This window comes from Cupressus sempervirens, chromosome 10, assembly GCF_028749045.1.
Source record: "Cupressus sempervirens isolate cs-2001-9-10 chromosome 10, ASM2874904v1, whole genome shotgun sequence".
NCBI lineage: Eukaryota > Viridiplantae > Streptophyta > Pinopsida > Cupressales > Cupressaceae > Cupressus > Cupressus sempervirens.
Genome location: NC_143127.1, coordinates 653434876 through 653506964, shown reverse-complemented (window position 1 = coordinate 653506964; position 72089 = coordinate 653434876). Strand labels below are relative to the sequence as shown.

General features: G+C 34.1%; 1 protein-coding gene across 4 annotated transcripts; it reads right to left on the bottom strand.

The window, feature by feature from the left end:
• Positions 1–15878: 15878 nt before the first annotated feature.
• On the bottom strand, positions 15879–45713 carry LOC149535524 (beta-1,3-galactosyltransferase GALT1-like). 4 transcript variants are annotated; one of them, XM_089803957.1, is made up of 10 exons: positions 45471–45713; positions 41605–41690; positions 40636–41067; positions 32305–32543; positions 31908–32189; positions 17757–17885; positions 17429–17608; positions 17176–17283; positions 16595–17004; positions 15919–16444 (listed from the first exon to the last, which is right to left on the bottom strand). In XM_089803957.1, exons 2-9 carry the CDS (start codon positions 41627–41629, stop codon positions 16798–16800), a joined length of 1602 nt encoding a protein of 533 aa, XP_089660083.1. In that variant the 5' UTR covers positions 41630–41690; positions 45471–45713; the 3' UTR covers positions 15919–16444; positions 16595–16797. The 4 variants fall into 4 exon arrangements, with proteins under 4 accessions (XP_089660081.1, XP_089660083.1, XP_089660084.1 ...); XM_089803958.1 differs by lacking the exon at positions 45471–45713 and adding an exon at positions 44265–44410; XM_089803955.1 differs by lacking the exons at positions 41605–41690; positions 45471–45713 and having other exon boundaries at positions 15879–16444; positions 40636–41594.
• Positions 45714–72089: the final 26376 nt, after the last annotated feature.

The window sequence follows — 72089 nt, the reverse complement described above, 5'->3', positions numbered from 1 at the left end:
AACTTCAACTCTCATCTTAGTCAACAAACATCTTCTTCTACTGAAAGCATCTATCACCTTATTACATTGTCCACTCTTATATTTCAACACGAAAGTAAAATTATGCATATACTCAACCCATTTCATGTGCCTCTGATTTATCTTATTTGACTTCCCAAAGAATGTAAATCTTTCAGATCAACATATAACACAAATTCTATACACATGAAATCTTGAAAAATTGTGTAAAATTCTTGATCATAGACTAAATATTTCCATTTAGCATCATTCAATTTCTCACTCTAGAAAGCTATAGGCTTACCTTCTTGACTCAAAATAGTGCCAATATCATTACCGCTAGCATCACAATCAACTTGAAAAACTTTGTCAAAATTTGCAAATCAAGTAGATGTGCTTTTTTTACCTTTTTCTTCAAAGTTTCAAAACTTCTATTTTTCCCATGTGTCAACCTAAAACCATTTTTATATCCTCCTATAGTTTCAGTCATAACATTACAAATAGAACTCAAATTTCTGATAAACTCTCTATTAAAACTTGTCAATCTGTGAAATGATCTAACTTCCCCATCACTCTAGGTGTAGGCCAATCAATAATATCTCTTACCTTCTCAAGATCCATCTTCAAATCATTAGCAAACATCATAAATTTAAGATACACAAGCTCCTCCTTCATAAAAGAACATTTCTTCAAATTTATCAACTTCTCTTCTTCCAATCTTTGTAAAACTTGTTTGATATGCTCAAGATGTTCCTCTTTAGTCTTTCTATAGATCAATATATCATCAAGGTATACAATCACACATTTACCCTTTAATTTCTTCAACACTTCATTCCTCAGCCTCATAAAAGTACTAGGTGCATTAGTTAAACCAAAAGGCATTACTAACCACTCATTAAAACCTTCATTAGTCTTTCAAAGGGTTAAAATGAAAGGCATTAATAACCACTCATGAAAACCTTCATTATTCTTAAAACAAGTCTTTCACTCATTACCTTCTTTGATTCTAATATGATGATGTCCAATTTTCAAATCAATCTTTGTAAAATATGTGTTTTCCATTCAATCTATCCATAATGTCACCCATCCTAGGGAAATGAAACCTATACTTCATTGTTATATTGTTTATATATCTAGAATCTATGCACATTCTCCATTCTTCACTTTTATTAGGTGCTAATACATTAGATATTGGACAAGGTCTCAAAAATTATCTAATTAATCCTTTCCCTAGTAATTTTTACAATTATTTATTTAGTTCTTCATTTTTTGTAGGTGTAAGTCTATGTGGTGCTTTGTTAATAAAACTAAGTCCATGTATCAAATACATACAATGACTTATAATTCTTGCAAGGGGTAATCCATCAGAAACATTATCAAAAATAGTATCTTTAAATTCATCCAACAAAGATCTAACCTTGGGTGCATGTTCGAGTTCATCTTATTTTTCATTATTTCTAGGGATCAAAGAAAAGAAAACATTCTATTTGTTCATATCTTTCACAAACTGATTTCTATCATCCAAAAATACTCTCATAGAAGTACACTGATTTTCCTCATATTTTCTCAACCAAAGGAAACAATATTTGTTTCTTCCCATTAGCCCAAATAGTATACTAATTGAATCTACCATCATGCAAAGATTTTCTATCATACTACCAAGGTCATCCCAAAATTGTATGACAACAATCCATAGGCTTGATATCACACAAAAATTTTCACAAGGCACTATTCACTTACTAGCAATTTATGTTCATACTTAACCCAAGAAATGTGATAAGGGTTAGGGTGTTGCAACCTCTAAAAAATAGTTTTACTCATCAATTCCTCATATGTCAAGTTCTCAAAACTATCACTCTCAATGATAACTTTGCAACATTTATCTTCAATCTCACGTCTATTCTCAAAAAGACTTTTCCTCAAAACATGTTCATTCTCAAATTTCTCAATCCACAAGGTTCTCCTCCTCATTAGGTTCTCTCATTTCTCAAGTTCATTAGGTACATAGGCATATTCTTCCATAATCAAAATATTTATGCTAGTATTTCCCATTTTCTTTCTATAGAAGTTACATTTAAAAGCTCCATGTCCCTCACTACATTTAAAACAAGCTCCATTAAACCAAGATCTATCTTCTCTCTTTCCATTACTATTATTCCTAGAGTAACCATTATAATTACCTCTAATGTAGTTTGTTCTTCCTGTGCTTCCACCATCTTTGTTTCATTCTAATTCACATTTGTCATTAGATGTGTTTCTAGATATGTTACCTTCTCCATAAGATCTCCATCTACTACACTAAAATATTCCACCTCTTTCACTATGTCTACTTTTTTGTTTCTTTGCTAGAATTTCTTCATCTTTCAAGGCATACAAATATGCTTCTTCAACACTTTCCATTTTTACAAAGTTAATCTCATCCTATATAGTAGTTCTTGAATTGTTCAAGTATCTAGAAACTTTGACAACCTCATCATCAACATGTCCTAATCTAATATCCAACTTGTAGAATTCTCCAATATAATCTTTCACAATCATACCTTTATGCATCACGTTTTGCATTCTTCTCAAGAAACTAACTTGATAATCAACATGAAGGAAATTTTTAAATTTCAACATACCAACCATCTTTACCGAAGTCTTGATCTTTTCTGTTCCTCTCCTTTTTTCTATCAGTTTGCAAGTGTTCCCACCAAAGAGATGCATGTCCTTTCAACTTTTTTAATACTATCTTCATTTTCCTATTTAGGGGTACTCTCATAATGAACATATTTCTCAATCTCAAAGATCAATTCCAATAAAGAATCAGTATCAAGCATTCCATTATAAGCAAAATGTTCAAAAATAGGTCTAGCATTTCCTCTATTCAAATCTCTCAAGAGCCTTTCTTCATCACTTTCAACCTTGGGTTCAGGATTTGGTGTTGTTTCTACTTCTTCTTTATCACTAAGATCCTCAAGATGTACTCTTCTCTATGCTATCTCAAAAACTTCAAGTCTAGATGTAATCCACCTCAAAATATCCATAATAGAATTTCTTGCATTGTAAAGTTTTATAGATCTTGATTGGTGGAGACTAAGCAATATATTTCTAGTTGATTTCATTTTCTTACAAGTCTATTTTTTATTGAATTATAGCTTGAATTCTAATCTGATATAATCTGCAACTTGTATTTAGATTTTAGTCTAAGATCTCTATTGCCAATGTTATTGATATGATTTATAGATGATAAATGCATTTGGTATATATATACATTGAAACATAATCAAGTAGGGGCATGACCCTATGTGGTCATGCTTCAATGTATATAATACTAATTTGCATATGTTCATAACTAATCATAAACTAATGCTAATCACACCCGATGGTAATCCTTTAATAATAATAATGTTTATCAAGGAGAGTCCTGATTATCCAATCGGTGTGAGTAATATGATGCAATTCATCTGATGGTAATCAATGTTAGTAAATGCTTTAATACACCTGATAAAAATTGGTGTGAATAATATACTTCAATACACCCGATAACAATTGATGTGAACAATATACTTAATACACCCAATACAATTGGCATTACATGATGCATCTTTACTTAATGTTAAATATATCATTCAATTAGTAGATCATTTAATATAAGAGAGGAATAACATGTGTGTGTGTGTGTGTACATATATATACACACACACACACATATATACACACACATATATATAGACATATATATGTACACACATATATATATATACATATATATGTACACATATATATATAGACATATATATGTACACACACACACACACATATATATATACATATATATGTACACACACACACACACACATATATATTGTTAACACTTATTAAAACAATAAGTGTTTCAACACTTTGAATGCTAACATTCTTGACACTCCCTCTTTAGAAATGAGGGTTTGAAACATTTACTTATATACAAGTATAATTACCACCCAACTATAGTTTTAATGATTATGGTGTCTGAAAAAATCCATCCCAAAGAACCATAACTATTATTTTCATGGTGTCTAGAAAAATCGAGCCCAAAGAACCATGATGGTTATCAATGTTTGGCAAAATCTAGCCCAGAGAACCATAATAATTTTCATGATGTTCGACAAAATCTAGCCCAAAGAACCATGATGGTTATCAATATGTCTAGCAAAATCCAACCTAAAGAATAATGATACCACTTTCCTTCAACACTTTTGTTGTTAGAAGGTTGGTCATCTTTTGATAAGATTGTCACCTTCCATTAGAGACCTTAAACACATATGAAAGATCGTCACCTTTCATTTTACAAGATTGCAAACAATCTAATTTTCAATATTCAAGAATATATATAAATTGACAAATATAATACAAATTTTTCATACCAAGTTTATCTCTAAAGTACTCTATTTTCTCTCTGCAAGAGGTTTGGTAAAAATATCAACATTTTGATCATTTGTGTTGATATAGATCAACTTGATTACATTGTTGTCAACCATGTCTCTAATATAGTGGTAAAGAGTCTTAATGTGCTTTGACCAATTGTCAAACACAATATTTGCAAAGAGTTTGATACAGCTCTTATTGTCACAATGAATCACAGTGGAATCTAACTTTTTTCCAAATAATCCAACTAATATCTTCCATAACCATACGACTTCATGTGCTCCCATAGAAGCTGCCATGTATTTAGCTTTAGTAGAGATCAAGACAACTATAGATTTTTTCTACTAAATCATGATATCATTGTTGATCTGAAACTGAAACAACATTTTATTGTACTTTTATGATTACTAGAACAGCCAGCCCAATCATAATCAATATAACCTTCAGGTTTGATTTCAACATTTTTGTACTTTAGTCCAAGACCAATAGTGCCACGTAAATATTTCAAAATGAGTTTTGCAGCCATTAGATGTATTTTCTTAGGCTCACACATAAAGTGGCTTAATACTTTGGTGGCATAGTAGATAACAGGCCTAGTATTTACCAAATACACAAGATATCCAATGATTTATCTATAAAGAGTTGGATCAATAGAGTTTGAGTATATCGCTTCCTCTTTTATCTTGTGTAGATTAGTTTCCATTGGAATTGCAAGTGGTTTGTTATCCATCATCCCAAATCTAGTCAAGATACCCTAAGTGTATTTCCCTTGATTTAGAAATATGTAATCTTTCTTTTGACATACTTCTAAATCCAAGAAATAATGTAGTAATCCTAGATCCTTCATTTAAAAACTTGACTACAAGATCTTGTTTGCGTCTTTCAATTAGATGATCATTTCCTATTATCAATAGATCATCAACATATAAAACAAGTATTAACATATCATCATTAGAGATTTTGAAATATATGTTAAGATCAACTTCATTCTTAGAGTATCCTAATTTGGTGAGGTAGTTGCCAGTCCTTTCATACCATACTTGAGGTGCTTGTGTAAGGCCATAGAGAGCTTTCTTGAGTTTACACACATATAGATTTTTATTTTTTACAAAAAAGCCTTTAGATTGTTCAATATATACTTCTCATTAATGAATCCATTTAAGAATGTAATCTTTACATGCATCTAATGTATCTTCCATCCTTTAGATGTTGTAATTGCAATAATTATCTTGATTGAACTGCAACAAGCAACTAGAGAAAAGTTTCTTCATAATCAATGCCTATCTTTTAGGAAAAACCTCGAGCAACAAACCTTTCTTTATGTTTCTATATGTTTCCATCTATTGCATATTTGATTTTATATATCCACTTTGAAGAAATAACTAATTTGTCTTTTGGTCTAGGTACAATATCCTAGACATCATTTTGTAGTAACAGTTGATATTCTTTAGCCATAACATCTTTCCATGCTTGAAAAGTCAATGATTCTTCGACAGTTGTTGGTTTAGATTTAGCAAGCTCAATTATTAAGGCAGTATAACAAGATTTGTTTCTGATTTTCTTACTTTCCCTAGAAATTTCATCTGGTTCAATATTATTTTCTTCGATCATTTTTCTTTCCCATAAAGGCCTTTTCTTGGTATTGGAGATGTCTCTATATTTTGTATCTAGTAATTATTTATTTTCTTTTGATGTGTTCTCCCTCTAAATTTAAGTATGTGTATTTTCATCTAAGTTTGTAATGGGCTCATCTTTTTTATTTGTAGATAGTTTTAATGTTGTGCTTTCCTCAAATATGACATCTCTTCTTACTTCAACTGATATTTGTCCAAGAACATAAACTCTATACCCTTTTGAGTTTTCACTATATCCAACAAATATCCCTTTCTTTTTGGATGGTTCTAACTTAGTTCTTCTTTCTTTGGGTATGTGAATATAAATAGGGCAACCAAAAATTCTAAAGTGACTTAAGTCAAGTTTATTCCCTGTAAAAACTTCTTCAGGTGTTATATTTTCTAGTATAGAGTGGGGACATATGTTTTGAATGGATACAACAATATTGGTGGCTTCCACCCAAAATGAAAAATGTAAGTTTTGATCATGAAGCATGGTTTTTGTTGCTTCAACAATGGTTCTATTCTTTCTTTCTGCTACTCCATTCTACTAAGGACCATATGGTATGGTATACTCCCTCTTAATCTCAATAGAAATACAAAAAGCTTTGAAATTTTCATAAGTATATTCTCCTCCATTGTCAAATCTTAGAGTTTTAATTTTCTTTGAGGTTTGATTCTCCACAATTTCTTTGAATTCTTTAAATTTTGATAGAACCTCATTAGCTTCTTTGACTTTTAGAAAGTAGATCGAAGTTTTCCTAGAGTAATCATCAATGAAAATAATGTAATAAGAGTAACCTTCTAGAGAGTGTGTTGGCATGGGCCCACATAAATTAGAGTGAACTAGTTCCAAAATTGATTTAGACTTGTGTTCACTACGAGGAAGAGGTTTTTTATGTTCTTTCCTAGGGAACATCCTTTACAGATGCTTATATGCTTCAAATTTAGGCTCAGTGTTCCAAAGGTAATTTTTTCTATATTTGGAAGTGAACTAAATCCAATATGTCCAAGTCTTCTATGTCAAACTTTATTTGAATTTGTTACTTCGGGATTAAGGGCTTGGTTTTGAATGTTGTATAATTTATAAAAGGTCCCATCTCTCGTCCCTATGGTGATAGTATTTTTTTAGATTAGATTTTTTAGGCCAATACAAGAATTTATCTTTATTGAAGGTGACATGAAATCCTTCATCAGCTAATCCATAAATTGAAATTAAATTTCTTTTTATGCTTGATAATTTAATTTTAGTGTAACTCCAGTTCTTAGTTGTATCGAACAGGTTCCAATTCCTTTGACTGGATGGGTGGAGTTATCTCCAATGGTGACTCCTTCATAAATATAATTTTTAAGGGCTTCAAATTTTTCTCTGAATCCTATTATATGTCGGGAAGAACCACTATCTATTATCCATACATTTTCATTTGAGTTTATCTCACTTGATAAGGTGGAGTAGAATAATAGATCGTCATCTTTCTTTGTTTCGGCTAAAGATGCTAAGATGTTTTCCCTTTCTGGACAATTTCTAAAGGTATGTCCAAGTTTCTCACACTTATAACATTTAACTGTAGAGAAGACATTTCTTTTGAAATTATTATTCTATTTCTTTTTTTATATTTCTTCCCTTTAAATTTCCTCTTTTTTTCCTTTATAATTTGAAACTAAGAAGAGGGCTTGATTTTCTCCCTCTTGATTTGAGATGATCCCTCTAGAGATTAACCTTGATTCTTCTAATGTGCAATCATTCTTTAGTTGATCAAAATGTGGTATAGAGTTATTATCAATAGTTCTTGATATTCTACTTTACTTCAAATAGAATTTAGATGATTTTTAATTTCGGAGATCTTTCCAAAGTATGATGAGATTGTTTCTCCTTTACTCATTTTAGTATTCATTAGTTAATTTTTTAAAGTAATCAATCTAATTGAGTTGTTGATCTCAAATGAATCCTTAGTCATCTTGAATACTTCAAATGTCTTCTTTTGGTTTGATATGGACGGAAGAATATGATCTTTTACAAAATTCACAATGATTTTTTTGGCTTTATTATTTCTTCCTTTCCAAGTAACTTTTTCTTCCTCATCCTCAGGAATCAAAATGTCTAATTCAATAAATGATTCTAATTCTAATTCTTCAAGAACTGTAGTAATTTGAATTTTCCAAGAAAAGAAGTTTGTTTCTCCTTCGAGTATGTCCTCTACTCTTACATTATCTGACATATTGTCTATTTTGTAAAAATAATCAGATTGATAGTCTCTTTACCAATTAGGCTCTGATACCATGTAAATTTTTTTAGATCTTGATTGGTGGAGACTAAGAAATATATTTCTAGTTAATTTCCTTTTCTTGACAGACCTGTTTGTTATTGATTTATAGCTTGGATTCTAATCTAATATATTCTGCAACTTGTATTCAGTTTCCAATTTGAGATCTATGGTGCCAGTGTTATTGATATGATCTACAAATGATAAATGAATCTAGTATATATATACATTGAAACATAATCAAGTAGGGGCATGACCCTACATGGTCATGCCTCAATGTGTATAATACTAATTTACATTTGTTCATAACTAATCCTTAACTAATGCTAATTACACCCAATTGGAATCCTTTAATAATAATAGTGTTTATCAAGGAGCCTCTCAATTATCCAATCAATGTGAGTAATATGATGTGGTTCATCCAATGGTAATCGATGTTAGTAAATTCTTTAATACACCCGATAACAATTAGTGTGAATAATATACTTCAATACACCTAATAACAATCGGTGTGAACAATATACTTAATACACCTAATACAATTGAGATTGCATGATGCATCTTTACTTAACATTAACTATATCATTCGATTACTAGATCATTTAACATAAGAGAGGAATAACACACACACACACATATATATATATATATATATATATATATATATATATATATTGCTTTCAGAATTATAATGACAGGTGTATTATGTGTGTGTGTGTGTGTGTGTGTGTGTGTGTGTGTGTGTGTGTGTGTGTGTGTGTGTGTGTGTGTGTGTGTGTGTGTGTGTGTGTTTGTATACTATTAACACTTATTAAAAGAGAAATTTGTTTCAACATTCTAAATGCTAATATTCTTAACATGCATTTCCTCTGCCTTGAACAATTTTGACAATATTTCCTGCAAGAATTGCAACCTCTAAAAGTTATAGGTCAGAATCTAGTTCTATTACACTACAACCAATCTCTAACTAGGTTCCATGCAATCCAAAACTTCACCAAGAAAGAAAAACTAGGCTTTGATACCACCTGACGCAAGGGTTAGAGGGTTAAAGATATTATGTCATAGCTATTTCTCTTAGAGTTATGCAGGAAAGTCATTAAATAGAGAAAAGAAAAAAATTGTAGACGAATCGTTGTAGTAAAGGATAGATAACCTATATTCAAATACTAGGCATAAGGCCTACTAGGTTGTAGACATATATTTCACAATTATAATTAGTGAGTTTAAGAGCTCAGGCTTACAAAGCCTAATATTAGTATTTTCCTTCTACCTAGCTTCATTTTCCTTCTTGTAATCTTAGATATCTACTTTTAGAGCCAAAAAGACCACAAGTTGACCTATCAGACAATTTATTACAATTATAGATCTTGCCCCAAAGGAGATACCAGAAACCCATTAAATGAGAAAAGTAAATTCTACTCAGACAAGGATAGGTCCACATGTGTCTCAACAAGGGAATCCCAAGTTCACAAAATGCAAAGATGGCATATACAATTGCATTGAAGTCAAACCTACACATTACTTGAGCTTCCAAGAAATCAACATGTCTTGAACAAAAGAAGGAATAACTTCCACCAATGATGACATTAGGTTATGTGCTCTTACACCAAGGATCCACAATAGGTTCACATTAAGTAGATAACTGCACATAAAGAGAAACCATGAATAGCAATGACCATTCCCCAAACAGCAAATGAGAACAAAAGAAAGGAAATCTTTTAATGATGCAAGATTGCCAAAGTACCCAAGACGTTCATGCATCATCTATGCTTGTGCATGAACTTTTCCTATTATTTTCGCATTTCTTTAGTCATTTATGGTAAAATCAAGTTTGGCATTGTGACTACAAATGTACTTTCTCTCATGGTCCTCTCACTGTCTAGTGCATATCTCTATCTGGTAACAATCTTATTATACAAGTCTTCTTGAATCATGTTGGAAAATCCAATAGGCAAATTCTTGAGTTTATACATCATATCAATAATGGCTTCTTCAAGTTTGAATATATCTACCTCATTCAATTTGGGATACTTAAAATGTCTAAATACAACTAACCCTCCAATTTTCCTTATAGAGTATACAATCCCATCAATTGTCTTGGGCACTTTATTCCTTGCTACTCTGAAATGACTAATATCACATAACTGATTCTTGTCACTACCTTCCTTAACAATTAACTTTCTTCTCATCTTTGTCAATTTTCTTGTAGATGATTGATCACTCTCTCTTTTCATATATTTTTGTTTGTGATTGTACAGACATAAGAATTTTCACAACTCTTTTCTTGACATGTGGAGTAAAAAGGGTAGGAGCCCACTCCTAGATTGAGTAGCTTTAGGACTCTGGTGTAGCAATTATTTTCCCCTCCTTTAGCCTTGGGTACTTCCACCTCTATCCTCTTTATTTCTCTTAGTTTCCACATCAACTGACTTTCTTGTCTCCTCTTCTCCATCAAATTGACCTTCTAGTTGTCAATCATCTTCTTTGATTTTTTGACCAACTTAGGTCCAACAATTTTCATCTTAATTCTTATTTTGGTTTCTTCATAAGTACCAAAACATTTGTCTTTCAAAACTTGGGTTGTTCAAATAAAAGCCTTGATTGATCTATATGCTCGATCAATATCTATGTGCTAAAATGTTGACACTCTTCTATGAGTTATTATATCCAAGATTGCTCAAGAATGAGATCTCAAATGGCGACTCATAGCTCTCAACTGCATTCTTTGGCTACATGTGTTCCCAAAATGATCACACAGTAGTCAAAGAGGGGCAAATGTATGCACCCTAAAATGGTCGCCTAAACTATGGGCCCCAATTCTTCAATTTATCAATTTCCTAAATTAATGCATCACAATATTTTATTGAATCAATTAAAATCATTTTCCTTGATCAAATTGCAATTAATCTAATTATTTCAATATTTCCTAAGGTTTGATCATTTCATCAATAATCTTATTTAATTAAAAGAAAACATCATTTTAAATAAATAAAATAATCTTATTTAATTTTAAAAAAATCTCTCTTTTAATTAAATAGTTTTATCTTATTAAATTAAAAACCTTTTTTTTAAATAATAATCTTATCTTATTTAATTAAAAGAAAACATCCTTTTAAATAAATAAAATAATCTTATTTAATTAAAAGAAAATCTCTCTTTTAATTAAATAGTTTTATTTTATTTTATTAAAATCTTTCTTTTTATTAAATAATCTTATCTTATTTAATTAAAAGAAAATATTATTTTAAATAAATAAAATATTTTTTTAATTAAAAGAAAATCCTTCTTTTAATTAAATAGTTTTATCTTATTTAATTAAAATCTTCCTTTTAATTAAATAATCATATCTTGTTTAATTAAAAGAAAAATCCTCTTTTATTTAAGTAAATAAACCCCACTTAAAGCTTTCTTTTTGATGAAAAAAGGAAATAAATCAAATAAAGGATTTTATTTTTTTTAAATTAAAATTTTAAATTTTTTGACTTAGTCAACAACATTGGACCTATATGTTATGAATTCAGACCAACCTTAAATACAGAAAAGAGACCCCTATTTAAAAATAAAAACCTTTTCAAAAACGTCAAAATTTCAGAAAAATATTTTCATTTGTCCCCTAGGGACTCATATTGTCAAAATAGACTAGTTTTTGTAACTCGAGTGTTGGATCCCTCATATGAGCTCTAACGTTAAAACACAAAGCAACAACTCTATTTAGAATTTAAAGACCTTTCCAAAAATGAAGACTTTTTTGAAAAATTTGCTAATTTGTGCCCAAAAATAATTTTTCATGAAAAATAAAAAAAAATTATAAAAAAATACAAATTAGCTCAAAAAATTCTAAATTTTTAGCCAAAGCTTCTTGATATTTCTCCAACCTGCAAAATAAATTTTAGACCAAAATACCAAGTCGTTCATGAGATATGATCAGATCTTTAAAATCTAGGGTTATTCATCTCCAAACAAATCCGTACAAGGGGGTTAGCTCCAAAAATAGCCAAAATTAGCATGTAAAGGTGGGTTGCCCCATGGTGGGTGCCAAAAATGTGTTCTAAAATGTTGACACGCTTCTATGAGTCATTATATCCAAGATTGCTCAAGAATGAGATCTCAAATGGCAACTTATAGCTCTATATTCATGGAGTGCAAGGGTTTGTAATGGAGGCCCTTAGTTTGACCTAGTTTGTGCCCATGCAAGTACACCATAAAACGAGAGATTCAAAGAGGAAAAGCAAGAGTGCTAGTCTCCATGATCATCAAATATGCATGCAAATGGAGATGCAAGCTAATCTAAATGATAGCAATGCAAGAAAATCTAATCTATGAAAAGAAATAACAATGCAAGATTAATCTATGAAGCAAATATGACTCTAAGCTAATATGAAAACGCAAGGATGAAATATGATGATGGAAGTCATGGATGCATGAGAGAAGAAGACAAGAAGAGAGAAGTTGCAATGAAGCTCCAATATCCAATCCCTAAAGCTCAAACTCCTCCAAAATCGCTCTCCAAACCTGCAGCATAACCATACTATAGCAACTAAGATCTATCCAAATGAGAAGGAGAGGGCTCCTTATAAAAGAAACTATGGAGGTGGGAGGCTTTTCACAAGAGCAATGTGGGATAAATCCCTAAAAAGACAAGTAAGAGGAAAAAGCTCACCACTTAGAGATATGTGCAAAAAAAAAAACCTTTATTTGATTTGTTTCCTTTTTCATCAAAAAGAGAGCTTTAAGTGGGGATTTATTTATTTAATTGAAAAAGGAATTTTCTTTGAATTAAATAAGATAAGATTATTTAATTAAAAGGGAGATTTTAATTAAATAAGATAAAAATATTTAATTAAAAGAGAGATTTTCTTTTAATTGAATAAGATTATTTTATTTATTTAAACAGATCATGTTTTCTTTTAATTAAATAAGATTATAGATGAAATGATCAAACTTTAGGAAATATTGAAATAATTAAATTAATTACAATTTGATCAAGGAAAATGACTTGAATTGATTCAATAAAATATTGTGATGCATTGATTCAGGAAATTGATAAATTGGTTCAAGATTGAAGAATTGGGCCCATAGTCTAGGCAACCATTTTAGGGTGCATACAGTATCCAATTCAAATTCCATGAGATTCAACCAGGCAGTTCTTCATTTCACTACTCTAATCAATGTTGTGTCTATATCTACCAAGAAACATATATCGTCCCTATATTGTTCAACTAATTACAGGGAATTCGGTATTTCTTGTGCATTGTGTCCTTAAATTGGCTAAAGTATTCATCCATGACCACCTCAAAATTATCATTGAGACTATTATTGAGACTATTGATGAATTCATTAATTTGATAAATAATAGGCCTCTTAACATTCTATTCCATATTTCCAATAGTGGGAAAGTAATTCCAAAGATAGAAAGACATGCATACCAATAGGGAATGGAATTTGATGTATTTGTCTTCACAACCTAAATCATCTTCATATTCTTTTCAAATTGTTTCAATAAAAGCTCAACTAGGTCAAGCTTCAGATCTTTCTTCACAATTTTATAAGCTAAGTCCATTGCTCTGTAGGACATGCTATTAGGTCTACTGGACTAGAAAATCTTGTAGGCCATGACATAGATTCCAAAGCTAGTCTCAGTATTAGAAATAATAGCCGCTTTGAAAACTCTACCATCCCAAATAGCTCTAGTGTTTTCTTCAATTTTCTTTCTCAGTGTTGCCCTACTAGGCTTAGCCTTCTCTATTACTCGGTAACCCATCATCATATGAATTATGTCCTTTTTTATTTTACAGGTTCATCCAGTCACATGGTCATCTCATGCACTCGACTCAACATTATTTGAATCCATCCAATTTTAATGACCTTGGGGAAATGTAAGACATGGGTCAAACCCTTGGTCTGCAAGTGTTTGTGTTCTTCCTTCAAATTGTAGCTCTTGCACAATTCACCATAAGTATTTTGCAACTCATAATCTCTTACCTCTCTAATCTTGCAATGTATATGAATGAATGTCACAAACCAAAAGAACCCTAGCGGGTATGGATAAAAATGCCCCTTTGTCATCAATTTGAGTTGCGAATTCAAGATTTAATTTGTAATGAGGTTCCCTGCAGTCATCATTCCTTATCAACTTAATTTTCTTGACCTTTTGTGGTTAAATTGAACAAAGCTTGATGGAATTGCAAGTGTATTACTAGTTGCCATTATTATCAAAAGATTAGGGCTTTGTGGGTTTTCACTTGAACTAGCTCGGTTGCACATAAATCCTTTAAAAAGATACTTAAACTACACAAAATGATGTTCACAATTTTATTGATTCCAATTCAAGTTAAAGTTGCTTTGCTTAATCACTCAAATTCGCTTAGGTTGGCTTTGTGTATGCAAGGTGAGAAATGAACCGAGATGAGTAGATTTTTGCTACAAAGATGGCAATTTCTTTTTATTTGCATCTGAAAAGAAACATCTATCAAATTTGTAACACTTTGTATTATAGAGATGTCTAGCTACAGTTGACTTCCCCAACCCACTAGGGCCAACGATGCCCACAACCCTCATATTGCATGATTCAATTTTATTGAGAAATTCATTTTCGAAATTCATTTCGAAAATGCTTTGTGGCTCAATTGAGTCCTACAAGTTACTAACTACAATGCCTCCCTTCTCACCTCTCTCAACACAATATCTTCAATTCTATCCATAAACAAATCTCTCCATTCCACATTCTCTGATTTTCTTACATTTCCAACCTAGCTTTGATACCATGTTGAATTATAAGGATCATTGTAAATGTATTAGCACTACTTATATGATGTGTATTTTCCAAAGGCAACAATCTATTGCATTTATATTATGGCTAAAGCAAGAAGAGACATGTCCCTTCATGTGACATGTCTATTCATTGATTTATTATTTATAATTAGTACATGTCGACAATTATTATTAGAAGACAATTGTATGCGCGCGCGCGCGCGTGTGTGTAATTACTAACTAGTAGTCATACTAATGTATCTCATGGTTAAATCAATCTAACTAAAGCTATAACATTAACAAGGTTAGCATTCAACAAGGGGTAGTATTCAATTATAGTTAGTACAATTGAGATTCAATAAGCATAAGAGTTAGGATGAAGATTGCATTATAGTTGGATTTAACAATTTTTAATACCTTATTAATATTATTATTATATTTTATATTTTATATGTCAAAACATGACTAGTACTAGCTTATATGTATTAAATATTAATATATATGAAATAAATCCAACAATATCTTTTCCAAAATATCTATTTTATCAATTTTAAAGATGCAATAAGCACCTCCACAAAAATACCTCTACACATATATACTAGCAAGTTACTTCATGTGGTAGAACTTTCATCAGCTTCACCATCCCACCATTCAGCTATAAAAAAATGAAACAAAAAAATATCTAAAAGGAAAATAATAGTCAGTCAATATTTTAATCATTTAATCTCATTACGAATTTATTTAACCAATGACAATCATATTGAAGTTTTTTTAGAGTTATTTATTTTTCCTGTAGTTCTATAATTTTAGATATTAAAAATTCAAAATAGTACTACTTATTGATCTTTTTATTGGTTCCCACTAATTTTGTGAAGGATAAAAATCAGTTTTCCTTGCATAAGAAATTTTGAGGAAAACCCTACAACGTTCTTTTTTAATTACCATTTTCTAAATTGCCATTTACAACTCCAATTGGACTCTGGCTTGAATATCAAGAGGATTTTATTCACTGTGAGAATTATACTGGGTGTTGTGAGTTCTGAAGATTTGGTTACTAAGATCAAGAACCATGCTAGATATGAGCTAGAATAGCCCATCGTAGTTTATTCATTTTTTCAGCGTGTTATATCTCCCTACTGGCCATGGACGCTCTTTTTTTTCTCTTCATTATTTTGCATTCAGAATTTGGGACCCTGTATATTAGCCGTCAATGCTGTAATGCTTCTCTTATTGATGGTATCTTCCGATGAGTTGTACGCTGATGTTCATATTGTGTTTAGCTTAATACTTCTGAAATCACCTCATTTGGGCTGCGACCATTGAGTCTCTCTGGTCTGTGATGACATGGCTATGCCACTGGTCTGCTGATTGTTCTTCATACTGCTGTGTATTCTCTGTATTTTTATGCTAAAGCCAATATAAAAATGCATTCTGCACATTAAGAAATGGAACAATTGCCATGAGAATGTGAGAAGCCTTGTAAAAGGGCACCTCAAATAAGAAAAAGAATAACACTGGAAATAAAATGTGTCCAAAATTTTACATTCAAAATGTATTTGAGGAAGATTAGGAAATATTTACATTCAACTCCATCTGCAACATCACTAAGCCAGCTCATTATGATTGAATGGGTGCATGCCTCTACTCAATATGCACAATGTTGTTCCGCTATAATACTTCTTTTGTTAGTGTATAAGGAATCTTTGAACAGCTCTAGCGTCATCTTATTCATAAGGCTTTCAAAAGCAGGGTTTCACATACAATCAAGCACAAGATGTCATTTACTAATCACAACAAACAGGACCAGATCCCTGCCGTAGCTTTTGCCAAAGACATGTCATTTTTGCAGGTCCTTGATAGTGTGCAATTATGTAGTCTCGTTCACAGCCCATATTAAAAAAATTACCATTATTAATGTAATGAATGTCTTGCCCACTTTTTTGGTACTCCTCAATCCAAATGCCCATAGCAACATCTTCCAGTTTGAAAAACTGCAAAAGAGCAAAGTCTCATTTGGATAACTGCAAAACAGCTGTCTATGCAAGATGAAATTCCAGCTCCCAGTTTCAGCAAAAGCAGATAGACAAGAATTCAATGCCTTTCATAAAAAGATTTGTGTCAAATATCATAACAAATGACTACCAAAAGAATAAAGGACGGACCTTGAGATGCTTCTTTTCATGACCTTGGATGACAAATTCGGCTATATCTTTTGAAATAATATAACCGGGGCCATGAGCCCATGGAGGATAGGAATCATGAGAGTACTCCTGCATTTAAATGGAAGTCATGTTGTTATCCAAATTTTACACAAAGTAATTATCAAAAAGCTTATACAAAATCATAATGTTTGTTACAATAAGATTTAATTCCAGCTTTAAAATTTCAAGTTGAAAATTAAATGCATCTTCATACCTCTAGGCTTATGTACCATTTACTATCTTGACTCCTATGTGGATGAGAGTCAAATGACATTAAACCATACAAAAGCCCCTTTTTGGCGCCTGTATTAATGACAGCTGAGAGGACTGCATCTACTCGCACAAATGTATCGTCATCTGTTTTCATTATATACTGTGCAGATACAACTTTGGTCTGCTAGTTCAGAAAGCACATTTGTATTAACATAAATTCAAATAATATAATACCGCCATAATCTTAAATTTCTCAAACAATTACAATGACAGTTCAGTGCTACAATGTACCCAGCTGAAAACATTAAACCTCCTAAACATGATCCTACCCCATAAGTGCAGATGGCAATGGTCTTTAATGTAATCAAATTGTAGTAGTCAACAAAAGGGACAAGCTGAATGTCCCCATATGTCCGTGCTTCTTTCCACAGCTCTTCATTGACCCTCTTGTTCTTGTCCTGTAAGCAGTAATGAAAACAGTGTTAGCTTCCATTGTTTTATCTCTACAAGACCAAAAAGTCAACAAGAGATGAGCATGAAATCTAGTTAGTTCGGTATATCATCATCCAAATGAAAAATGGGTAACAATGGAAAGACTAAACTCCTCTTGTCTGCTTCTTGAATTGAATAGTAACAATAAACAAATAGCATTCATAATCATCAAATGATTTACTTCTTAAGTAGGCTAAAACTTTTATGAGTTGCTTTTGACATGTGACAATTAAACAACAGTTGCCAAAATGATTAGAACTCTTCAAAATAAATCAACAAAAAAATTGGCTGAGAATTAATGTTAGTAGATTTCCAAAATCCATTCTGGATTAGATTGCTTGTAAGTTTTTGCATAAACATTTCAGATCACACTGTTGCATCATCAGGATAAAAGTTTCCCAATAGAGTGAATGATATTAAAGTTAACATGAGAGGTGTAATTCATGAGTTCACCCCAAATTTGCACCTAGTCAAGCATAATTTTGAAGAATCCTTTACAGGGATAACCTGAGCCTGGCATGAGTAGGTGGCATACAATGCTACTCCTTTAGCTTTTGTTTGCAGACCTAATCAAGCTTGGCAAAATATCAATAACTGGACAGAAGCAGTGAATTTGGCTGATTGTGTCAAATTTACAGTCTCTAAGAATGTTCCGTACCATGTTAGTAGACCCCATGCAGATAATAGCTTAACTCCATCCTAGAGGCAGGCAGTTTTTTGGCATCCTATTTTAAGTTTTCGTATTGGAGACACAATAGAACGCAATCACACAGAAGACAGACTTGCCAACTTGGAAATCAAAACCACGGGCCGTGTTTCTCACCACTTGCTCTCATCAAAATGAAGTGCAGGGAATCTTTTCTCTGACTGGCTTAAAGTAACATTTCAGCTCATATTTTCATCATTCTGCCTGCACACTTATCTATGCAAGAACTCATCATTCTTTTAAAGCGCTTATTGGCATTACGAACCTAGGGATCCATGCACATTTCACATGCCTTGAAGTAGTAGTGTCAGAATCTTTTATATAAGTACCACAATATTGGATTGCCCATTTATCTCTAGTCCATTCTTCTGCTCTCTTTGGTATCTTATGTTTCTTTGCATGTTAGGCTGCATGCTTCTTATTTGTGACCTCAAGGGACATTGGGGGAATCACGTTTATGATGCCAATGTCCTCTACTTCCTACATAACATATTTGGAGATAAAGAATATACAGCAAGTGCTCCTGCACAAAGCTTTAATCCTTGCCCTACTGGAATCTCAACTGCAATGTTGAGTAAGAGGGCCCCAACTTTCCTTTATGTATAATCAAAAAGAAAAAGGAAGTTGTTGCTGTGGTTCAGGAGGACCCAAAAGCTGTCCTGATAAGTGGAGCTTATCATAACAAGAGATTTCTCAATTTAAGATATTCTGTCCTCTATGTCTCCTCTCGTCCCCTACCTTGCTCTGCCTTCTACCAGCACTAGTAATTCCCTGACTGGATTTGCTAAATGCAGAAGTGGTCGAATAGCAGCACAAGAAGAGGAGGCCAAGATCAGAGAAGCTCAATAAACCCTGTTGCTGATGACCAAGCTCCTCCTTGACAGCAGTTTTGACAGAGATGATAATGCTAATCCAAGCGGCTGCCAGCCCTCAGTATAGGATATGTGGCTCCAGGGATCTTTAGCATCTTTTTAACAGTTTTTGATTTCCCATATGGTGGGATGCTTCCTCTGCCCATTCTATTTCACAGATAGTTGTTTGCTATTGTTAGTTGCAGCCTCACTAGTTCCTCTGTTATTTTGTTACCTCCTTTTCTGAGCTAGTTTCCTTCCTTCTGTTTCATTGCTACATTTGGTGTTAATTAATTGCTGGTCTTTGGTTTGTAAGAGGGCTCAATTATATTAGCATGGATTTTATAATGCTTTGAGCCATTTTTCTCTGTAATATATTTTTGGTTTACTAATTTAAGGGAGAACAACCCTCCTAAACAATGAATCTAGCTAAAACGAGGTGGTGAAGAGCTGCCATACTTGGTCAACTTGATGTGTACCATCAACTTCAATCAGCACCATGAAAAAACATAGTGAGAAACCAATCATGTTTAATCCTTTACAAAAATAGATTCTACCATACTCCAATTACTATAACCAGTGTTCAAGCCCACGATTACCAGAATAATCAATTAAAGTTGTATCTTACATCTTGAGATAGCAGCATTTGCCTGATATAAAGTTTCAGATGACGAATAACTATAAGAAACAGTCTTTGTAAAGAATACAAAAGGAGAAAGAAGATGTTGTGGTCTCACAAATGTCAGCAGGATGAAATATGACTTCAACATACACTTTGAATATGATAACTCTTTTATTTTTTTTAATAAACTAACAATGGACCCCATACCTGCTAAAATGCAATATTGAGTGTGATTGTTAGCGACGATTGAGTGGAAAGTGGTAAAAAAAGCTTTATCTACGAAATTTATACATCATCTGGACCATACAGATTGCATCACACAGGCAATAGCTGATCATCAAACACTAAAATATTCAAGTCCAATATGCACCAATAGGAAGACACCAAAAAATTTGAGCCAATGATGTGATTTAATGTTGGATGGATACAAATGCTAGTTATGCACTTGCCCATATATTTCAAGCTTGTATTAAAGAACATTCCATAGGGAAGCATCCATAGGCTTAGATAGACATCTTATACATCTTGGAAAAAAGTCGCAAAACATTCTCTAATCTTCTCCAAGTAATGAAAATAGCATTTGGGCATATGCTGTCCTTGAACATGGGAACATCTTAATGTTGCATGAACGCTATTGAAAAATTGGAAAATTCATGTTGTTCTTAAAACACATCCCCCCTTCCCATTCCCCAATCCTGAAACCCTAAGAAACATTGTACTTATATGAATATGAATTAGTTATAAAAGATATCTAATCCCTTTAACCACAATGACCTATTTCTTACAAGAATATTCCAAAGAGTTGCTTCATCATCACTTTTAGTTCTCATAGTCCCATTCAAACTCCATAGTTACAAGGAAAAGTCAATATAAGAACAAGGACTACAGCCCTGTTATTGTAATTTGTAGCCACATTTTTTTATAGCTAATTTATATGTAGTATAGCTCTACCCTTATTCATTTCATCAATTAGCCTAATTTTAATGGCATCTCCTGTTATGTTTGTAGCTGTGATAGAGATCTTTATCTCTCGAAATCTAGACATTATTACCGTTATGGTCACCTTCAGCTGAAAATGACATTTATTGTACAGCCTGAGTTGGCCTAGTGGTGGAGAACTTGTACTCTTGAAAGAGAGGTCACAAGTTCAAATCCCACTGGGGGGTAGGGTATGTACGCCTCGTTTGTAGCGCCAAGCGCCTCTCGAAAAAGAGTACGAGGTAGTCCCATATCACTGTCACCATATGTAAACCCAAAAACTATGGCATAGTGTCGTGGACTATAAAACCACCTTTCCTTTCCTTATTAACTATAAATGACGTGTGTCATTCACATGCGTTGAGGCATGAATATTCGAAGAGTTGTAATTAATTATAGGAGTCATGAGAAACTGAAGAGACTTCCGTTTGTTGTGTGAAGGGTCTCTTTATAGGTTATATATTTCACTTCAAGAAAAATGATTGTACACTTGAACATTTTATGATCAGTAAAAGTGAATTTTGTTGTGTGGCTGCGTCTTTCCCTTCATTTTTGAAGGGTTTTCCCAAGATATTTTGCACCGTTGGTTGTATCTCTTTTATGGTTTTCTTTACTGCTATAACATCATCTTCCTATGTGTCTTCCCATCTTGGAAGTCTCAACGTTTTTGTTTGTTCTAAGGATGCATGGTTTCTTTTTAATGCTATCACGTTATGAGAAACCATTCTTGGAGGTGTCTACAGTCATTAGATGTATGGATGATATGGCATCACTTGCATCTTAGGTAGTCCTAGAGATTGTTTAGCATATCTTATGTTCTCTTATATTCTTATTAATGTCAACCGGCTTCTCGTTGAAATTGTCGGGTTCTCTTGTGGAGGTGTCGGTTCAACCTCTTTCGTTTCCACGTATGGCCCTCTTTATTTTTTGTATCTTGATATTCTAGGTGGTCATTTTTATGGGACGTTGTTCCTCTTAATTCAAGTAGGGTGAACTCTTCTTGGTTCTTTGCACAGTTGTTGTTTTTGTCTTTTATTGTTTTGTTTTGTTTTGTGTGAGTCATGCTTCATATTGTTATGAAATGTGATTTCATATGCCACTTCGTGGGTCAGGAGATTTATTTCTTTCACACAATCTATCTTTCATGTGCATTTTTTTTAGCATGAGAATTTTTATTATTTGGCGGTGATCCTTTATCGTTCACCTTATTTGTAACGGTAATCACTGTTGGCAGTCTTTTTGCCTTCAAGCCTTATGGAGAAGTGATCAGCATTTTTGTTTTGTTTTTTGTTTTGATCTACCTATTGTTTTTTTGGAGTGTCAAGAGTAAGAGTTATGCTAGTGTGAATCAACTGGGCATGTGATTCTTTCTCTGTCTTGAAATCTTGTCTTGATGCGGACAAGAAGAATTGAGGATTATTTTTATATTTCTTCATGCAGAATCATTGAACTATTATTATTGGTTTCTAGTTTCATCATTCTTATTTCTTGGTTTAATTTTTTCCACCGCTCTCCCTTGGATTATATGATTTCTTGCATGAATGAGTTACAAGCTAACGGAAATTCTCAATCATGGAATGTGTGGACGTGTGGAGATGTCATTGATTTCTGTTGTATTCCCTGGCACTCAACTTCAGAGGTTTACAAATTTGTCTTGAAAGGCATCATGGTATTAGGAATTTTGTTTAGTGGCTCTTGGACAAATTCAAGATGGTTGGTATTAGCATAACTGTCATTAGGAATACATGCAACATTCTAATTTGTCTCTCTAAAGAAAAGTCGTGTGTGAATATATTATAAAATATATGTATGGATGGTTCTTGCAGAGAGGAACAAGACTTGTATATGAAGTTGGCTTGCAATTCAACAGTGGAAATCTTGGCTCTTGTACTTGAAATGGGAACCAGAGATTCTTGGTTACACTCCTCTTGCAAAGAAAGGAAAATTTTGCATTGAAAAGACAAACATGAGATAAGTTTTTCATATTCGTGAATATTGGTTATTGCTAGAAATAGAGTATGTTATTGTTTGGTATCTTTGACTAATTGATCTTTCATCTCTCATTGTTGCAGGATGCAATAAGAAAGGCAATATGTTGCTTTGGGAGATGTTGAGCTTTAGAGGGAGATTTTAGCTTCAAAGGGAGTGCTTGTGGAATCCCCTTCATTGTCATATATGTTTGTGATGCTTGTGGTAATTATAAAATTTGACTTAGATGGAACTAAAACTTATTTTGTTATGCACATTTCTATTCTTGTGTGAATAAATGAGATTGTAAGATTAGCTATGATAACTCTTTCACTATGCGATAGTGAACATCATGTTGAGAGAGTCCATGATGTCATCATGTTGAGAGATTTCGTGATGGGAGTTAGATGTCATATTGAGAGATTCCATGACAATTCACGTTGAGAGAATATGTGATTAAAGGCTTAGTTGTGAGTCTTACAAATCTATCATGTTGAGAGATTCTATGACAATATCACATTAAGAGAATCTGTGATGAAAATTGGTTATGTTTCTTACACGGTTTTCATGTTGAGTGATTCCATGAATTAGGTTTTGAATATGTATAATTAGAATTTATCATAGACATTTTAGGTTGCAGCTTTGTGTGACTGTTCAACTAAAGATCTCTTTCTTGCCAAGAGGGAGTGTTAAAGTTTGTAGTTGCGATAGAAATCTTTATCTCTCAAAATTAGACATTATTACCATTATGGTCACCTTCAGCTGAAAATGAAATTTACTATAATATTAATTGTAAATGACGTGTCATTTACATGCGTTAATGCATGAGTATTCGAAGAGTTGTAAGTAATTATAGAAGTTATGGGAAATTGAAGAGACTTTCATTCGTTATGTGAAGGGTCTCTTTATTGGTTATATATTTCACTTCAAGCAAAAGGATTGGACACTTGAACATTTTATGATCAATAAAAGTAAATTTTGTTGTGTAACTGGGTTTTTCCCTTCATTTTTGAAGGGTTTTCCCAAGATATTTTGTGGCGTTGATTGTATCTTGTTTATGAATTTCTTTAGTGCTATTTATAATTTAGATTATGGGCTCTATCTTTAACATCTCCATCCCATGATCAATATTGTTGCCCTATGTTTGTGTAATTATCCTAAGGTTTTTTTTAAAAGTTGCCTTATTCTGTTAGCTTACATAGCCACACACCCAGTTTGAAATGAAAATGAAATGACAATGATACTATTGTTTGCAATGAATTAAACATATAGGATACACAACCATAACAGATTAACCTAAAAGTATAAAAAAGTCATGTTTGTTATTCATTCCCTTGGTAGGTATGTACCAAGACCTTGAAAGATACTAAATTGTTATAACAAAGAGGTGATGTCAAAAGAGAAAACAAGACTACTTCATAAGTTCATACACAGTCGAGTAAATTTTATATTCTTCACAGTCCACCACTCAGCAAACGAAAGTCTAGCGTAGAGAGTTACAATACCTAAAAAAGATCCTATTGGATAGTGGATGTTGTTGATGCATTTTCCAAAAATAAAGATGAACAGTTATAACCAAAATGAAGAGAAATAAGACACAAACAAACAATTTATCTTAGGAAAACCCTCCAACTTGAGGGGAAGAACCCAACCACACCAAAAAAATCTCTTTTATTAAATAAAAAAAGTTTGAGTACAATTCTTTCAACTAAATACAATGTTTATCACAAAGAAATCACACGCGCACACACACACACATATATATATATATTGAAAGACTTCGTTTTCCAAATGCAAGTTTCTTCATATTTCCCAATGCGTGTCTCTTTTCATGTTGCATGTCTCTTCATATAATAAAATGTTGGATATTTAGGATGAGACACCTAGCACACCTTGAATGTCACATCTTTCTCACTTCGTTATAAGAAAGATACAAATGAATATGACAGAAATATTATCATAAATCTCTTCTCTAGCAATCAAAGGTAAAGATCTCTATCACAACTATAATCCTCAACACTCCCTAAGAGCAAGAGAGAGATCTCTAGTATGGCAGGCACACATTTCTACAACCAAAAACATTAATAATAAATTCTCATCACAATTTTTCTCAATAAAACATTGTTATCTCAATATAACACTCTTCACCATAGCTACTTCTAGAGGGTGAACCATAAAAACATAAGATTAAAGTCATGGAGTCACACACATCTTCTACCATACCTACTCACAGAGGATGGATCCACCATATCTATTCATAGAGGGTGGAGCGCGGGCTTTCACCTCATTCTTTTCCTAGAGAAGAATGCATTTCCACCATGCCTACTCGTAGAAGGTGGAACGAGGATTTTCACCTCATTTTTCTCCTGGAGAAGAATGCATTTTCACCGTGCCTACTCGTAAAGGGTGGAAGACAGGCTTTCCCCTCATTCTCATAGAGAAGAATGCATTTCCACCATGCCTTCTCGCAAAGGGTGGATCCACCATATCTACTCACAAAGGGTGGAACAAGGTCTTTCACCTCAGACTTCTCCCAGAAAATAATACCTTTCCACCATGTCTACTTGCAGAGAGTGGATCCTCCATACCTACAGGCAGAGGGTGGAATGTGGGGCTTTCACCTCAGACTTCTCCCAAAGAAGAATGCATTAACATATATAACAATGGTTGAGATTCTCTTTGAACAGAGAGTCTATTAGTCCTAAGGGATAGGATTAGCGAGAAGGGGGTGAATCAGTAATGTATTGATTTACAACTTTTCAACCAATCAAAGACTTATCACAACATAAGCATAATAATAGAAAATGAAAGAAAACACACATCCAAAATATAAATTAAAACAAATACATTGGTCTAATGGAGACCCAACTTGGGTGAAAACCATTGTGGAAATTAGCATCGACAATTGTGCACTCTTCTTACGTATGCCCTTTTAGGGATAACAAAGGCATTGTTAAGTGCTACCCGGTTAAGGTATTCACCTCTATTCCTATTAAGAGCTTTACCCTGTCAAGAGCAACCTTGTTAGAGGAATTAGAACACTAATTAAAGTGTCACCTTGTTAAAGGATTTACAATAAAGGACATGTTAGGATCCACACAATTATGGGATTTTACTATTGCAATTGTTAGGGAACAATAAGTAGAATGATCTGTTGAATAGCACCTCCTCTGGCTGATCAAATCCATTGTAACTCACATAAACTCTTCCCTTCATTCCACACTAACCTCTAGCTTTATCGCACCTTCACACTTCAACGACGCCACGACCAACACTGATTCTTTTGCCTTCATCAATAATATAACATTTTCCTTTGATCTTCAAATACATCAATTACACACCTCTCCAAAACACACAACTTGATGCACACAATGAATTTCCTATACCAAGTCATCCCATAATTAATCTTACATTTGAATTCATGAAGAATAGTCAAACACATTTTGACCAAACAACTCCTAGAATCTTCATGACACACTTGCATCAATCCTTGGAATGCCATATCATCACACTCAATCAATTAGACACATCACCACATCATGTCCACCTCGATCAAATTCACTAACTCATCCATATTGGTCATCGATCTTCAATCTAACATCGACAACTCAAGAACACAAACAGTTTGTCTAGTAACTTCATTTATTTTCACAACACTTTCACTGGTCATCTGTATGAGTTACAGTCGTAACCACAAAAGCTAGAATCCATGTTATTCTTACTCTTTTGGCCGATCCGCTTAACTCTTCATAGATATAATGAAACAATCAAATCACCTACTATCTGTCACTAGTTGTTCTAGCAGTCTCATTGTTCACCTTCAATCAATTATAACTTACCCAATCTTTCACATTAAGAGTATCGGTCATACATTTAACTTGCTGAGACACTCCTAAGTCTCCCATAAGAATAGAAACCACTAACACTCACTACAACACCTTAGTCATCACAAAAATATTTGGAAAACTGCCAAGAACACATAGTCAATACTTGACATCAATGACAATACAATAATTGATTATCATGCAACCAAATCCATAGCACGATAACTCCACTCATCTCCTACCATCACTACATCAGTTATGCCAACAAGATCCCCCTTTCACACTAATGGAAACACCTCTAATCAATTGGATCTTTTGCTTCTCAAGTGCTTTTTCTCTAGCACAATACTTGTACATTGTCAACCGTTGCAAAATCCCCCTTCACTGATCTCCTATCTTCCTTCTATCTTCTTTACTATACATTCCTTCTCCATGCTCACTTCCCTTGGCAAATTGTCGGTTTACTCACTACTCACTACTCTACATATTGCTTCTCATTCTCTCCCATTTATACTCACTGCTTTGCTTGCTTGCCATTATCTCCCCATTTGACAACAATGTCAAAGGTGCCAAATACTTCCAAACCACTAACTTTCTCTACCAAGCTAATTCACATCCTTGCACTTCACTGTCTCACTATCCTAACTGACTGACTCACCAAACCCTCTTCTCCCCCTAAGTAGTCCCTTAACATCAAATCCATGCATAAGATGTGTCAATTGATACAATGGACAGATGCACCAGAATCTTCTTCTAGTTCAAATTAGGTAGCGGAATGGCCCCTAACCTACCTCTTATATACTCAAATGTATCCTTAGGCAATGGATTTGTAAATATGTCAGCTACTTGCTCCTTGGTTGGCAAATATTCCAACCTCACCTCTTTCTCCTACACTTGCTCTTTAAGAAAATGATACTTATTAGCAATATGATTAGTCTTAGAGTGCATCATTGGGTTCTTTGATATGTTTATAGCACTTGTGTTATCACAATAGATAACTACTAGCTCAGTGACCACCTCTTGAATGCCTTCCAATATTTGCTTGATCCACACCACTTATGTACAATTAATAGCAACAATAACTTACTCATCTTCAGATGTGGATTGAGAGAGATACAATAAAGGTTCTTGCTTGTCCATGACACAAACTTATCACCAAGAAATAATGCATCACCACTTGTGCTCTGTACAGATCTGCAAATTCGTGAGCCTTAAATCAGGCTCAGAGTTGCTGAGAATGATCTTTTCAGTAATATGTATATTCAGATTTGGAGGGCAGATATTCTAATGTGCTTACTGCAGGTCCAGGCTTCTAAGTTCGAACTTGTGTGATTGGAAAGTCACTGCTATAAACCTGTGGGAAGAAGAATGCTTGAAGATCAGACTGTATTGTTATCTGTGTGTCTCTAAGCTATATTCTTAACCCACCTATATATTCTTCTAGAGGGTATGTCCCTCAAGGGACATAAACCTTGGCAAATAACTAATAATTAGTTATCCCTAAGCCGGTGATTATAATGAAAATATTAGTTATGCCTAACTAAGATTAATCAAAGACAAACTAAAGTATTTTCCTACAGATCGCCAGCACCTATAGAGATCATATAAATTTTTATAAATGCCATTCATGAGAATATATAACTGGAAGAGTCAGGTACGATCTGCACCATTAGACCTATGGATTATCTAGGTTAGATTCTTAATATGCTCTTCCTATCATCCACATTACCTGCCCAATCTGCATTTGTAAACACAGTTAAAGAAAAATTACCCTTATGTGCAGACCAAAAACTCCAGGATCCACCTCGAGTGTCGGCAAACTCCATCTCTATAGTGTGATGTTGATCCATAGGATGCTACCAAGATTGACAAGGACAAGACATGGGAAGGATTGGTTGGAGTTCAATAGAATGAGCTAGATTCTCCTACTCAAAGTGACAATGGCTCAATCTTCAATTTTGATGCCATGTTGGAAGATGCTGACTAGAGGCAGCCATCATACTTTCTATTAATATGTTTTGGACACTTGTGAGTTTGTCATTTTGATTTTGACATTTATAGTAAAAACTTGTAGCCTTTGGGCATTTTGGTGTATGCGACTTAGTATTATTTATATCATATGCAAATTGATTGTTTTACATGAATTATGGAGGCAATTTAGTAGTACTATTAATTTGTTTGACTCTCCTCACTTGTGATTTTTATTCAAGTACTTTTGAATCTTTGATACTAAATTGTATGTCAACATGATTAGATTTGCAAGTTTACCAATGATATGATATTACTATCTGATCGTATACATAAGTGCTTTATCCTTAACATAAGTGCAAGATGTAGTGGTTAGATTATATACATATCTTGATCCTAGGCAAAAGAAGGCAAGGACGAGGAATGACCTAAAAGGAAGACAAAAAATGTAACTTGGGACTAAAAGCTGATTATCCGGATGTATATATGTACCTTATGATGTATCAAGGCTTAGGCCATTCATCTATCATTAAAAAAAACTAATCTCACATGCAAGATTAGCTTTGTAAGTGATAGCTAGTTCTTGCATGAAGTTGCAAATGATAACCACTTTTGTAAGTGATAACTAACTCTTGCATATGAAAGTTTGTTTGTATTGGGGTATAGTGCATGTAGTGTCCCTTATTTGGATATCCGGAATCCCTATATTTTTTCATCACTATTGCAAATTGTGATGTGCATGTGGGATTCAATTAAAGGCTTTCCCTATCAACCTATCTACACTATGGAATTCGTCAAAGAATCCATAAGGTGTCACAAGCATGTTCTTTCAACCAAGCCCAAGAGCATGAAAGGAAACTCATTCATTTGGCCTCTTGGATCCACCTACGTATTGGTGTACTCGATGGCAGACTCAATGTTGCTACCTCCTTATCATGTGTTTTTCCCTCCCAATCAAGCCCAAGATAATAGAATGAGCACCTAGTCATTCGACTTCCTAGCCACACTTAAAGGTTGGTGTACTTGATGAGCAACTCAGTGTCATTGCATCCTTATCATGCATTTCTCCCTTCAAGCCCGATAGCACAAAACGAACACCCAATTAATTGGCCTCTAGGCATTACCTAGGGATTGGTATACTTAATGGGCGAATTAGTGTTATTGCCTCCTTACCATGCATTTCCACCTTCCAATCAAGCCCAAGAGCATGAAATGAACACCTAGTTATTTGACCTCATGGCCCCACCTAAGTGTTGGCATACTAGATGGGGAACTCGGTGTTGCTCCTTGATGGTTTTTCCCTTGGAAGTCCAATCTCTTTATGGGATCATTAAATCATGTCTGTTCATTGTACAAGGATCAATGTTGAGGTGATTGTTTGATAATTTGATGATTATGTACTATTTCTATGTAGTAATATAATTGTTGCTTTATTTACATCACTGTCTCCTATCAAGGATAATCACTGCTTTTAACATATTACTGTTGCTGCTCATTGATCACTGCTTTTAAGACTTATCTCTGTTTGTATCTTCTGTATATCATTAAATATTTCATTGAATCTCCTCCGATGGTTTCATGGGTGTGATTATTGAATCGGATCTCTTCTTTATATCTTATTAAGTTATTTGTGAGAGAGTCACCACCTTTATCACAAGAATCAGGTCATCACCCTTCTTTGCTACCTTTAGAGAATAATATATTATTTTCCAAATCTCTTGGATTCCTTTATTACCGAGTTGTCATTCTGAATTTTTGCTCTAAAATTTTATGATTTGAATTGATGCCTCTTCAAATGATTTGATCTCCTTGTTATATCTTAAAATTGGGAGAGGGTCACACTTTTTCACTATTTCTACCCTTTGAAAGAGTCACAACTATTCATCCTTAATTGCTGTTTTTTGAACATAATTATTACTTATATTCCCTCAAGTTCCTTTTTTAATCTAAATTTCTTTCCTAAATGATTGATTTGCTTCTTTTATACCTTTAATTCTCCAAAAGTTGTAACTCTTTACTTTATAATTACACTTAACTTTATTTTTCACATTACTTTTTATATTTTAATTTATTATTATTAATCATTAATAAATCCCATTTTAACAAGGGGACACTGCAGTGAGCCCTGCTCAAGATTGCTTGTCTAAGTAGTCTATCTGGAACACATTCTAATGGTGTCAAATGTTTGTTTTTATTCTTGCTTTTCATATTATTTTCTTATGTTTTATTTGAGATTCCTACAGGCCATGGCTGCTACATGTATCTTTTAGAATATTTGAACTTTTTGACCAGAAATGTAAAATTGGTCCTAAAAATCCAAACTGTCTAGTCTCCAATTCATGCTGAAGATTACTGAAACTTCATGGTATAAATTTTATTTGTTCTTTTATTAAGGAAAACACTTTCTGTTATAAGTGCCATAAATTCTCTGTGTTTATTTGATCTGCACACATACAAGATTTCATTGTTCCTTTCATATAGTTGCATGTTAATTTGATATTACGAGGATAGAGCATGTAATGTTGTTACAAACTTTGAGGAGATATTTTTACACTCATCCTGCCAACCAGTGAAGAAAACAATGTAAAAACTAGACAAAAATGAGGAGCCTATATATTCTAATTTGAGGTATTTTTATTAATTTCTTGGTGTTGTATACAGTGTGGTGAGGGTTTCTATTTGCACTGCTCTCTATTGTTACCGACCGACCTTTATTGCTCCCAAAAATTGAAATTCAGAACCATCTAAAAGATGGTTTAAAAAGGAGGCCATAGTACTTAGACGAATAATAAACTTCAGCATTAGGTCTTCCTGATAGTTTGCATTTAAAATTCAAAATGAAAACATATTAAGAACTCTATTTTACATTTTTTAATAAACCCACCATATGATGGTCAAAAAGTTTAAACAATTTACAGGATATTGAGCTGAGGTTCCAAAAAAATGAGTTCAAGACAAATAATTCTTCTTAGTTATCCATGTTAAAATTGAAACTAAAATTTGAATCAGTTGTAATATTTAATTCATGCTAAGAAAATAAAGACAAAGCAAGTAAGCTTATGTAAATTTACCATCCCCACAAAAAAGCGCACTGCTACATCTCCAGACTTAATAGCATCATACTGCATCCAAGTTCTCCGAATCGCCATTCTGCGATTAAAATTGTTCCCTGTAGAAAAAACTCCTATAAAAAGTGTAAGCTTCTCTTGAGGAGCTAAATGTTTTGCCTTCAGTGATTCCAAATCAAAGACACGTTCATGATCTTCAGACATTGGCAATCCACTTGCCAACACAGAAAGGAGTTGCAGATCTCCTGCAAATCGTACCCCACTGACCAACCATGGTTCAAGACTCTGCACAATAAATGCAAAGGCAGAATTTAGAAAAAAGATTCAAGAGTGCTGATGCTATTTGATTCATGTGTAACATCATATAAGTCAGATGGCTTAATTGTATAATTATGTTCACCTCACGGTATTCAAATGATGTAATATGTTTCCCATTAACAGTCATATGGAAACCATCCTGGCCCACCCATATAGTTGCTGCAAATGGATATCTTTCCGTAAAAGGAAAATAGATACGCTGTTTAGCACCCTTTTTCGCAATGTCTCCCAACTCTTTGGCAATTTCAGTGTGATTGACATTCTTATATTTTCTGCTAGCTGGTTTTCCCAATTGTTCATTACATTTATCCAAGTCATCCACTGTCAAACAACATTTCCCTTGATGTTAAGTGCTATGCATGAGGTGCTTATCTCATTTAATGAGTTCTTTCTTTTTTCGTTTTACAAACAAGCCTAGACAAAACCATAGGCTAAACTTGTAGAAGTATTCAATGCATCCTACTCTACAAAAGTATAACTTTATTTAGTTTTTAAACATATACCATTTGAGTCCAATTTGAGCATTTTAACTGGAATTTAAATGTAAAATTATGATTCCTTCTAAGAAATAGATAACATTGCTAATCTATGTCTGTTTCCCATGTAAGGAAAAGGGAATGTGTTACATCAGGGTGCTTCTACAAAGAGATTCTACTGTCAAATTCCTAAAAGGTAGATTTGGTCCAAAACAAAGTGAAAGCTAGTACAGGACAACTGTGGGAATGATGGAAATGATGAATATCAGTGATGAAAGTTTACTTTTAGCAAAAAAATAATGGCTAATACATGGTTTAGAATTAAAATAGCTTCTAAAGATGTTATTCCCAGCAGAAGTCACTTTCCATTTCACAGATAAACAAAAGGTTTTGGTTTACAATTATTTTTAAGAATTATAAAATGCTTATTACTAATAGCTTTAAGGCAATAATAATATATCATATTCAAATTCCATAAGACTATAGGGAATGGGGGAAAAACGAATTGCTACGCACTATATCTTGCAAGTAGTCTACTTTGTTTGATAAAACAGAAATTATATTAAATCAGATGGCAATTTTCCCAAAAAGTCATTAATTGTACTTACCAGATTAGAGGATGAATAAGCATCCCATAAGACAGAAAATGGGAGATCCCAAGATAAAAAACAGTGTGTAACAGCATTACCTAGCATAAACAATGCCTTTATCATGTAGAGCAGCCAAATGCAATAAGAGTTGCTAAGGTAAGGAGCAGATTGCAGCATTTTCAAGAGATAACTGAGCAAATCAATGATATTCTCTGAAAGCTTCCTCTATGGATTCACTACGTATCTTGTCCCTTTCTGTGGATCTCCATGCTCGATAAGACACCCTTGTAGTGGGCTCAGAGGGAGTGATTATAGAATTTGGTTCCGTAGAGTTGATGGAAAAGGTGGAATTTTGTACACCTACTTGTTACATTGCCTCATGGATGTTGGTATTCTTCCTTGATGCCAAGTTATACATTTGTTGTTCCATTGTTGTTAATTTCTGAAGTTAACAGTTTCAGAGAATTGCATTGAGTTTGTTGTTAACACTGTATGCTGTGAACACAATATTTGATATATGCCACCACAGATCAGTTTGAAGAGTTTGTATTGGTTGTTAAGGTATTTCTGCCAGGTCGAGCATTTTAGATTGAAAAAAAATGATCATCTGAAACCAACAGCAGCTCTGATAATGTTTCTTGTCCATTTCCTTTGCTTAGCTTGACACATCCTTTCCTATGTTCTGCACAAGTGGCTTCTAAACGGCAGTTTCTATTGTATATGTGGCATCCCTGCTCACCAGTCTGGTGGTTAGGATTGAACAGAGATGTTTTTTCTGCATTTTGGAAGCAAATGTCAGATGGGGCAGTTACACTATCTGTGGTTGGCATTGGAGTCTTTTCTACCAAACTCCATACAGCTGTTACAAGTCCACTTCCAGTTGTTGTATCAGTTTTAAAAAATGTTGAAGGCGTGTCTTGTTGTATTATGTTTATGGTTTGAATGATGCTGCATATCATAGAGATCACATGCAATAAAGATATGATTCCTAGTTAACCATCGGTAAGAGGTGAATGATGTGAATGCAAACTATTTTCTGTGTGTGTAGACAGCGAGTTGGAAAATGATTATGCGTCCCAGATTTTTAAAAATTTTAAAAGAAAATGATTCTAAGGTGCTGTGTGAATGTGTCCTTGAGAAAAACAAAAAGGAAACATATTCAATGTGAAGAAAAAAACAGATTGGAGTGGGTGCAGATAGTATTCATTTTTATCATGCAAATTCTTGTCTTGTCATGGAATGCATGTGGGTGTAAAAGCTTTTCCTGAATAACAAGTGTTGAAAGAATATACTGGGTGGATATAAGTTCTAAAACAAAGCTTTTTGAAAGATCTGGATGAAAGTAAGAGACCGATGTGATATCATTATTATGGTAAAATAATGAATCTGTTATTAAACAGAGATCATAAATGATTTATATATACAAGTATACACAAGAATGTTTCTATGACAAACAAAGAGAGAGAAATCAAACATCCTGAACAGAGAAAGAGAAAGTTTCCATATTGAACAGAGAGAATATGGAAACATAGAAGAAGAGTGACCATTAGAAATAAAAGTAAATCTACAGAAGAGAAAGAAACAAAATTAGAGAGATTTAACTCTTAACACCCTCCCTTAACGGCCAATCTAACTTCAAAACAAAAAATTTGCAAGAGAATTTTCAAAGGGTGTAAAAAGAAAACACAGAATGCTCAGTGTGCTCTGCCTGTTCTGCAATATTGGCCCATGGTAGCATTGACTGTGATAGGATAAGTGTCAGTACCCAGAACAAGCACCTCAAGGTGAGAATAGTCGAAAATTGTCATCGTTCACTACTTCTAGGTGTTGTAGCTCTTTCCCTTGAATCTTTGACTACCTTCTAAGATAAGATTGGTGAGAGATGTCTTGACATGGTTTTAGTGCAAAAAAAGTGAATATCTAACAAGACACAAACTTTGAGGCAGATTGATGGAAGACCCAGAAAAAATGAATGGACACACAGAAAAGAGATCAAAAACCCTAGAAAGAATATGAAATTAGATTTTGAATCTGCTGGCTCGAAAATTGAGGCATGAAAAACGATGCACCTAGGAAAAAATTAGTCGACCCAGTTGAGATCTGCAAAAACCGTCCAAGAATTTCCAAAAAAAAATTCAAGACAACAACTAATCTGAGAGTTTCGCAGGAAACCCAAGCCATTTTTTATAAAACCCAAAAATGGCAGATTTGACTATAAAAAAGTGGTGGAAAACGAAATTGCTGGACAAAAATCCGAGCCAGAGGATTTAAAACACCCTAGACACCACCCTTTGCAAAAGATGTGCAGAAAAAAAAGGTCAAAAATGCCCAAAAAGGAGGCCGCGAAATTGTAGAAAAATAGGCTCATAGAAAAAATGTCAAATGCAGGCCAAAAATGCCAGAAAGCCAGTCATCTTTCAGAGGAAGCTAGTCATGCAGGTAGAGGAAAGGCAGATGACGCATGAGCTGCAGAAGAAAAGTCACCTAGAGAAACAAAATATACAGAAACCCTACACGGATTTTAGAAAATATCCCTACAAACAATTTTTTTGAACACACCCAGGCAAAGGATGTTGAAAATCTTATGAGTGAAAATTTCATGAAGAAATTAAAGATTTTCAAAACCTATTTGAAAAAACAAATCAAAAAATTTCAATGATGAAATTATTATTTTTTGAAAAAATTAGATCTAATACAATATTATGGTAAAATAATGAATGTATTATTAACAGAGATCATAAATGATTTATATAGACAAGCATACACAAGAATGTTTCTATAACGAGCAAAGAGAGAGGATAGAAACATCTTGAAGAGAGAAAAAGAAAGTTCCATATTGAATAGAGAGAGAATATGGAAACATAGAAGAAGAGTGACCATTAGAAATAGAAGTAAATCTACGGAAGAGAGAGAGAAAAAAAATTAGGGAGATTTTACTCTAATAATCATGACCCGTGCATTTTGAATATTTGGGCTGTTGTCGAACAGGTTTAAAAAGGACATAATAATATTGAGTATAGTTGGAGTTTCTTGGGTGAGCAATACAAGGTTACTTTGATACAGTGTCTCTTCATTTATTAATGTGAGAGCATGTTTTGTGCAGAAGGTATCATCTGAAATGTTCTAAGGAGAAAAGGGGATCTGTGCTTAATGAATCACCAGAGTCTTGTTTCGCAAGAATTGATCCAGCAGTAGCAATATATCTCCAGGGGAATCTAATATACTCATGCTGCTGGACTAAAAAATCATAGCTTTAATTGCTGAAGTTCTTGCTAATTGTATGCAAATGGTTGTAGCCAGTTAGTCGGTTGTATGAGTTGTTGCTATTAGTGGGAGAGGTTGAAGCCTGAACTATGATGTTGCTGAGGTAAGAGTTCTAGCTCTTTTTGTACTGGGTTGTAGCCAATTTCTGATTATTAGTGGACTGGTTTTTATCCAAAAGGGTTTTCCACATGAGAAAATATTTTTGTTATTGCCATCATCTTGTGTGATCTTGTTTTGAAATTCCCTTGTGGTAAAATTGTAAAATTCTGATTCACCCCCTCCCCACTCAGTATATCTTTTGTTTTCCAATGGAGACTTCTCGTCTGCTTCTCAGATGTTGGGATTGACTCAACCACCTCAGTGCAGCTGAGAAGATTGTGGTGGTTCAAGAGAGATACTCAACATGGACCTCAAGATTTTAATTACTATTCTGAATGTTATAAAAAGAATTTTAGGTATCCTTGTCCTTGGCCTGGATTTCTCTAGCCTTGGCCAACTGTAATTGATTGCATTTTTTGTTAGAAAGGATAGAGAGGAACTAACACTTGGCATGGTGTTTATTTAGATAAGAGTTTCCATATTAAGGAGATACGGAACATGGATAGAAAAGGGAGCAGCAATATTAAAAAACTAAAACTTGCAACAGGGTGGAATCACATCAAAGTGGAGAATTGTGACACTTAAACAGAAGTGGAGGCATTAAGGACAAAAAAGTGGGGTACGCCCATTGCTTTATATATGGGGGGATGAGAAAGCTCTCTTGGGTTAAGAAATTGAATGGATCTAACATACTCCCCTGTAGACCTAAGAGAATAAAAATTGCAGAAACATTAGTGTAAATTTCTAGGACGTATCATCAAATGTCACAGATTCACTCCTTACAGTATCATTCTTGTAGAGTTTGGAGCTCATCCTTTCAATCTTGCGGCTATATTTGATTTGGTTTGGTTCCTTCATCATTTGCATGGTTTTGTAAATTCAGTTGGTGAGTGTGATAGATATTCCTACCTAGCATATTGCTCCTCTATTGCTATTGCACGTTCCGATACTAGCTCTCAGGCTCGTTGTTGGTATGTACAGACATCTTCCCTTTTGAGCTCGATTGGGATTGATATTGATTGTCTCCCTCCTTATCAGTTCTCTTTGAATGCCCCTGCTCATCTCCTCCCATCTAGACAGGAATTAAATGAGCATGTCAAACTTGACATTTATAGACAGTATATTATTACTACTTAGAATAACCCTCATGGTGGCTTACGTCCGAGAATGGCCTTCTATGCGGAGCACTTTGTTGAGATCAATGATGGGATTATTGTCCACCCTAGTTACCTTTCTCAACGATGGAGTCATGCCCTTCATATCTCTTTGGGTTCTTTCAAAGTTGGTTCTCACTGTCTTTGTGCTCAGAGAGACCATCATACTAATAGAGGAGAATGGATTAGTAAGCTATGTACTTTAGCTGAGGTCGAGATAGAGACTCCCTTTATTTTTCGGTGCCCTATCTATTATGAGATCAAAGGGAAATTTTATTGTTTGTTCCGGGATTGCTTCTCTCTTTTTGCATTCTTCAATTATTGTGACCAACGGTGTCTTGTGCTCTATCTTTAGGAAGCCACTTTGCTCCATGATAGTACTTTACAATCTTTGCTTCCTCACCGACTTTGCTTGGACCAGCCTATTACTTCCTTTTTTGCACCCCTAACTCATTTACGGGGTGTGAAAAGGCCGGCTGCTTCTTCTAGTTCTGCTGGTCATTCCAGATCCATCAGATCTCGCAGTGGTTACTTACGTCAGCGACACTCCTCCACAGGTTCTTAGAGATAGTTCAGAGTTCATGTTCACCTACAATCTTATCCTTTTGTGACTGCTTTCTTTTTTCCAAGGAAAGACTCATAGTCTTTTTCTTGTCCCTTCTCTTCTTTTCTCTTGTTATTTCTTGTTTTTGTTCTTGAACACTGTCTGGTGCTCCTGTTGTTGTCAACTTTCTGGTTGTAAACTCTCAGTCCCATAGGCCATTTGTGGTCTTTTGTTGGACATTAATAATCTTATCTTATCTTATCTTATCTAGGTAAACAACATTGCCCTAAACTTGGTACAAGGCCTTGAGATTAGGATGTAATTTCAGTGCTACCTTTACCCGTCTACATTAACGAACTAGTCTGATTTAGTGGACCATGGAAACTTCCAAGGGCAGTGTATTATATTAACAAGAGCAATTTCTTCGTTTTGTAAATGTTAGAAGGAGATGCAGTGGAGAGAAAACATTTACATGTGCGGTATCAAAGATCTACTTTTACAGATTTTGGAAGGAATCTAAATTTTCTACTTCTATTTAACGAGTTGTATATTTATCAATGACTGATGGGTATGAATGTTGCTCCATAGTATGTGCAACAAAAATTCAAGCATTAGGAGGATGCTGCATGTGACAGCACAAGTTTATCATAGTGACAGATGACAGATCAAGTTTACAAAGTGGTGAGGAGAATCAGATTTATGCTCCATATCTTTGGGTTTTTCCCCTTTGGACCAAGGGAGATTCATTCATTTTTGTGATCCTTGCACTCTATAAGTTATTTATTCTGTGTTAATGTTAAGTTTTATTAATATCAATACTATTGGTTTGATGTAAACATGGCTGGGTGCTTAGTTATTGAGTAGGTAACTTGGTTGTGTGGGAAAAGAGAAAGAAACGCTTTATAAGACAATATAGTGTAACAATGTATTATCCCATTAAGTTCATGAAGTGTTAGTATTTTTGTGCTTTCATGGTGTAAATTCAATTTCATGTGCTCTTGGATCCTACACACCTTTAGTTCAAGAATGTTGAAAATCAAAAAGGAGCATGATCTACACAATCATATTAAGATATGAGGATATGATGCATAATGGCTGATGTCATTTTCTATAAAACATGCAAATTATCTTAAATTGGTACTCTCAATGTGCATTAAAAATGGCCTCTTCGATTCTTGACCATCAAGGAGTGGCTTACAAAAATAAATTTGATCAAGCAATCAACACATGACAGGTAAAGAAACTCAGAATGCATTGCCAATTTATAGAAAAAAAAGCTAAGTTCTCTCTGCAGTAATCATATAAATACTTGATATATTGCCATTTACATAAAGATCTCCTTAAAAGTTCTTTCTTTTGCTTGGATGAGTCATAGAAGCTCTTTCTCATTCACAGAAGCATTTCTAAATACTATATATTGTTTTTTTAAGGAAAAAGTGGTATTAAACTGGTAGATTTTCTGTTGCATAATACACCCTATTAGAGGGTGTAAGCACAAATATCATCAGAAATTGAAAAACAATAGTAAACTCAACTAAAATCACTGCTTTGGTGTAATAGATACCCTCAGTCCTTAGCACTAAGCCAAAGGAAGTTGATCACTGCACACCCAAAACCAAGGGATGCATAAAAACATTGGGATGTTTATGCTCCTATAAAAGGGTGACTGTACTGGAAAGGTGCATTCTTGAATAGTGATCCTTTAAGTCCTTGAAGGAAAATGAGAAGACAGTATATTTAATTTACAATACGTAGCTCAACAACCAATTTGGCAACGGTCTTATAAGATCAGAACAAGTGCACTGAAAACTTTGTACCCCACTCTAATTGATAGCTGCCCATAAACTATTCAAACTTTACTTCAGGAGAAAGGAATAGACTAGACTTGTCGCTACTGATTTTTTCCATCAGCTTTCTTTTCTTTCTCGAATCCTCATTTACAAGATTATTGACCACTCTACTAACATTTTGTAATCTCTATGCTTCCATTGAAGACATCATTATTGCAAATAAATAACCACTTAACAACTTTACTTTAACTCTTAACAGCGTCAACAATTTTACAGATTGCATTGAACAAATCCCAAAATAATATTTGATAAAGAAAGAAAAAATAATGAAAATTTTAATCCTAGCTTTCAGGTTCTCAATGAATTCCATCTGTTTTATACAAGCTCATACAAGAGAAAAACAATTAATGAAGGAAAACACCATTTAAACTATGAATCCAAAACTGTACTTTCCAGGTTGAATGAAAAAGCAAAGAGTGAAATGCACACAGCCTACCTTTCTGTCTTTCACCAGTAACAGGCAACGGGCAGCGTTCTTCTTCACCCCATTCACGTCCTACTGTCCATGTGTTTTGGACAATGACTGGATTCTCTGTTATCTTATCTCCTTGAAGGCGCACATTGTAATGCAAGACAACAGGTGGACTTGGCTCTTGGGAAAGTTGTGACCCTATAAGCTCTATATAAAAGTTTCCAAGAAGCCCAACAGGAATGCCAACAACAGTCACAGAAGAATCTTGGACCAAACCACAAGGAATCTGAAGCTTAAACCTGTCACTTTTAAACTCTGTTTGATTCATCACACTTAAAGAATAGGGACATTGTTCCTTTGTAAGGTTATTGAAACTACTACCATCTTTTGTCATATTAACTTTCTCCTGATTAATAGAATGTAAAAGATCCTTACATGCCATGACTGCTTCTTTTACTGCATCAAAAAATGTTTGAGGTAAAAGTTCTGTGTGATTAATAACATGCTTAAAGTGATTCCAAGTTTGTAAAATCTGTAATTCTTCTTCTGTAAGATTTTTCCAAGAGAGGAGATGCTGAAAATCTTCACCAGGAATAAATGGAAATTTAATCACCTGATCAATGTTGTCTGGACTCTGAGAAGGTTGAATAATTCCATTCTGTTCCACATGAAGAGGTTTGAGGTTTCTAGAAAAACTATAAGGTGATTGTTTGCGGGGAGAGCTCTCTAGTATACTATACCTCAACACCAAAATTACAAATAAGAAAACAATTAGTGTGCCTCCTGACCATTTCTTCATTGTAAGAATTAGGACCAGCTCGATGACAACAATAATATTGAAACCTTGTCTCCTGAACTAATTTTGTGAATTTCAATGTTATCAAGAATTAAAGTATTACACTTCTCTGGCTATAAAAGTATGATTGCTCACAAATACTCTTAACTTCTTTAATGACAAATTATCTTGGAAGTGATCCTGAACACATTGTGTACCTTCATCACTCTCATCTTCTATCATTAACAACAGACATGACTTGAGAACTGTGCACCCACAACATGTTGCAATGGGAGATAAGTACCTGCAAAATATAAATGTGATATTACATTTATATTGAATTTGTAAATAAAATAAGAGGACGCAACATCAAATTTTTATTCAGAAATCTGATTAGGAAAATTCAAAATATGTATGGTAATTCTATATCACTTCTGATACCTATGATATATGTCCCTAGTTTCACTGATGCATGTGCATTGAAATACCATTAACACAGATGGCATGATCAATTTTTAATTGTTTAGTAAAAACAATAAAATGCAGCAGCAGTGTGTTATAAAACTACTGCATTTGCTAAGTATGTGCCTAGTGGCCTTTTACTGCCATCTCAAAAGATTATTATAAACAGAAAACTAAGAAACATTAATCATGCATTCCCAATCTAACACAAACATTATGATATTCTGACAGAAACAAGATAACTGCTAATAAAAACATATTATACTAACTAATATTTGAGACCCATCTTCATCTTGAAGTGAGAAACAATGGCATGCTTCTTCAAACACAGACTCATTTGGGTTGTTCAGATAAAAGAAATTGGGTGTTTTTCATATCCAGAAGATAGATGTGGTCTACTTATATCTGGAAATACATTTGGTTACCTGTCAACTGGTGATTCATTGTCAATATACATGATTCAAATCACCTGTTCATTAGGATCCTCAATTTTTTTGTTTTGTGGTGATCTCTACTTCACAGTTGCTCCCATTAATGGCAGCTCATTAATCTTAGAGATGCCATAGTTTCCTATGGTAAATAGAACTCTCCAGTTTTACTCATACATCCTATTTTTTCATTTGTTTCTTATTCTGTCAGTATATTCTCTTAGCTTATGCTATGATTTATTTTAGTTTATCAGGTGATGTTATCCTATGGTGGTATTATTGCTGTAAGACTTCAAAGAAAATTTTGAGTTCAGTGATTCTCACAGACAAATGTAATTGCAAGATAAAAAGGATGGAAGTGTCTGTCAAAGTATCAAAGAAAAAGCACATTTTAGATTACTTTACTTGGAAAGGAAAAGGAAGTGATGTCAAAGAGATATCCAACCAAAGCAGTAAGATTTTAAAACTCCAGGTGAAGAGGAAAAAATGATAATATAAAGTCCCAGAACGGTCTGGAAATGGAACATCTAAACCTAATCTACGTCTAGTAGCAGCAATTAGAATAATAAGCCTAAACAGACCACAATGCTCTGGAATTGAATAGATTTAAAGGTGACCTTAGTGATTAGGCTTGGATGATATGTGCAGGATTAATTTGACAGTAGCACCATACTCTTAAAATGCATGAAAACATATTGATTGTGGAAGCATGTGCTTCTTTAATATGATGAATGTATAGGTGGTCTCTAGGCTTCAAACATGATTGAAAAGTCACGGACGAAACCCAGAAAGAGGCCAAACAAGGAATTAATTAACTGATAATAAGATGGATTTATAACATGAGAATACGACAATAGAGAGGTAATTATGCTACTTAATTATCATCCCATTTGAATCATGTCTGACAGCAGGTCAGCAACATATCATGCTAAATGTAATAAATGGAGAATATGATTGTTAGTATCTAGTGCTACTTATTTACAACTACAAGTACGAAGAAAAAGTATATTAATCTGCTAATCTGACTGGCTTCAGGTTAGTCAGCAGTTGGAAGAACAGTAACAAAGCCTTAATAAGGTGCAGAACACAGGATGACCATCAGAAAACTTATCATATATAGGTGTTATTTATTGTTTCACTCTACTTCATGTTTAAAATTAGGTCATTAACTTATCCTTATATGTTCTATGGTAATTTATCATTAGTATGTTGAGGATTAGGCCTTTTAGGTATCATTGAGGCACAGTTTAAATATATGGATTTAGAAAAGCAAATCAAGAATAACACAGCCAATGGTCCAGCCTACCTCATTTTCTGCATTAACAGTTTTTGAAAATTACTAATGACAAGAAAATGTATTTTGTGTCTGTTGTTTGTATTCTATGAACATTTGAAAAATGAAAATATGAATACAGAGAGACCTTAAAGAATGACTATGCACTAGCAGGGAGAAAATGCTCTATATAGACCAATGAAGACTAACTCCATGGATATGCATATGAATCTTTACATACCATGACCTAATTTTGGTCCCAGTTAATCAATTCCATCAATGGCAACGAAACTTGTTTCTTGTATGCAGTATCCCAAAAATTTATCAATATATTTCCACTGTCTTTAAAAATTGCAGGATAGAAATACAGGTAAGCTAGCCACCAAATACAGATGAAACACATAATGTTCCTCCAACATCAAATAGAATCTGATCAATTTTTACAATATTAATGCTAGAATGAACAGTGACATGAGAGATGGGACTTATACATATGGCTCAGAAGCATTTAAACATTAATCTTGAACAACTCATCATCAAACTCTGTATTGTTTAAGGATTGGTTGCATTAACCAACAAATGGTTACAACAGTTCATTTTCCTTGTTAATCATTGTGGAAGCCCAAAAGATACATTCCAATGATGACATTGACTGAGGTATGTGACAATGTGGTCCCAATCCTATAAAGCTTAATTCAAAGTTGATCCTTGTTACCTGAACAATTAGGTACACCCAGATGCCCATATGCTTCCCTGTGACGCTTGCGACCAAGACCTCAAAAGCGTCCATGGAGAAGCACAAACCATTCCTTTCTGGTTATCCTAGACCCTCTAAACATGAGAGCTCAAAAATTAAATTTCCCTGTCAACTCTTTTTGCACGCACAAACTGAAATTCCAAGTTAGTTGCTAAGTCTACTGCCACAATCACCAGGGGCAGACTCAAATTCAACTGTAAGTAAATTGTATATAAAAAAGTTTCATTCATTGTCTACTCTGTTTCATGCCAATCAAAGAGAAAGTGGTACAGAATCAACTAGGCAATGATTATGGTCAGCTCAAGTTTGATTGAATTTTTAAGCCTCTAAGGCATTCAAACAAAATAACAAATCAAACAAGTTAATTCGAAGGAGAAAAATAACACTCTTGAGAGCTGTAACCCAAGACAACGGTGACAACTGCCTTGGCTAGAATGTATTAACAAGGCCTGATTTATCGTAAGCTTGGTCAAAGGGTCAAAACTGAAAGAGGTACAAATTGGAAACATTAATAAGGTAAATGGTCAGACTATCTTGCGGATTTCAAGAATGACTCATGCACCAATTGGTTTCTCCCTCTACCTTTAACCTTTTACGAACTGCAACTACTGATCTGAAAACAAACTTTACCCTCTTGCCTTTTATCAACTGCAACCACTGACCAAGATAGCCCACCCTCAAAATTTTCGTCAAATGTATATATCTGAAAACGCCATGGCCGCTAGCTAAAATTACCACCTTTTACCAAATGCAACTGACCCAACGCAACCCGTGCCTGAATTAAATTCACTGGTTTCTAAAGAGGAAACGGGCAATTGTAGTGAACTGGATCAGCCAAAAACCAGGCTATTTTTTATGCCAGAACCAAATTTCGGAGAATTCATCATCAATCCAGGTTTCAATATAACATGGAAAAACTACGCGCATGTCCTAACAGTAAGCCTATACTTTTTCCTCTGTTATATTCTGTAACATATTTATTTTTAATTTTATGAACTGGATGATTGCCTAACTCTGTACTTATGAAAGCCTCCACTTCATAAATTTTCAGGCCCACAATTTACGAGTACACCCAAGAAAAACAAAAAAATATCTAAAACATGGGTTTGATCCCAATTGGTCATCAATTCGGTTTCTGTAACATTTTTAAGCATTCAAACTCACCTCGATAACCCTTAATTTCCTTCACCTCGATGCGTGCATGTTTATGTGATTTTACACTGAAATCCTCATCATGGTTGAATTTTATCCCTTAAACATAAGCGTACCCTTGTTCAGCTAAATCAGCGTGTTCCAAGTCTCAACTTTGAAATTTTAAAGATGAATTCTTATCAAAATTGCCGGCCTTGCCGGCCAATATAGGACCATGCACTGAAATAGACAACTTCGTAAAAGAGGAACTTGCATAGGACAAGCCCAGGTCAAATGTTTGTTAAAGTCATGGGATGATACGAAAAGTACATAGGATTGAACCACGTGTCTCTGGAATCGGTATTTAAGCTAGTTTATTCTGGGAAATCGGACAATTTCAGCGATTATGGCGAAAATGGGAGTTGTGATATGTGTGGAGTCTACGACGATTTTAGGAAGAATGTAAACCGACTGTTTCTATGAATGGTTCCAAGCATACGGCTAAACGTTGTGCACTGTTTTATTCGCTGCACCATTAGTCAAAATAGCATACTGGGTCTTTAAACGATCACACAGCTAAATGTTGTGCACTGCTTTATTTGGCGAGAGTATTAGTCAGAAATAATTGCAAAGCTAAATGTAGTGCAATGCTTTTATAATTTAATGATAAATGACGGGTAAATAGAAGAGCTGATAGTGGTGGGTAACAATAGGACGCGCTCCTTTTATATTTTTTGAACAATTCTGGAAAACGTATTGATGGATATTAAATTTTAATAATAAAAAATAAACTAAAGCAGTGAAAGTTATCTTAATTTAGTTCGGACATTTGCTCTCTTTTAGAAAATGACGGTGAAGATCAGATGCACAATCCCATACAATTATAATCAAATATCAACCTTCCAAAGAATTAATAATAAGAGTTGATATTAGTATAATGGGAAATGCACACCCTAGGGAGGGTAGCGTTCTAGGGAATAAATTAATTGATTGAATTAAACTAGCATATTTGTATTTTTAAAAATTGATCTAAAATATATAGATGGACATCAAATTCTAAGACTAAAATTAAAGTATGAAAAGTAATTCTTATCATTTGTTTGCTTGTCTCTTTCTTCTTTTTCAACCTCATAATTGATGACTTTTCTATCTTCATCTATATAGTTAAAGGCAAAGCATTCTTAGATTCCACTATTTCTAGAAATGGTAGATGGTTTCCTAATTTACGTACATCACATTATATAGCATCTTCTATGGATGTGTTTTCTTCTTCTAAGAATTCTAGTTCCCTTGACATCTTCATGGGTAAAAATATATACATGAAGGTTTGTGAGAAAAACCTATTCATATGGGCAACAAATTATTTGATGTTCTTTATGTACACTCTTTGTGTAGGAAATATGACAGCAAGCAACTAAGGGGGTGGGGTTGAATCAGTTGCTTAAAAGCTTCAAACTCTCAAAACCCTTATTTTTTTATTTAAGTGACATAATCTTGCATGCAAGAGTCAGAAACACATGCACAACACCCAATAGAAGGATTTCTATCATGGAAACCCTAAAAGGGTGAAAACCATATTGGGGTTGAAACGCACAATAAGAATATACCTTAGTACTAAGTGTTTATAGTTTGTATGTAATTTTTCATCATCAATGTTTCAATTCATACTACATGACTCATCATCAAGATGAAGCAATAGCTAGAGATAAGATGAATGTAATGTCGAAGTTGGTGAGTTGAGTTCCCTCCTGAGAGGAATGTTTTAAGGAGCCCATGCTTGTCTTGGGGTATGATAATACAGTTGTAGGAAGTATAGATCACCTTTTCCCAATGTGGTAATATGGTACTAGTTTAACATACACTCAAGTTTTATGTATGGTGTTGTGCAAGATGTTTGGTCATAGGGTGATATTTGTACGATGAAATCTACAAGACTCCTAAGTTGTACGGTCTTAGGTATTTGAAGGTGTTGGATGGTATGGCAAGGTTGTACAAGCAAGTAGTTCATACAATGTGGATAGTTGTAGGGAGAGTTCGTACATTCATATGGAAGATGTTTGGTCTGCCAAAGGGAGTACAGAGTTCTAACCATACAAGTTGAATGATGAATTTTATAATGCCAAGACGAGTTCTAATGCGATGATATCCAAATGGATGTGAATTAATTAATTTTGGTTATGCACAAAATATTTGCCAACATAGATATATATGCAATTTGTTATCAAAACACAGAATTATAATTTCAGATAAGATGGTGCTCAAATTTGCTAGATCCAGGCAAAGTAAAGCAATAAGAAGAATAAGGTCAACCCCAAACCTGCCAAAACTACACAAGCTAAGTAGGGAAGGCCTTTCAATTTTGAAATGACAAACAATAGTAGAATTCTACAAAATTCACAATTACAAACAAATCAAGTCATGTACCAACAACATCCAACCTAATAGACATATATACACCCCATTGCAGGATAACTCCTAAGGGAGAAACAACGTATTAACAAATGACATGTAAAATACCTATGCCTACAAAAAATTCAAGATGGGTTTGAGATATACATAAATTGATTGGAACCCCAAATTAAAATATTATTATTTCATCGTATTTAATAATGGAGATGTTATAGTCCTCCTGTGTCGAACATTACTCTCCCTTAAGAAATTACAAACTTGATTCTAGGAAACTTTATGTGATCAACTTCTTTAGTTTGGAATCAAGCACCAAGTTGATCTTATCGTCGTGGTAAATGATATCATCAATCACTTTGTATCTATCATCCTATATACAACAACCATCAACTGATAAGTAAAAGTATTTTTGGAGTAGTTGACCAACAAATTGGCCCACCAATCATTCAAATACTGAAGTAAGGGGTTAAGAGTAGACATCTAGGGTAAAATGTTGGTTGTCATGTTGTTACTTACCTTCATAATGTCACAGTTATATTCTTGGGTCATATTTTGTTTAATATTTGCTTCCATCTTCTTGATTGTGACTTCCCTCAGTCCTCTATTTGACATCCCTCATAGCAACACCTTCTTTTCATCTATCTCAAATGAAAATCCATCCTCTTGAAACTTTGGATATACTTACTGATGGTCTCCATCAACTAGGTGCCCAATATGATATATGTGTTGACCAAATTTATTACAAAGAAATCAATTGTCAAGGTATAGTTTCCCATGGTAATGTTGATTCATGGAATCATGTGAGTGTAGGGTAACAGAGTTCCTCCCACCACTTTGACCTCAAATCCTCCATGATTTATTGCATGCAAAGCATTACTAGAGACCAATGATGAATTGATTAAAATGAGTGTGACACCACTATCAGTCATGTTTGTGACTCCTTTTCCGTCAAGTGTACCACATACCTTGAAGATACTACTTCCAACCCATCATAGCGTGGGTCGCAATGGAACCTTCTTTTTGTGCTAGTGTGGCAATGTTGTTTGCCTAAGTAGTTAATTCATCTTTTCCTTTATAGACTTGATTTTCTTCTTTATTGGCAGGTAACACCTTAATGTATTGAATCTTTCCCTTGTCAAGATAATTGTGTCTTGGCCCCAAAGGCTCCTTGCAACTGAAGCAATTTTTTTCCTTCCAAGCTCCTTTAGTGAGTCCTCATTTATTGAAGACATTTTTTCAGTCACTCCCTTGCCTTTGTCCTCTTGTAGTAAATGTGGTGGAGAGGGTGCATAATTCTTGGAGGAAGACAATGTAGCCATGTCACAACTTTTTTATGGCTTTGTCAAGAGTTTTGGGCTTGAATCATTTGACCTAACCCCTCAAGGGTTCCCTCAACCCATCCATGAACAAAACATTTTTTTGTCTCCTTGAGATGTCTGACCAATCAACCAAATAGATCAGTAACAAAGGATTGGACATCCTTTCACATTGACTCCATGATTAGAAAAAATAATGTGTTTTCCTAAGAATAACATACTGACTTCATTTTATTTTGTCAACTTAGGAGCATAAGCTTGAGAGGGTGGTTGCAAAGTATATGCTCTAATTCATCTTTAGGTCATTACGACTAAAATAGAAAAGTAATGTTGAAGGAAACTAAGCAAGGAACTAAAATGACATCTTATCTTAAAGCTTAGAGTAATGTTGCAACTAGTAAATCTATCTATGCGACTATGTTGCAGGAATAGATCAATGATTCTATTATCAATGGTTGTAGGAACAACAAAAGTCTACTTTGCAAAGAAACAAACAAGGAAATGAAATATATTCTAACAAAGTAGTTCACTCACCAAGTGGGGCCCCCTTGGATGAGTGAACAAAAAAGACAATCAAGACAGAAGATGGAACCTTGAAATTTGTATTCTATTCATTCATAGTAAGAGATTACATTTGATTAAAAATAAGATTACACATTGTTGTTATGAAAAATCAATCTATTCTATCTTTCTCCTAGCAAAAAACTTATTTCAAAGCTACAGTGGGTATTATTTAAAGGAAAGCTACAACAACTTCCTACTTCTATGATCACTCCATCAATGAGGATCAATTATAGATTCATAAAGTTTACAACAGAAATATCATTAACTGTGATTTAACTCCTCCAAGAATATAGCAGGTTGAGGAAGCTATATTTGTGCACTGACATAATAGAAATCATACAATAATCTACTTGTTGTGGTGATTCATCAATCTAGTTGGCTTTGACTTAGCGTTCAAATGTTGACTTTGAATATGCGCAACAAGTAATTACAAAATATTAAACAAAACAACTTCCACACACACACACACACATATATTCATTTCATCATCAATGTTAGAAAAGGTATAATGTTTAAACTATCACTCTTTGCAAATCCTATGACTACATGAAGGAATCTACCCAAACATAGCATGGATGAGGAAACATTTATCAACATGTAATATTCCTTCATTATACCATAGAAGTCCATAGATTCAAGCAAATATAACATATATGAACTATATATACTCCAATCATCATGTCTTAACATAAAGATTATATATTCATAAAAACATAAGTTCCTTTGCTTAAACCATAGAGTTGTAAAATGTTTCTACAAGATAATTGTCTAAAAACAAGATAAAAGGTTATCAAAATAATGGCCTTTTAGAGGCTCATCATTCCCCCCAACTGATCTATTGTTGATCCCGAGCAATCATGAAGTTCTTGATTCGAGCCCGCACTCTCTGGTCACTAGGTGTCCTTTCTCTTGGCTCATTCTTCACATAATCAAAGTAACCATAATTTGTCTTGAGCCTCTTCTAGTGCTGAACTTCAGCAATCATGTCATGATCTTCTGCATATTTATTTGCTTCTAGTAGTGGCTACAAGAGAATTGGGAGTTGATACATTAATGGTAGCCAATGCTTGCACTAATTTCTCCCTAAGTCAATATACCAAGGAATCCTAATTGTAGCAAGAGTCAAGTTTTGTGGAAAGTGGGGTTCTCTTATTTTTAGATCATGTGGCATTCTAACCCATCACTTCCTTGAGGCAACAATTATTGTCTCAACATTCTGAGATAACTGTTGTTCCCAGTCTATAAAGGCATGTTCTCTAACTGAACTCACCTTACCAAGTCTTGCAAGATTTCCCAAAATGAAAATCCAATCTAGATATGTTTGTCTAGAATGTTGAACTTCTGGTCTCATGAACAATGGTGTTGTCATTTCATTCTCCTCGTAAGGTGCAACTTGATGTTCTTTTCTTATTTCATTATGTATCCATGAAATTACTGCTCTTAATTTCACACCCCTACATACATGATTGGGTTCCATTCAATGTCATTAGGCACTACCAAATTGTGAAGATACAATTCACACAATAACTTTTTCAAAGCCATGGGAACAGTTCAAAATGTATCATAAAATTCATGTGGGGTAGAGATAGAGGGATTAAGACCTTCCACAATTCTATTCAATTTATAATTTACAAATTGTTCTTTAAGAGATAAAGCATATATTGTGATGGTGACCTACATTCCATAACTGAGGAATCAATCATGTGATCTGCTCAATTCTTCTCTTTAGGACTTCATTCTGATCTGAACTTTGTTTCAAATGGTAACTTTTCTCATTAATAACATGCTTTAATTTTATTTTTCTCCAATTTCCATTGAGCTCTCTCCCATAATAACTATTGAAACAAATTAATTCTTGTAGACAAAGGTGTAGATAGATCGGGTGGTGGAAATGACTCTTGATTAAAGAAGTCTATCCATTTAGGTGGAAAATGGGGAGTTTTGTTGACACTCTATGGTGTGGATCACTCTCCATTTCTTATGACAACTATTGTCTCCACATTTTCTTTCCTACTGGAGTCAGTGGCTATTGCAGCTAATGTGTCTAACCCTTCTTGATCCAGTTTTTCTCATACTTCCTTAACAATTTCAAGTCTAAATTCTGGACAATTTTCCGAAGGGAGTTCTACAAAATTTTCACTATTGTCTTGCATATCAGGGTTTTCTTCAAACTCCTCAGATATTTCAAGCTCACCAGACTCCTTATTAGTGTCAATAAGAACATAATCAATACTACAATTAGCTTCTGGTTGTACATTCTGGGTTTTGCTTTCATTTTCAGTGGCCTCAGTTTGCTACAATTATTCCTCTGGAGAGGAATCCTTTCCACATTCAAAAAACTTAGGAGCAACTATGGGAACAGAGGCTTCAAGAACCCTACTCTTGGAGAGTCTCTCACTTCACCTCATGGGTAGTGTTGACAAGCATGGAGGATTCTTTTGTTTCCTCTTGCTCATAGATATTTCCATTGTAGGCACCTCAAGAGGTTTTTCTAGATCTTCCTCCTCTTGAAAGTGCAGGGGTTCATTCAAGTTACTTTCCTCATCTAGTTGTCATTCTAACCTTTCTTCTTCAAGTTCCAAAATTTTACCTTTGTCTTTCTCAGTGCGAGACCTATTCTTAGTAGATGATGGGGCCTCAGGGGCACTAGCAACTTCTATATTTTTGCTTCTCTTTTTGTTAGCAATGGAGGGTTGAGCTTTATAAATCCTCTTCTTAGTTAGTTTGGGACTAGAGGGAGAGGCTTCAGAAGAAATTTTAGCTCTAGGAATAACTTTACAAAAACCAATGAATGTTCTTTCCCTACATCCAACATCCTAGCCTCTAGGGCCAACCAACCTAGGCTCTACCTTTTTTAACTACAAGAACTCCTCACATGACCCAATTGATTGTTTATTCAATTCCCTTTCTACAATTAATTTTATTAAGAAATGGTGAGAGATGAACTCATCTTTTCCTAACTACACTAGAGAAGCTTGCTTCTTAACAATGTTAAATAGGAAATTTGGAAGGTTTACCTATTTGTAATCATGTCATAGGTGAGCCAACATTTTGAAATATAGGGCATGCAGCTATGTGTAACGTCCTTTGCATGTGAAGTACTGGATGATAAACATGGTTGGTTGAATAAACTCCATTGGCAAGGATAATCTAGAAGTACCTTGTTTCTTATTAATGTATAGTGGAGGATCTTGGTGTATATTGAATTGTGCCCTAGTTGTCCATAGGTCAAACTCTTTCTCCCAATTTTTGCATTCCTAGGGTAACCTAGTGACCATAGCTACCACCTCCTTTGAGAACTCAATTCTTAGGCCTTTAACTACTGTAACACAATCCTTTCAGGTGCTCATGAATTGAAGAGTGACCTCTTCATAAAATCCTTTTAAACTAAAACAATAATCCAACCATCCCCTTCTAAAAATTTCACAACTGACTGCATCACCCATAAGAACTTGGTGATCAACTGGCTCATTCCTCTGTAGACCTCCACCCATGGTTAATTCCAACTGAATTTTGGAAAAAATGTTATGTTTTAGAGTTTGGTGAATCAAAGTTTACAATATTATGACATTGGCCTTGGCTATTTCAGAAAAAATAGCATGTACTTGGAGAGTTTAATGCACAATATCTCATAATATCCTTCTTGCATCAAATTTCATAATTATCACTCATGTATAGATCCATCACCCAAACATGTTGTAAATCATCATTAAAAGTTAAGTAACTACTTTTAATGTCCTTAATTTCATAATGACACAATCATAGAAGGACAAGTCATCAACATGTGACATTAAACATGCAATTATTTCTAGTCATCTCAATGAACTTTTGAAGTTACATGTGATTTAAAATTGATTTGAAAACAAATATTAAATTCCCCCCCCCCCCCCAACTAAATAAAGACATGGGTCCCACCAAGCTAGGATATGCAAGAGTGAATAATTATAAATAATACCAAATCCTAACAAAGCATGAATAAAATAAAATGCAAATTTATGTGGTAGGTACTTGGCAACTGTTGTAGGAAAGATGTTCAAGAAAAGATCATCGAAATTGACAGAGTGATGGGATGGAATGATAAAGTAGAAGAGAGAGAAGGTGAAGTGGAATGGATGTGAAGAAAGTGTTTATTATGAATGTCTTGAACAAAGTCAAGAAGTATTAGGAGATAGGGTAGGAGACCCAGACTCTTTGGCCATAGGAATGAAAATATCCTCATTGTGCTAGAATTGCTTCAGGAACTCTTCATGGCTAACTAGTTTATTGTAAAGCTTGAGACGATGCCCATTGAAAAGTAACTTGAAGTGAATAGGATCAATGGTAGATAGTTGAACTACACCATTTGGAAATACCACAATAATCTAATACGGTCCTAATTGGTGTGTTTGGAACTTCCCTGGGTTATGCTGGTACTTTGAGTCATAAAGGAGTTTCCAATCTCCTACAACAAACATTTTCTATTTGATAAACCTGTCATGTCACTATTTTCTCTAGTATTGAATGAGCTTAGTATTGTTCAATGCAGATTTTCTACATTCATCAAGACCATTTAAACTCAAGATTGAGTCTTGTTGGGAAATATTGAGTTCTATCCCGAGCTCCAAGGCAGTTCTCAATGTTTTATGTTCAAATTCTAAGGCATTACTTTTGACTTGCCATAGACAAGCTTGAAGGGAGTAAAACTAGTTGTGGACTTCTAGGTGGTTCTATAAGCCCAGAGAGCTTCAAGAAGGCATGTGGTTGAATCCTTCCTATGGAGTGCTACAGTCTTAGTGAGAATGGATTCCAACTCCCTATTAGTAACTTCTACTTTACCATTAGCCTATGGATGATAAGATGATGATATACCATGCCTAATAGTATACTCCTTCATAAGAGCAGTTATCAAAATTGATGTAAACTGAGTCCCCTGATCAGATGTCAATTCCCTGGGAACACCAAACCGTGTAAGCATGGATTCATACAAAAAACATTCCACGTTGATATCCCTTGGGTGTTTCATGGGTTTAGCCTCTACCCATTTGGTTACATAGTCAATGCACACCAAAATGTAGGATTTTCCTTGTAAAGTAGGTTCAATGGGTCCTACAAAATCAATCCCCCATTTGTCAAAGGGTGTGAGAACTACTTGAGGTTGCGGGGTCATTTCATCTGATTTAGCGAGTCTTCCTATTCATTAACATTTGTCACATTTCTTTAAATATCTAGCTACATCCTTGTGCAAGCTTGGCCAATAATACCCAGTTGCCAAGATTTTGAAGGTTGTTCTTTTGGTTGCAAAGTGACCTCCACAAGGCTCATCATAACATGCCTTCAAGACATCATATGTTTCATTCTCTCTTAGACACCTAACATGACTTGATCAGTTCTAGTATAGAACATAAATCTAGCAATCCATGAATAATTAAAGCTCTTCTTTGCTAGTAACTTTCTTTCTTGGATAGAGAAGTGAACTGACATTTTACTTGTGGTGAGGTAGTTAGCAATATCTACATACCATGGGTTTTGTGCAGATAATAGAAAAAGGTACTTATTTGGAAAACTATCATTAATGGCTACAGGATCATCAAGGACATCTAACCAAGAGAGAAAGTTGGCTACCACATTGGCCTTACCAGATATATCAACTATAGTGATGTCAAATTCTTGCATGAGCAACAAATAGCGAGCCAATCTTCCTAAGATTGCATGTTTGTTCACCAAATATTTTATAGCTAAATAATTAGTGCAAACAAATATTTCATATCCAATAATGTAGTGCCTAAACTTATTGAGGGCATAGATGATTGCAAGTAATTCCTTTTCAATGACTATGTAATTAAATTATGCACCTTGCAAATTCTTACTAATGAAATAAATGGCATGTTCAACTGAGTCTACTTTCTGTCCTAGCACAACACCAATAACATAGTCTAAGGCATCTATATGAATGTAAAAATGAAGGCCCCAATTGGTTCCTCTCAAAATAGGCACTGTAGTAAGAACTTCCTTAAGTTGCAAGAAGGATCTTGCATAATCAGAGTCCCAAGCAAATTCATAATCCTTTTTTAGTAGGTTGTAGAGAGGTGTTGCAAGTTGACTAAAGTTTTTAATAAATATTCTATAATATCTAGCATGTCCCAAAAAATTGTGTACATCCTTCTGCTTCTCTGGCATAGTCAAGGTACTAATGACTTAAATCTTTGTTGGATCTACTTGGATGCCCTTAGATGAAATGAAATGGCCTAGCACTACCCCTTCCTCCATCATCATAAAAAATTTCTCACTATTTAAGGAAAGGTTATAGTCCTGACATCTTTTGAGCATCATTTCTAAATTTGCTTTTGCTTCTTCAAAAGTAAAATCATCCATGTAGATCTCCATACAAATAGTAGAAATATCTAAAAATATGTTGATGACAACTCGTTGAAATGTGGATGGGGTATTGCAAACGCCAAAAGGTAAGACTAAGTAGGTAAACGTTCCACATGGGTAGGTGAAAATTGTTTTTTCTTGATCTTTTGGGGCTATTTGAACATGATTGTAACCACTAAAACCATCCAAGAAAGAAAAATACTTTTTTCTAGCTAGATTGTCAAGGACTTAGTCTATAAATAGCAAGGGAAAATGGTCCTTCTTAGTGGTTGAATTGAGCTCCCTATAATCTATTCAAACTCATCATTTTCCTCCCTTCTTGGGTACTATAACCAGGCGTGAGACCCATTGGCTATCAGAGATGGGGTATATAAAACCAACAATTACTAGTTTCTGAAATTCATTCTTAACTATATCTTTTAAGACATGGTTAACTCTCCTTTGAGGCTATTGAACAAGTTTGAAGTCAAGGCTGATGTAAATCTTGTGAGTGCAGAGCATAGGGTCTAATCCTTTCATGTCCATGTAATACCAAGCAAATGTGCTTTAATTCTCCTATAGTAACTACAACATAGCTTTTTGTTGAGAGGGTGATAAGGCATTGTTTACATTTAGTTATTTGCCTCAACCAAGTTCCATCTCTATAACCTCATCTGCCATGAATAATTGGGAAACAGAAGAAGAATCCATCTCATGAGGTAATAATGAATGGAGAAACTATGAAGCTTCTGAATGATGTGGTGAATTCAAGGATGGTAAAATGGTTTCTAAGATACATTCGGCCTAAGGACACATTTGAGATTATGTTCGATATTCATTAGGAATAATGGATGAAATTATTTCATCTTCTTCTTAGGTAGCTACAAATGATTTTGTACCTATCATCATCAACTAATAGATGGAATTGACTTTTGGATCATCATCACCCAAGTCTGGCTAGATTACTTGGTCATCTAGTAACAATGGTTGGGCAAGGGAGTATAAAGTCAGGGTCTTGGTATGAATACCATTGGATATTGTCATCTTCCCAGATCGGCAAGCTATATAGGTATCGGCAATGGCCAAACATGGTCTTCCTAAAATTAAAGGATATCCTCCCATATTATCCTTTGGGGAGAGAACAAAAAAATCAATTGGATACTCCAAGGAATTTAAGGTGACTTTAACATCTTCTATCATCCCATTTGGTTTAATAATAGAGCTATTAGCAAGTTGAAGTATGGTGGGTGTCTCTTTAAGGCTAATGATATGCAGTCGATACAATACCTCCTTTGTCATGAAATTAATAGATGCTCCTAGGTCAACCAAAGAATTTTGAACTTGGATCCCATGAATAATGGTTGTAACTGTAGGACTTCTAGGGTCAAAGTATTTAGGTACAATTAATTTCTCTAGCATTAAGTTAGACAATTGTCCTATGACATGAATAGTTTTTGGATCTTTCTTCTTCCTTTATAGTTTCTTAGTGCATGCTTCCTTAATGGCTTTAGTATAGGTAGGGAATTCCTTAATAACATCTAGCAATGGTATTTTTACTATCATATGCTTTAGTTGATTAAGCAAATCAATGAATACATAGTTCTCTGTGGGCTGCCTTAGTTCTATCAACCTATGGGGAAATGGACGTTCTTTGGCTACAAAAGAGGTCTTCTGATTTAACTCATTTGTATGCTTAGTCGGAGAATCTTCAACTTCAATTATTATAGGTTTTTGGGGTGAAAGAAGAGTGGTGCCTGATTTTAAGTGAATATCATTCAATGAGATGGCATAGCTTTACTATTGAGCCTGCTATTTAGTATTGTTCAAATTAGGATTAGGTTGAACTGGTAGTTGAGTCTACTCAAGAGGAGATTAGTGGCTACAGGAGGAGGCATTAGAGCTCGCTGTTAAGGTGGTGGCAATAGGATTTTTTTGGCTAGATTGGGTATTCAAATTCTAAGTTTGTTGCCAACCTTGTTGAGGTTGTTGCCAACTATTATTTCCACTAAAACTTTTATTTTAAAATTTTTCCATTGATAATTATTATAACTTTGAAAAGGATCTTATGGCATACCTTGTCTTTGAGCCCTTGTCCTTCTTTGAGTGACATAAAGTACCTCTCCATTTTCATTAATGGCTTTGAACTTGGTCGTGATTGGTTGTGTCTCCACACTTGCAATAGACTTACATCTACAGTGCATTTTCTTTTCTCTACAATGTGGATAGTATTCAGTCAACATGGCATCAACTTTATCTTTCTTTCTTCTAGCTTGCATGGTGTCTAGTTGAGTAGCTACATCATTAATGATGTCTTACTTTAAATTTGATAGAAAATTAGATAATTCCATCTTAGATACTCCTAAACTGCCATTGGATTTATGTGGTAGATCTCTAAGTCCCCTTCCTTTCTTCACAATAACTCTAGAATAATTTAGGCATATACTTTGGATATCAGTCCAAGTCTTTTGAGTGATATCTCCTCCTGCCATAAGGTCTAGAACTCCAATGCTTCCATCATTTATACCTCTTAGAAAAAGATGTTTCTTTGATTCCTCATTCAATTGATATTATGCATCACGCTACAGGTTGAACATGAACTGGGAAACATAATCTTCCAAGGTTTTATCATTCATTTGGGACATTTTGAAAATGGCATCCCCTTATAAATCTTGACCCCTAAATTATTCCTTATACATTGTGAGAAACAAATTGCTTATTGCAAGCCAATCTGCAACAAAATTGGCACCCAACCCCATGAACTATCTCAGAGAAGCTTCTTTAAGGGTAGAAGGAAACAACTTTAGTTTGTGGGCATCAATTGTATAGTCATAACTTCTACATAGTATGCCAAACTCAAAGAGAAATGTTTTAGGGTCTTCAATGATCAGGCCATAAAACTTGGGAAGTGTAGCAGCAGGTATGTTCTTCAAATTTTGGTTACCTTGTTGAGGAGGGATAAGAAAAGGAAATGTTGGTTGAGGCTAAGGATGAGCCATTCTTGGAGAGGGTACTAGCAGTGGTGCTTGATAGATGAAAAGGGAAATTGGATTATCTTGGTATTTAGATTTAGCAAAGAGATAATTTAGATGCAGGGATTCATTAGAGCATGAGGGTATTCATTCTTAAGCAGCAACGAATGGATTTTCAAAAGGTTCTTCTTCGTTCTCATTGTGAGGTTCTTCAAGTTCAAGATTTAAAATGTCCTCCTGAATATTATAGGGAAAAAATCTTCCAAGAAGGTCTCTATGCATGCAAAATAATGTGAAATCTAAATTAACATAATGACTTCAAGGTTGAATTAGATGGACACCTTTTTCGACAATGGCACCAAATATGGCCAATCAGCTAAATACCTTAGTAACGAAGGATCGGACATCCTTTCACATTGACTCCATGATTAGATATAATCATATATTTTCCTAAGAATAACATAGTGACTTCATTTTATTTTGTCAACCTAAGAGTGTAAGTTTGAGAGGGTTGCTACAAAGTATATTCTTTGATTCCTCTTTAAGTCATTACAATTAAAACAAAAAAGGAATGTTGAAGGAAACAAAGCTAGGAACTAAAACAACATCTTATCTTAAATCTTAGAGTAATACTACAAATAGTAAATCTATCTATGCACCTATGCTACAGGAATAGTTCAATGATTCTATTGTCAATGGCTGCAGGAACAAAACAAGTCTAGTTTGCAAAGAAACAAACAAGGAAATAAAATCTATTATAAAAAAGTTGTTCACTCACCAAGTGGGCCCCCTTGGATGAGTGAATATAAAAAATCATCAAGACAGAAGATGGAAACTTTAACTTTGTATTCTATTCATTCATAGTGACATATCACATCTAATTAAAAACAAGATTACACACTGTTGTTATGAACAATCATTCTATTCTATCCTTCTCTCGGCAAAAAAATTCTTTCAAAGCTACAACAGGTATTATTTAAAGAAAAACTACAAAAACTTCCTACTTCTATGATCACTCCATCAACGAGGATCAATTACAAATTCATAAAGTTTACAACAGAAATATCATTAACTACAATTTAACTCCTCCAAGAATATAGCAGTTTGAGGAAGCTATATTTGTGTGATGCCATAATAGAAATCACACAATAATCTACTTATCACAATGATTCATCAATTTGGTCAACTTTGACTTAGCATTGAAATGTTAACTTTAAATATGTCCGTCAAGTACCTAGAAAACATTGAACGCAACAACTTCCACATACATACATACATACATACATACATACATACATATATATATTCATTTCATCATCAATGTTAGAGAAGGTATAATGTTCAAACTATTACTCTTTGCAAATCCTATGGCTACAGGAAGGAATCTACCCAAACATAGCATGGATGAGGAAACATTTATCAGCATGTAATATTTCTTCACTATACCATAGAAGTCTATAGATTCAGGCTGTTGGATACAATTGTTCAATTGTGTGTTGTCTTTGATGTCACACAAATGTCATATCAGTCATCAGATAGTGCCTACCAAACTCAGAAAGTTAGCAAAGCAAAGGACAGTGTCTACCGAGCTCAAAAGGTCAGCAAGGCAATAGACAGTGTCTACCAAGCCCAAAAGGTTAGTAAAGATAGCTTGCAGTGTCTACTGAGTAGATAGCTAGTTATTGAGCCTTCAAGGTAATCAAAGAAATTTAATTCTTACTGAGCTCACTCAGTAATCGAAGAAAACATGACACAAGCAGTTCTTACCGAGATCACTCGGTAATCGAAGAAAATATGATAGAAATAGTTCTTACCAAGCTCACTCAGTCATCAAAGTTAATTTGGTAAAAGCAGTTCTTACCGAGTAAACTCGGCAGCCAAAGGATTTTAAGATATTGTAATGTTAACCAAGTCAAGAAGGTTAACTCTGGAAATTCTTGGAAGTAGTATTACCGAGCAGGATCGCCCAATAAAGGACATTTATTTGTTTAAGAATAATATCTGTAGCTGACTGATGATTAGTTTATTCATAAATGTAACATGTAAATGAGTTGACTTGACAATCTGAATGGTATAAGTAAGAGGTCAAGTTTGCGAATTCAAAAGTAGATGTATGTGGAGATATGAGAAGTTAATGTGATATAAAGACTAATTATTGTGGAAGCAAATTTGAAGGATGATCAGAGATCATTGAGGAGCAACAGAGTCATATTTGATCAAGGGGGATCTAATGATGTTGAATAGAGACCTGTATCCAAAAAATTCAGTTGCATCTTGTTCAGGTCAATTCATTGTTGATTTCTAAACATTGTAGCAGTGATTTAAAATCTCTTAAAAGAGTTAGTTTAACAACCATTTTGTAAATCCTCTAACAAGGTGACAGTTTAGTTGAATTGTTCTAAAGACCTCTAGCAAGGCCACTCCTAGTAGGGTGATCAAATCCTCTAACAGGGTCACACCTAACAGTGTGTATTGTAACCTTTAATAGGGTTGAATCCTAACAGGGCTCACTTTAGAAGACTGAAAAAATGGTGACTAGTTACTTGGTGGTTTTTCCCATATTGGGTTTCCACGTTAAATTTGGTGTCTCTTGTGTTCACTTTATTTTTAGTTACATGCATGAATGCTTGAAAAGAAAGTAATAGTTTAATTTACTGAGTTACAACAGTTGTTTACCAAGTAAAAGCAATAACTAGATCATTAAGACATCTAAGGGATTTGTGGATTAATTTTTGTGAGTAACTAATTCACCCCCCTCTCAGTTACTCTATATTTAATTTCAACAATTGGTATCAGAGCTTTTGGTACTTACATGAAAAGATTTCAAGGATCTAAGCTAAAGATCAGGATGTCTTACAAAAGGGAAATTCCAATACTTAATAGGGACAACTTCTCAGCATGGCAAGGATGGATGAGGCTTCATCTGGCTTCCATTAGTGATATAGGACTACAATACCTTGATGAAAAATATGAAGAACCTTCTAGTACATTATCTGTCAATGATATTGCTAAAAAGAAGACTCCCAATAACATGATGATAGATATAGCATCTACTATGAGTTATGAAGAATTTGATGACATCAATGATTCCAAAACTGCCTTTGAAATGTGGAACAAGCTAAAAGAAATCTATGGAGGAGATGATAATGTAAGAAGAGCCAAAGCAGAAAGTTTGAGAGGACAATTTGATCAAATGAGGATGAGAGAGGATGAAAACATTGCAAAGTATGTTTAAAGAGTTAAAGCATGTGTTAGTGTGATCAAAGCATCTGGAGGAGATATCAGTGAGGAGACAGTTATAAGTAAAGTTCTTAAAAACTCTACTTCCTATTTATGCAATCATAGTTTCTGCAATTCAAGAAAGGAGATGTGAGGCAAATCATAAAATAAATTTAGAGGCCATAGTTGGAAGATTGACTACATTTGAGCTAGACAACTATGACAACTATGTTCCAACTGCCAAGAATGTTGAATCAACATTTGAAGCCAAGCTTTCACTCAAAGGAAAAGGGAGAAAGATGAAGGAACCACAATCAGAAAGTGATGAAGAATCGGAATAAAGTTTAGACAGTGATCTTGAAGTGGTTGAATCTCTACTAGCAAGAAAATATTCAAGAGGCAAAGGAAAATACAAAGGTAAAGTTCCTCTAATTTGTTTCTCTTGTGAAGAAATCAGACATATTGCTGCTAGGTGCCCAAATAAGCAGAACAAAGATGAGAGGAAAGGTCACTAGTACAATGGCAAGAAAGACTTCAAATCATTCAAGGATAAAGGTAAGAAAACATGTTTTATGGAAAAAGATTCTAATGATTCTGATAATGAAGAAGAAGATGAAATTGTCTACATTGCTCTAAAAGATGAATCTAATAATCATGAGGAAATGGCACTAATTTCTCATATAAGCAAAAATGATACATGGATCATAGATAGTGGTTGTTCTCATTACATGACTGGTGATAAAACTAAGTTTGAATACTTTGAAGACTATGATGGTGGCAGTGTAAGATTTGGTAACAATGAACCTTGTTGTATAAGAGGAAAAGGAAGAATCTCTCTAACCAAGGAACTTGTGTGTGATAATGCATATTGGGTAGAAGGACTAAAACACAATTTTTTGAGTGTGGCATAGCTACTCAATAATGGATTCAAGGTAGAATTCATGCATGGAAAAGAAAGATTGTTGGATGGAAAAGGAAAGCTGATTGGATCTGGCACTCAAACAAAAGGTAACTTATTTTATCTTGAACTTGGTGAATGTTCATGTTTCATTTCTCAAATTGAAGAAAGTTGGTTATGGCATAGGAGGCTGTGTCATGTGAACTTTGACAACTTAATAAAGATCAGTAAATTTAGGAAAGTAAGAGGTATTCCTAACGTAAAGAAACCTGAGGTTGGTCTATGCAAGGATTGTCAAATTGGTAAAATGGGAAAGACTAGTTTTAAAAGCAAGAACTATCAGACTGAAGAAGTTCTAGAAATTGTGCATACTGATTTGTGTGGACCTATTGGCATTGAAAGTTATACTGGTGAAAAATTCTTCATTCTATTTGTTGATGATTATTCAAGAATGATGACTGCCATGTACCTTAGAGAGAAATCAGAAGCATTTGAGAAGTTCAAATGGTATTTGGCCAGAGTAGAAAAGGAAACAAGCAAAAGACTGAAATTCTTAAGTTCTGATAGAGGTGGTGAATTCATTTCACATGAGTTCAATAACTTTGGCATTGAAAGGGGAATCAAAAGACAGGTTTCAACACCTAGAACTACTGAACAAAATGGAATAGCAAAAAGAAGGAACTGATCTATAATGGATTGTGCAAGAACCTTAATGATTGAGAAAGGCATTGCTATCAAATATTGGAAGGAAGCTATCAGCACTGCAGTTCATACCTTGAACTGAGTATAGCTGAAAAAGGACTCACTCAAAGCACCCTATGAATTATGGTATGGCTATAAACCCAATGTAAGTTATCTAAAGGTATTTGGAAGCAAATGTTACATTTTGAAAGAATCTAGAAAAGGTAAATTTGATGTAAAAAGTGATGAAGGAATATTTTTGGGATACTCTTGCAAAAGCAAATCATATAGATGTTTGAACTTATCTACTCACAAAGTTATAGAAAGTGCACATGTAAAAGTTGATGAGTTTGCAGAAAGAACAAAAGAAGAAAGTAAAAAGGAACCTAAAGACTATAGAAGATTTTTTTACATTCAACCTGATACAATACCAAGTATACCAATTGATCAGGAATCCTCAACTCCAGAATCTTCATTAACCGAGTCACGAGGAGTTCAAACTGAGTCAACATCTACCAAGCTGCAAGAACCTGAGCTACAAACAGAAGCTACCAAGTTAGCATCTGTTGAGCCTGAGCAACTTGAATTAGAACCAAAAGTTGAGAGATAGAAGGATAACAATGCAAGTCATTCAAAAGGAAAGGAGACCGTGTTAGCCAAATATGTCAGAAAGCATCATGGACCAGATCATATCATTGGTGATAAATCAGAAGGAACAATGACAAGAAGCAAGTTGAAAGGCACTTGTTTACTTGCTAATTTTGAACCTAAAAATGTCAAAGATGCACTAGACAATGAAAGTTGGATTGAAGCTATGAATGAAGAGATAGAACATATAGAAAAAAATAAAACATGGACTCTTGTACCTAGACCCAAAGACAAGAATGTGATTGGAACAAAGTGGGTATTCAAAAACAAACTAAATGAAGATGGTAAGGTATCAAGAAACAAAGCTAGACTGGTATGCAAAGGATATTCTCAAGAAGAAGGTGTAGACTATGGAGAAACCTTTGCTCCTATTGCAAGATTGGAAGGTATCAGAACCTTACTTGCATATGCTGCATACAAAGGATACAAATTTTATCAGATGGATGTCAAGTTAGCATTTCTTAATGGCATATTGGAGGCAGAAGTTTATATTAAGCAGCCTGAAGGTTTTGTTGATCCAAACAAGAAGGACATGGTTTGCAAGTTGCATAAAGCATTATATGGTCTGAAACAAGCCCCTAGAGCATGGTATGAAAGATTGCATAACTATCTTACTCATATTGGTTTTTAAAGAACTAATGACAACAATAGTTTGTACATATAGGAAAGACCAAATAATAAGATTGTTTTGGCAGAAATATTTGTAGATGATACTTTGTTCATAGGAAATGATGATCTTTGCAAAGAATTTTGAAAACAAATGAACAAGGAATTTGAAATGTCAATGTTTGGTGACATAAAATTCTTTGTTGGTCTTCAAATTCAACAAAATAAGAATGGCATCTACATCACTCAATCTAAATACATCAAGGAGATACTGAAAAAGTTTGGTATGGAAGATTGCAAACCAGTTGGGACTCCTATGTGTACTAGATTAAAACTCACCAAGGATGATGAATCAAATGAAGTGGATCAGACATTGTATAGATCTATGATTGGAAAGTTGCAATATGTAGTGCACACAAGACTAGACATTGCCCTTGCAGTAGGAATTGTAGCAAAATTCTTAGCAAAACCAAAAGAAAATCACATGATGGCAATCAAAAGGATCATGAGATACTTCAAAGGAATTGAAGAATATGGATTATGGTATAACTTGGAGAAAAATTGGATTTAAAGGTGTTTATTGATGCAAATTGGGTAGGAAATATTGATGACACAAAGAGCACAAGTGGAGGAGCTTTCTTTCTCAAAAAAAGGTTGGTTTCTTGGACAAGCAAAAAGAAAAATTGTACATCTCAATCCACAATAGAAGTTGAATATGTTGCAGCAGCAGTAAATTGCTCAAACATTGTGTGGTTTAAACAATTATTGAGAGGCATGAAGCAAGAAATCATAGAACCAATTGTTATTTTTTGTGATAACACAAGTGCAATTAACATCTCCAAGAATCTAGTGATGCATTAAAAAACCAAGCATATTGCCATAAAATATCACTTTGTTAGAGAATTGGCGCAAGAAAAAGAAATAAGATTGGAATATGTGCATACAAAGGAACAAATTGCTGACATATTCACAAAGCCTTTACCTAAGGATGCATTCTTGTATCTAAGAGGTAAGTTAGGGGTCATTCCCCTATCTGAAGCTCACTAAAATACAGTTTTAGTGATGCATCAACAACAATAGAATTGAAGATCTATCAGTTGATGCAGCAAACCAATGAAGACATTGCACATGAATCAGTACATCAGGTACAATGTTATTCAATTGTTTTGAGTTATCTTTGGCATGTGTTGTCAAAGAGGGAGAATATATATTGTCATATCTTTCTGAAATTTTTAAATAATAATATTTTGTGTAAGAGGGAGAGATTATATGTAAGAGGGAGTTTTGTCATTAAAAAACTTGTTTTCAAATTTCATTCTGCTATGACATGTTGTGTTTCCATCAATGCCAAAGAGGGAGATTGTTGGATACAATTTTTCAATTGTGTGTTGTCTTTGATGTCACAAAAATGTCATATCAATCATCAGATAATGCCTACCAAAATCAGAAAGTCAGCAAAGCAAAGGACAGTGTCTACCGAGCTCAAAAGGTCAGCAAGCCAATAGACAATGTCTACCGAGCCCAAAAGGTTAGTAAAGATAGCTTGCAATGTCTACCGAGTAGACAGCTAGTTATTGAGCCTTCAAGGTAATCAAAGAAATTTAATTCTTACCGAGCTCACTCAGTAATCGAAGAAAACATGACAAAAGCAGTTCTTACCGAGATCACTCGGTAATTGAAGAAAATATGATAGAAATAGTTCTTACCGAGCTCACTCAGTCATCAAAGTTAATTTGGTAAAAGTAGTTCTTACCAAGTAAACTCGGTAGCCAAAGGATTTTAAGATATTGAAATGTTAACCAAGTCAAGAAGGTTAACTCTGAAAATTCTTGGAAGCATTATTTATCGAGCAGGGTCACCCAGTAAAGGACGTTTATTTGTTTAAGAATAATATCTGTAGCTGACTGATGATTGGTTTATTCGTAAATGTTAGTAAATATACCTTGCAATGTCTACTGAGTAGACAACTGGTTACCGAGCCTTCAAGGTAATCAAATAAATTTAGTTCTTACCGAGCTCAATTGATAATCAAAGAAAACATGAAAAAAGTAGTTCTTAAGGAGATCACTTGATAATCAAAGAAAATATGACAGAAACAATTCTTACCGAGTTCACTCGATCATCAAAGGTAATTTGGTAAAAGCAGTTCTTACCAAGTAAACTCGACAGCCAAAGGATTTTAAGATATTGTAATGTTAACCAAGTCAAGAAGGTTAACTCTGGAAATTCTTGGAAGCAATATTTACTGAGCAAGGTCAGCCAGTAAAGGACATTTATTTTTTTAAGAATAATATATGTAGCCGACTGATGAATGATTTATTTGTAAATGTAACATGTAAATGAGCCGACTTGACAATTTGAATGGTATAAGTAAGAGGTCAAGTTTATGAGTTCAAAAGTAGATGTATGTGGAGATATGAGAAGTTAATGTGATATAAAGACTGATTATTGTGGAATTGAATTTGAAGGATGATCAGAGATCATTGAGGAGCAACAGAGTCATATTTGATCAAGAGGGATCTAATGATGCTCAATAGAGACCTGTATCCAACAAATTTAGTTGCATCTTGTTCAGGTCAATTCATTGTTGCTTTCTAACCATTGTAACAGTGATTTCAAATCTCTTAACAGAGTCGGTTTAACAGCCATTTTGTAAATCCTCTAACAAGGTGACAGTTTAGTTGAATTGTTCTAAAGACCTCTAGCAAGGCCACTCCTAGCAAGGTGATTAAATCCTCTAACAGGGTCACACCTAACAGTGTGTATTGTAACCTTTAACAGGGTTGGTTCCTAACAGGGCTCACTTCAGAAGAGTGAAAAATTGGTGACTAGTTACTTTGTGGTTTTTCCCATATTGGGTTTCCACGTTAAATCTGGTGTCTCTTGTGTTCACTTTATTTTCAGTTACATGCATGAATGCTTGAAAAGAAAGTAATAGTTTAATTTACCGAGTTACAGCAGTTGTTTACTGAGTAAAAGCAATAACTAGATCATTAAGACATCTAAGGGATTTGTGGATTAATTTTTTTGAGTAACTGATTCACCCCCCTCTTAGTTACTCTATCTTTAATTCCAACACAGGAAAACATAGCATATCTGAACTATCTATACTTTAATCTTTATGTCTTGACATAAAAATAATATATTCATAAAAACATAAGTTCTTTTGCTTAAACCATAGATTCATAAAATATTTCTGCAAGATAATTGTTTAGAAACAAGATAAAAGGTTTCAATATAATGGCCTTTTAGAGGTTCATCAATGTCTATAACCAAAACATATAGTCTCTAGAATTCTATGATGTAGTTATCAATTGAGCTAGTTAGTTTCAACTATACCAATTCTTTGAAGTTTGATTCAAGACCCTTTCCATTGAAGTGGTTTATGATTCTTTTCATAAATCTAACATAAAGAGTTATTTGATCATGACTGAGAGTAACCAAACCATGATAACACCATTTGTGTGCAACTGCTTATAGATGGAGTGAAACAAATTTGATTACTTCTTCTTTATGCATCAAATTGAGCTGAAATATGTGTTTTTCTTCAACACCTAGGCCTTTTCTAAGATTGATCTAGATCCATTGAATGGTGATAAGTTCACCTTGTCAATCTTCCCTTTGAGGTTGTCATTAAAATAAACACAATTTCCCCCACCTGAGTATCTCATTCTCATATCAATAGAGCCTTTGTAGGACATATTTCCTTCCAGATTCATGTCCCTCCAATCTTCTCAAATTTGTTTTTGCATTTCCTCGAAGGTGGGCTCTTGTTCTCTGCATGGAAATTCTATCCTTGGAGGAAAAATTGGTATCAAAATTCAAGAGTGTGAGGGTTGAGGATTTGTCCATCCCATAATAGAGTTTTCATAATGCCCATTTTGTTCTTTGATTGTCTTTTCCTTGATAAATTTTTGTAATGTTTCATATATAATCCATTAAGCTCCATTAATCTAGACTTGGTTTATGGTGATCTCTCTTATATGATTTATGCCTTCTATCATAGAATCTTATGGATCCCCCTTTCTACCAATGGAGTGATATCGCATGTATCTCTACGTATAAACTTGTTTTCACTTCCATAGGCTAGCAGAATCACTTGCTCTATTACCATTCTAATATTCTGAAGTCAATGATATGAGTCCCCTCCCAAGAAGAATTTTTCCATGAAATCATACTTGTTTTGGGTACAACAATTTGGTTGTAAAAACTATATATCTTCCTTTCCTAATGTGGCATATGGTCACCAAATACCTATTATTTTCCTCTTTTGTATCATATAATACTAGGTATGATGGTTGTCGTATGGTGGTGTGCAAGTTGTTTGGTTGTATGGTGATGTTTATATGATGAAATCCAATAGGCTCACAAGTTGTACAATTTTGGGTGTTTGAAGGTGTTGTCTGATATGGCAGGGTTGTACAGGCAAGTAGGTTGTGTGTGTACAAAATGTGTCATACTTCTATAAACCATTATTCTTGGGAGTACCCATGGAAGAGAGCATCTCAAGATGTGGCTTATAACTCTCTATCTATGATGTGAAAAGGCTATGAGAGGGTGGCTCTCAAGTGAACCAAGCTATGCAGCCCTTGTAAGGTGCACCATAGAATGACAGATTCAAAGAGTAGAGGCAATGAGTACCAATATCAAAGAATCCTCAAATGGGTATGCAATGCAAATGAAAATCTAAGCTATATGAAATGCAAGATGCAAACTAAAATACCAAGATGAGAGTATTACAAAGCCTTTATTTAAGCTATGTGAGCTAAACTATGAGCATAAAGAAAGACTAGCTAAAATATCGTAATGCAAGTAGAATGAGAGCTAAGCTAAAATGACAAAATGAAAGAATGCTCCAAGTCTCCAAAAACTCCAAACCCACCTAGAAATCCTATAGCATAACATTAGCATGACATACCTAAGATTAGAGAATGAGGAGAGATCCCTCCTTTTAACGATAAATGGACGGTAGGGATTAAAAGGAAAAAGAGGTATAATCAAGGGATGAGAATGCATTTTGAATGATCCATGTACACAAGCATCTCCATCAATCACAATCAAGAGTTAACTTTTGAGAGGGAAAGAAATGTGTGGAGGAGAATTAAAGTTAATTTAAAAATAGAATATTCCTCCCACTTAGAAAATTATGCATTCATGTGTAGACAAAAATACCTTTTACTCTTATTTTTAAAATAGGAATAACGCTCTATGTGTGCACACTTAGGATAAGTGGGAAGTGGGGATTTTTATTTAATTAAAAGGGAGAATTTTCTTTTAATTAAATAAAAGACTTGGAATATAGTGGTCAAACCATAGGTTATAATTGAATATATAAATTTTTGAAGATTTGATCAAAGATAACCAATGGATATATTAAGAAAAATTTCTAGAAAGGGGGCTAATAGTCTAGATGATCATTTTTGGGTAAATTACATTTTGCCCTCTTTGACTAATATGTGATCAATCTGGGAACACATTATGTCAAAGAATGAAGACACCATGCAAGCAATAGAGAAATTTGACTCCAAAGAAAGAAGTACAGAGAGAGATAGTAAATCTTGAATGCACAACCTATTAGCAATAGTACTAAACACTAGGAGAGAGGTAGACAACATCAATACTAAAGACGAGCACTAATATATCAAACCAAGTAGCCAAAGAAAGTAGATAGATCAAGAGCAAATAGAAAGGTCAAGCATATGATTTTGAGAAAAAGATATCCATAGAAAAGTAATTTGCAGCAATGATAAGATATTTGTGCCCCCTTGGGATCAAAATCGAAATGAGATAGAGGAGAATGACCACCAAGAAGTGATAATATGCCCCAATTCGACTAAGTTTGACTAGAAAGATAAAACATAAGAATTAGGTCAAAACAATAATATAGGTGGAACAAAATGAAAAAGAAAAAAAAGAAAAAGAGAGTAGAAATGATGAGGAAATGATAAATGCCCTAGTAACATTCAAAGAATAAGCCTCGAAAAGTAAGCCAACTACATAGAAGTAGGAAGAAAGTTTAAAGTGCAAATTTGACCATCAAGATGACCCCAAATTTTGATTTTGATACCGAAAATGGATCTAGGATGTCAAAATTAGGTAGGGGTGGACTTTTTCACCGAAATCCAAGACTTTGAAAAGTTAGGTCAAAATGTTATATAAAGGATCGAAAAGGGTAGATAGATGTAATGATAGGATATAAAAGAGGCAAGAAAAAGCCAAGAGAAGATGATAAGATGTGATCGAGAAGAAGAGAAGAATGAATGCAATTAGGTGAAACATCCATGAAAGACAAAGAAGGCTCTCTAAACATTCAAAAATCCAAAGCTAAGTTAAAATGAACCCTAAAACACAAGCTAGTATGCAAAAGGTGCAACTAGAAGCATTATATAGATAGGTCCTAGTTCTTATCATCAAGCCTTATTAGGGACATCATAAGGTCATATAATCATTACTAGCATAAAATATGAGGATATGAATATGATCTATATCCTATAGGTATGTGGGAACCCAACCTATGCATCAAAGACATATCAATCAAGATAATGGTGCAGTTAGATTCCCTAAGTTTGATGTAGACAAATTATGATTGCATGGAGATAGAAAATGTCAAGATGGCCATAAGCACTCTAATGCCTAGCCCTAGTTGACTTTTCTTGCTAGATTGCCAGATTCTTTTGGGCCAGTTTTATGTTTATGTCTTATGTTTAGAGATACTCAGTTATCAGATTTGATTAGATCTTATTTTATATTTAGGTGATATACTTGATGAGATACTTGATACATGGTTATTTCAAGTGTTTATGTTTATCCTTTCAATGATGATATGTGCATGTCAATTTAGTGATTTTTACTTCTCTCATGATGTTAACTAGAGGGATGATTTATATGCAATTTCTATGGATACTAACCCCATACTTGCATGATGCACCACTGCCCTCCATTGTCTATTTAGTTTAGATTATATGTGTATGTACATGCTCCGATTTTATGTAGATTACAAGTACTAGGAATT

Coding starts and splice junctions, on each gene's coding strand:
- LOC149535524 (XM_089803955.1), bottom strand. CDS start 41,410: ATGAAGAAATGGTCAGGAGGCACACTAATTGTTTTCTTATTTGTAATT. Junction 17,609..17,756: donor TTGCCATCTGCACTTATGGG/GTAGGATCATGT, acceptor CTGAACTAGCAG/ACCAAAGTTGTATCTGCACA. Junction 17,005..17,175: donor ATGAAAAGAAGCATCTCAAG/GTCCGTCCTTTA, acceptor GCTCTTTTGCAG/TTTTTCAAACTGGAAGATGT.